The sequence below is a fragment of the Musa acuminata genome, chromosome BXJ2-7 (assembly GCF_036884655.1).
Source record: "Musa acuminata AAA Group cultivar baxijiao chromosome BXJ2-7, Cavendish_Baxijiao_AAA, whole genome shotgun sequence".
Classification (NCBI taxonomy): Eukaryota; Viridiplantae; Streptophyta; class Magnoliopsida; order Zingiberales; family Musaceae; genus Musa; species Musa acuminata.
Window position 1 is genome coordinate 12,848,108 of NC_088344.1, and position 72,089 is coordinate 12,920,196.

At 38.3% G+C, this 72,089-nt stretch overlaps 4 protein-coding genes and 1 pseudogene across 4 annotated transcripts in view; 2 read left to right on the forward strand and 3 right to left on the reverse strand.

The window, feature by feature from the left end:
- LOC135616129 (protein GLUTAMINE DUMPER 5-like) overlaps positions 1-364 on the reverse strand; it is a 678-nt gene extending 314 nt beyond the window's left edge. The window contains exon 1 of the mRNA XM_065115313.1: positions 1-364. This exon is cut by the window's left edge and continues 314 nt beyond it. Coding sequence (XP_064971385.1) covers positions 1-311 — 311 coding nt within the window. The 5' untranslated portion in view covers positions 312-364.
- An 11,113-nt stretch (positions 365-11,477) lies between these two features.
- Positions 11,478-15,016, forward strand: LOC103991969 (glutamate receptor 2.7-like). The gene is made up of 5 exons (XM_018828798.2): positions 11,478-11,757; positions 12,382-13,709; positions 13,797-14,109; positions 14,181-14,587; positions 14,669-15,016. Exons 1-5 carry the CDS (start codon positions 11,478-11,480, stop codon positions 15,014-15,016), a joined length of 2,676 nt encoding a protein of 891 aa, XP_018684343.2.
- A 32-nt stretch (positions 15,017-15,048) lies between these two features.
- On the reverse strand, positions 15,049-34,470 carry LOC103991944 (diacylglycerol kinase 7). The gene is made up of 12 exons (XM_009411490.3): positions 34,021-34,470; positions 32,610-32,732; positions 31,611-31,748; positions 31,444-31,529; positions 31,183-31,270; positions 23,739-23,814; positions 23,271-23,353; positions 22,492-22,562; positions 21,406-21,483; positions 19,251-19,338; positions 16,466-16,582; positions 15,049-15,372 (listed from the first exon to the last, which is right to left on the reverse strand). The coding sequence occupies exons 1-12, from the start codon at positions 34,354-34,356 to the stop codon at positions 15,214-15,216; spliced, it is 1,443 nt and encodes a 480-aa protein (XP_009409765.2). The 5' UTR covers positions 34,357-34,470; the 3' UTR covers positions 15,049-15,213.
- Positions 34,471-34,786: 316 nt separating this feature from the next.
- LOC103991945 (multifunctional methyltransferase subunit TRM112 homolog A-like) lies at positions 34,787-35,514 on the reverse strand (annotated as a pseudogene).
- Positions 35,515-67,282: 31,768 nt separating this feature from the next.
- Positions 67,283-71,908, forward strand: LOC135617284 (probable alpha,alpha-trehalose-phosphate synthase [UDP-forming] 9). The gene is made up of 3 exons (XM_065117344.1): positions 67,283-69,554; positions 70,325-70,598; positions 71,121-71,908. Exons 1-3 carry the CDS (start codon positions 67,609-67,611, stop codon positions 71,442-71,444), a joined length of 2,544 nt encoding a protein of 847 aa, XP_064973416.1. The 5' UTR covers positions 67,283-67,608; the 3' UTR covers positions 71,445-71,908.
- Positions 71,909-72,089: the final 181 nt, after the last annotated feature.

Sequence of the window (72,089 nt, forward strand, 5' to 3'; positions counted from 1 at the left end):
GTCGGGTTCTCATCCCCGGCCATGATCACCACGAACTTCTCCTCGTAGCACGCGACCGGCATCGCCACCTCCGCTCCCGTCTTGGCGCCCGGCTCGACGCCACTGCCGTCGTCGCCACCGTCGAGGTACCCCGATAGCTTCCAGTACGAGCAGGCAAGGAGGAGGAGGGCGAAGGCGATGAGCCCCAGCATTGCAGCCAGTCCCCCGAACAGGTACGGCACCGGCGAGCGCCACCCCGAGTGGCCTCCTCCCACCGCCGCAGCTGGCACCTCCACTGCCGCCGTCGCGTTGAATGCTGCTCCTGCCCTCATCTCGCTTTCCACTTTCCGGGAACCTTCTTGTCCTGAAGGAGTCGGGCAATGGAATGTTGAGGTGGTGAGGAGAGAAAGAACGCTGATGCGTGCTTATAAGGAGAACATGAGAGGGTAGAACTGTAATAATATCCACAAGTAGGCAATATAGTGTGGTATAATAACTTTTCTCCCTTCATTTTAGTATAGCTTTGGTTAGCACTTCTTTAGGGTTTTAGACCTAAGAAGATGGGAGTGGAGAGAAGTAATTGGAGGATGAGGTGAGCACTTATCCACAAAAGGGGCCCTCATGTATTTTGTGCATATAGTTTATGCGATGTCACCTTAAAGTTAGATATAGTGTGTTGAGCACTAAGGGGGAGAGGGAGGGGAAATGGACACTGACATCAATAATAAATGGGGATTGGCATTGGTGGGAGAGAGAAAAGGTGGTGGGCTCTCCTTTTATTCCTCTTTCTCATTCATTTGGGTGGGATTTCTTTCTCTTTTTTTGGTTAATTGGAGTACAATATTTTTTATGGTTTTAGTGGAGTCTCAATACTAGCTGACGATATGGCTTTCATTGCTATTATACTATTGCAGGGTCCCAATGATTAGATTACCTTTTTGGACGTGATCCATTTTGTAAAGTAGGACGCTATAGTTCGTAGTCTATTGATTGCTTATGCCATTGATATGGGTGGTGTTAATGAAAAAAGCCATATCTTGATGCATTTTTGGAAAACTAAACCGCATAAACAAAATATGTGCAAATAAAATTCCACCAGATCATGTCAAAATAACATATCAACTTAGGCATATTAGATCACATTTTTCTATGACATTTTTACATGCAAGTCATCTATTGTTTACTTCCGATAAAGAGGCTTCATGTTTAAACTAATCCAAGAAATTCTCAGAATACAACCTTTTCATTTCGTGTGTTAATTTCTAATGCTAGTCTACATCGATTTTGCCTTCATTCCTAATGCTATAGGACATTGCGAAATGTAAAAGTACGCATATGTGCTGGTTTCTTCTTCTTCTTCTTCTTCTTCTTCTTCTTCTTCTTCTTTTCCTTTGTATTATGCATGAGAAAATAACGTGACTCGTTTCATGTGTGACACTATTCCTAGTATGGACATGTCACCTTGACATGACTTAGCAGTGGATGCCACACTTGGATGTCCAAGTACAAAACGGCGGTGGTGTAGACAAGGCCATGTCAGTGCACACAAATATGGTACACCGAACGTCACATAATGTGGCCTCCAAGGTTGTTCGATCTTCACATGCTCCACACCATTGGCATTAAACATTCAATTTTGATTCGATGTGACTTGAGAGATTATTCTCCTATCAACATTTAACTTAGATATTGTTTACTTGTCTCTTATCATGCATCTGATTCTAACATGTATGTATATATATTATTTATTTACGAAGCTTCTAGTTGTAGCATTGAAGAGAAACGCCCCTCTCTCGTCTCGTTCGGGTTTGCAGAAGGCCAATCCACCACCTTTGTTTCCTTGCAGTCCACAAAGCTTAGGTTGCTGTGGGTTGGAACGGGGACGATGGCATTCAACGTGGGCGCTATCCTTGACATTTATTCTCCGAGGGGATCGATCGGAAGAGAAGCATTTCCATGACGATGGACGTATTCTGCGCTGACCACGGTAACTATCGGTGCATGGATATGCATGCATCCCTGGGATTCAAATGAAATCATCGCTGGTGCAGCGTCCGCAGGCAATTCTCTTACCAGTTCCATGTTTTCTTCTTCCTTCCAGCGCAAGAAGTGATGAACTGCGAGTCAAACCCTAAAGTGGGATTTGATCGAAGAACATTAAGGACATACTCTGGCACTTTCATGCAAGTAACGTCTTCATAAAGTTAATATTGGTTATGCAGTACCTTATCGGTCTCTCAGATCCACCTCCGAATTCTAGCATAAGTTCTCATTTGAGAATTGTTAGGTCTAAGCCAGTAAAAAACGTTGAAACCAAGTTCATACACTCAATCAATTATCTCACAAAAGTATCCACTAACGACATCTGCAACACATTGTACTTCCCAATATATACAAAGCTTAGCATATAACATCCAACAAGTATTTATTGCATCATGAGTTTCAACAGTTCCAAACCTAAAACAAGATAGTTTATTTCTTCCAAGTGAAACCATAGACCATTTATTCCTTATGATCTGAAAAATTTTAACAATTCTAGCAAACACCAAAACTCATATACTAGCAAAACTAATTACAAAGAAATATTTTACTAAACATATACCTTCTTTATTCATTTATACTTTGCATATAAAAATATATATCAATGCTAAGCCTTCTTTGTGCTTAGATAAAGATCAAAACATAACTTTATATACTTTTCAAATTTTGACTTTTGTCATAAAGAGGGTATATGATAAGTTTCAAAATAAATATATTTGTATAATAAAAACATAAGTGAACATAAATTATTTTAATACAAATGTTATGATTAGGTAATCATAGATTAGTATAAAGATGACTAATAATTCACATCTAAATTCATAAATAATAACTTCAAAATAGATCAAAATAAGTCTAACGGTTATGATCATGCTATTTTCTCGTTTAATTCTCGTGATATAGATAATATATTTATCCTATATCAAGATTTAGAATAAACTAATCTTTAAATTTAACCAATATATAACCCTGATTAATAGAATGTAGATCATAGCCAAACTGACTAAATAGTTGAAAACTACAAAATATAGTATCATCATATCTTTTCAATGCATAAATCTTTTACTTATCATTTCAAATATGATGAATAATATAACATTAAAAAAATACAGTAATCAATTTTTTTTATCCTTATTCAACAATAACCATTTATTTATTTTCCTTTTCCTTTTTTTTTCTAAGATCGTATTGCATAATAAGAATTAAGATTAATTGAAATGTAGTGACACCTACTTTTTGACTAATGATAAATAGTAGGAATTCAAACTGACTCTTTTGATATAAAATGAGATCTCTTTATGATCATATACTTTTTTCTTCTTATTTTATCTTTTTTCTCAATCTCTCTCTCTCTCTCTCTCTCTCTCTCTCTCTCTCTTCTTACTTCTCTTCTCACTCTACATTAAGCCGAGGGCTTACGGTGGCGCAACGTTCTCTCTCTCTTCCTCTTTTATTCCTTCCTCACGTTCTCTTTTGCTGGGTCTAGCCGTGGGCTTGTAGTAATGATTTGGACAATAAATCTAAATATGATTTATTAAAATAAAAAAAAAATAAAATGAGACATAGTTTATTCAAGCTCTATAACTCTAATTGTGTTGATCTATAGTTTATTCTCTCTTAGGTGCTTTTCTACTATATTCACTTGGTGAAACCTAAATTTGATGTTGATATACTATTCTTGAGCTAAGATATGTGGTCTTGATGTTATTATGATCATATTATTATTTTAGAGAAGACTTATTGTAAACATGTTATCATTGTTAGTGATAGTGAAAGTTTGAAGTAGATTACGGTCCTGTAGTTTTTCCCATATTGGATTTTTCATATTAAAAATTTGGTCTCACTTTGTGATTGATTCATTGTTCTATTTAATATATGATTTTGATATCAAATTAATATTTTGATGAGGAACTCATTTTAATATACAAAGAGGAAAAAAGAATTATTCTGCTATAATAGGTTTTTCCTAACAAGTAGCATCAAAGCCAGGTTATTTTGTGCTAGTTTTTTTTCTTGTGTGATTGAAATGGAGGAGTCAGATGGTATGATTAAATTAAACTAATCAAATTATTCCACTTGAAGGCGTATAATGAAAGATATGTTTTATTGTAAAGATTTGTATAAGTTCATCAAGATTAAAGATAAACCTTCTACTATGAACGATGAGGAATAAGAAGTTCAATATAGAAAAGCTATTGTCTATATTAGAAGATGAATAAATATAAATTTGCATAAGCATATTTTTTATGAAACTAGAGCTGATGTTGTTTGACAAAAGTTAGAAAACCTATTTGCGAAAAAAACAGTAGAAAATATAATTTCTCTCCTCAAAAGGCTTGTTAATTTGAAGTATAAAGATGATAGTAACATTATTGAGCATATAAGCCTATTTCAAAGTCTTATAAACAAACTGGTTACTGTGAAAATGAATATAGATGATGAGATGCGATGATTATTACTTCTCAGCTCTTTATTAGAAAGTTGGGAAATGCATGTGGTGACAATTTGTAACTCCACGCCAGAGTAGACTCTAACTATAGATATAGTTAAAGATAGTTTATTAAATCAAGATACCAAAAGGAAAGAACAAGGAGAATCTTCTTCTGGTGTACTTATTACTGAAAAATAGAAAATGCGTAGAAGAAGTCACAGTAAAAATCCACATAGTTACAGAGGAAGATCCAAGTCTATAAGAGATATCAAATATTTTCACTATAATAGACTAGGTCACACGAAGAAAGAGCGTAGATTTTGGAAACGAGAACATAATAATAGGAGGAAAAAAAAGAGAAAGAGACTAATATAGTTGCTGTTGAAAGTGATATCATTATTGTTTGTGATGACGGTTGTGTCAGTCTTGCAGGTCAGAACAGTAATTGGGTAATTGACACTAGTGCTTTATTTCATGTTACTTCTCATGGTAATTTCTTTATATCTTATACTACTGGTGATTTTGATAATGTCAGAATGGAAAATAGTGGTACATCTAAGATTGTAAGTATTTGATATATTTGTTTGGACATTAATATTAGGAGCAAATTGATACTCAAAGATGTCAGACATATTTCAGATATTCATCACTTGATATATATAGGCATACTTGATGATGAGAGATTTACACATTATTTTGGTGAAAGCAAATGGAAACTCACTAAATATTTTTTAATTATGGTGAGAGAAAAGAAGCTTAACTCATGGAAGCTAAGCTACACAAAGAAGAGATTAATGTAATTCAGAAAGATGAAAGTATAAATCTTCGGCATAAAAGACTTGGTCATATCAGCGAGAAATCTTGTTAGAAAGCAGTACTTACCAGAGTTGTAAGGTACATCTCTTAAATCTTGTGATCATTGCTTAGTTGAAAAAATATATAGAGTTACCTTTTATACATATTCATCATCTAGAAAATCAGATGTTATTGATTTGATTCATATTGATGTCTATACTATGCAAACTAAAACTCTTGGATGTACTATTTATTTTGTTACTTTCATTGATGACCATTCTATAAAAGTACGAGCTTTTACTTTGAAATATAAAGACTAGATACTCGATGTTTTCAAAGAGTTTTATGTTAGTGTTGAAAGAAAAATTGACAAAAAGTTAAAATGTGTTTGAGCAGATAATGGTGGTGAGTACAAGGGTCTTTTTTAGAATTATTGTAGGTTCTATGACATCAGGCTTGAGAAAACAGGTCCTAAAACTCCTCAATAGAACGATACGGCAAAGAAGATGAACAAAACCATTGAAGAAAGGATTATGTGTATGCTTTCCTATACCAAGTTACCTAAGTCATTTTGGGGGGAGGCTATGAGAACTATAGTTGACCTAATAAAATTTTCTCCATCCGTTCATCTAAAAGGTGATATTCTAGAGTATAGAAGAAAATTATATATCTTATAATTATTTAAGAGTTTTGGGTGTAAAACATTTGTTCATATTCCGAAAGATGTGAGTTCTAAGCTTGACAATAAGACAAAAGCATGTATCTTCTTGGGATATGATCATTAAGAGTTTGGGTACAGATTATAGGATCCAGTGAATAAGATGAGTATTAGAAGCAGAGATAATGTATTTCTTGAAAACCAATTATTTGATGATGGTGATAATGTTGAGAAGACAAAAAACTTTATTTATATTCTTAGAGTTTGTGTCTAGTTCTTTCACCTTAGTTCATGATGATCATGGGAAAGATGAACAAGAATATTATGGTGAGAATGCTAGTGATGATACTCCTACAATTGATGATGTTGAACCAATTGAGCAAGCATCTCCACCACTAGTTGAGATTTCATTAAGAAGATCCACAAGAGAGCGACAACCATCTACTAGATATCCTCTACATAAGTATGTTATGCTTACTGATAGGGGAGAGCCAGAAACTTACCAAGAAGCTATTTTACATGAGCATAAAAATGAGTGGGTTAAAGCCATGTAAAAAGAAATGAGATCCTTGTTTAAGAACCACACCTATAATTTGGTAAAGTTGCCTAAATAAAAGAAAGTTCTCAAGAATAAATAAGTTTACAAATTGAAGACTGAAAATAACAACTCAAAAAAAAGATATAAGGCATGACTAGTTATGAAAGGATTCAGTCAGAAGAAAAATATTGACTTTAAAGAAATATTTTCTCCTATGGTGAAAATATTGTCTATTCGAGTTGTTCTTAATTTGATTGTTCGTTTGAATTTAGAAGTTGAGCAACTTGATGTGAAAACAGTATTTCTTCATAGTGACTTAGAAGAAAAAAATTATATGGAGCAACCAAAAGGTTTCATAGTTAAAGGAAAAGAAAATCTAGTATGTAAGCTTAGTAAAAGCTTATATAGACTCAAATAGGCACCTAGATAGTGGTATAAGAAGTTTGATTCATTTATGATGAGCCAAGGGTATAATAGAACTACATCTGATCATTGTGTGTTTACAAAGAAGTTTTTAGATGATGATTTCATTATTCTCCTACTATATGTTGATGTTATGTTGATTGGTGGTCATGATGCTGGTAAAATTGAAAGGCTTAAAAGAGAGCTAAGTAAGTTTTTTGTCATAAAAAAATTGGGATCAGTGAAACAAATACTTGGCATGAAGATTTTTTGTGATAGGAAGAAAATAAAGATTTGACTATCTGAGGAGACTTATATTTCAAGCTTAGTTAGAAATAATATCCTATAAGTGATAAAGAAAAAGAAGAAATGTCCATAGTGCCTTACTCATCTACAGAAGATAGCTTTACATATGTTATAGTTTGTACTAGGCTAGATATAGCTTATGTAGTTGGAGTTGGAGTTGTGAGTTGATTTTTCTCTAATCGTAGTACAGAACATTAGGCAATAGTGAAATGGATATTAAGATATCTAATAGGTACTTTTATGTTGTATTTATATTTTGGTAGTGATAAACCTGTGTTAGAAGAGTACACAGATGCAGACATGACAAGTGATATTGATTCCAAGAAGTTCACTTCGAGATTCTTGATGACATTTGTAGGGGGAGCAGTCTCTTGGTAATTTAAGTTACAGAATTATGTTGCTCTATCAACTACTTTAGTAGAATACATAGCAATTATTAAATCTTGCAAGAAAACTTTATGGATGAAAAAGTTTCTATAGGAACTAGACTTGAAATAGGAAGGATATACTATTTACTATGATAGTCAGAGCATCATTCACCTCTCCAAGAATTTAATATATCATTCTAAATCTAAGCATAATGATGTGAGATATCACTGGATTTATGATGTGCTTGAGTTGAAAGAATTACGGTTGGAAAAGGTATATACCAATGAGAATGGATCATATATACTAACAAAGTCTTTATCTAAGAAAAAACTTAAAAAATGTAGGAAAAGAACGGGTTTAGTATAATCCATCATATGAGCTAGAGAGGGAGAATTATTAGGTCCAGCCCATACGTGGGCTTGGACTAATGTTTTGAGTAGTAAGCCCAAATCTGATTTATTAAAATAAAAAAAAAGAAAAAGAGGCGCAAGGCAACGAAGCGAATAGGCGTAATTGCAGAACGGTGGAGGGAGAAAAGAACAGAGAGAGAAAGAAGAGAAAGAAACTTAGAATTTTGAGTTTTTCTACTTGACGATCAATGGTCAAACTTAAATTTTATATAGAGAATCCTTATAACAAGCTCTACAATCCTAACAGTACTGATCTATAATTTATCCTCTCTGAGGTACTTTTCTATTATACTCACTTGGTGAGACAAACTTTTTTTTTTTTATGAGATCTATTCATATTATGATGATATACTATTTTTGAGCCAAGATATATGGTCTTGATGCTATTATGATCCTCTTGTTATTTTTTACAATACTTATTGTAAATCTATCATCATTACTAGTGATAGTAGAAGTTTGAAGTGGACTACGATTCCGTGATTTTTCCCGCATTAAATTTTTGACGTTAAAAATTTGATCTCATTTTATGATTGAAAAAAAAAAATCCGCTAAAACATGTTTTTCACATGGTTGCTGACGTCTCGAGGGCGATTCCGAACGTGACACAAGCGGCCATGCCATCGTGGTTCGGAGATGATCTAAACGCCATGCCCAAGTAAGAGTGACAACCTCAGCTCCACAACTCTCTTCCTAATCATCTAAGGACTTACGTCGATCACCCTCGCTGGTCGCTTTGTTTATAGGAATCCATCGAGACGAAGCGAGGGATAATGCTGGTTTGGTGTGGCTGGCAGAGAGCCGATATCTTCTCGAGCATGCATCCATCACGCAACTTCCAGCTTAGTGGGCAGACCCTTTCGGTGAGTGCATAAAGGATTCTAAAGATGAAGTCACAGCAGAATTAATTACATCTTTGACGAGTACACGACTCCCTTATCATCTATATGAGAATACATGATCTATCGATTTATATTTCTAATATGACAACATTAGATAACATGGCCTGTAGGCTTAACCCTTTTGCTCTCTGGTACAATTAAATTAGATTACGTGCTTAAAGAAGGAACTACTATTACTAAATAGCAACTTGGCTGAGGCAAAGCTTGTAACATGCAAAAGGCAGCAGAATCTGTTTCAGGTTGCAGCAACTTCAGTGAAAAGAGAAGAAGTTGGATCGCATAAGACGGGGATCCTTTGAACGAATCAGCAACGTGAGATTAAACGAATCGAATCGTGATATTACAGTGTGGTTTCCTTTTTGACCTCCACAGTGCACAACATAATCTATATGTGCATCACATCTTGCTCCCAAAGAAGTTGGTTTCTTAATCAAATAGCGTCTCACACATTGAACCGATCACTAAAAGAAGATCCATTCCTTGGTTGTCAGCATCCGTGATGTGGTTCTTGTTGCAAGACCACTACTAAATCATGGTGAGGTTACTGCGCTTGATTCATGGCAACGCAATGTGCCAACCTTCTCACTGTTGTTGTTGTTGACCAGTATATATATATTTAGTCTCCACTATTCAAAACATTCGATTATTCGATTCTCCCAACCTCATCGACTTAAATAGGTTAGGGTTAAGATAATCTCATATCAATTCAATCTAAAAAGCCAAGTCTATTAAATTGTATATCAAATTTATGTCATCTGACTCCTTCCATACTTTACGCCTCTTTTAACTTGTATAAATATTCTCTTAACACATGATCTGAGTTCAAAATCTTTTTCTAAATTATCTGGAGTTAGATTTTCATAGAGTGCCAGTTTATCATTATTAAAAAATTAAAATTATAATAGCTGTAATGATGTTTTGATTTATTAGATAAAACACAAAACATTTTGCAAGCTTCCAATTTCCCCTCAAGTCTGAATATTCCATCCTATACATAAGCATTAACATACATGCAATTCAACATGTCCCTTTATTATATCTAAATGATTTTCTTAAACTTTTTATATCTATCTTTAATATTTATGTATATTTTCTTAACATGTCCCTTTATTTATTTTGTGTCATTCGATCATCTCTTCCTTGTTGGTAAGAATAAGATCAAACTATTGTTTATTATTATTATTATTATTATTATTATTATTATTATATATATATATATATATATATATATATATATATATATTTATTTTGACACTCTCCCTCACTCTGTAAACTTCAACTCTAATATTTGAATCGGAATTAAGCTCGATTAAACATCAATTGTAAGTTTAAATAACGTGGAACAAAGGAGCACACACAGCTTGAACTTCATTTAATTGAGTTTACCACTAGTTGTCTCCTTTGGAGGCAATTAGAATCGAACTGGTTTGATGGATTCATCGATTTCACACACAATCGGAATCAATGATTTAGTTTTGATTTTTTTAAAAAAATATTAAAAATAAAACATAAATAAGATCGATGATATATTAATTAAGTTCTTCCGTTTAAAGTCAATTAACTTAGGTTCACCTCTTGATAGAGGCATTTAGTTTGATTCAACCGTGATCAATACTAATTATGTCCTTAATTTGCTTTTATCATAATTAGTTTAGTATAAAGTGTTTGCTTAATAGAAATACAAATATAATTAACTTCATGAAGGTTCTATCACTTTTAAGAAGATGATCGACTAAGCATGCACTGATGTCGTGGGAGACCACTAATTAAGAATCTTCACTGAGTTGGAACACCTCAGGAACTCCAACGGAAATAAGGTTTTTATCATCGACGAACTTCTACAAGTGGTGCCATACATAATATTCTCGGTGATCTCACCATCTTCCATGATTTTTTACGTTACCACTGGCAACTCTGCCAAATTATTCTACAAAGACAATTGTTTTACATATGTTTTCTTACCGATTATTACATTGATTCTTTGTTTTATACAATAATATATAATGTCTAAAAGGTGCTAATCATAATTATTTTTTTGTCTTAAAATACTTTATTTTTCTTGTAAAATATTGCAATTTAAGTTTGCAAGGAAGTTCAGATTTTGTGATCTTTGCTTATTAGCACTAATAAATTAGACGGAAATGATCTTTTTAAACTAATACCCAATTCTAACTAAGAGATTAAAAATCAGTGAGATATGGGCCTATAAATGTGTCACTTTCTTTACTCGAAATCTACTTATAAACCGGCCTTTCATATATAATAATCATTCATTCACTCACTCACTCACTCATCCATATCCAAACAAGCATTTGAAGAACTGCATGTTCTTACAACTATAGAGCATTTTGTGGAATGTAAAGTTCCATCCCACCCATATTATTCTACTGTTCTGCTTCGCAGCTGTTTCCTGAAACCATGTCATCCTTCGGTCAATGGTATTAGGAATTCTTCAAGTTCTAGAGTAGAATCGGATCCCTTTCAACACCATGATCCATTAATTTAAGCTAAGCCATATGTAGTCTTCTCAAGTACGTAATTCCTGTAATCCTGCACGACACTTTCCCTGCATTTTGGGAAATCCAATGGGCTCTATAAATTGAGGAGCAATGCCTAGGTAGGCATCATCAACTCTTCGTGAATCCTGACAATGGAGAAGCTAATCCTCCTCCTTTGTCTTGCTTCCGCCATCTTCTGTTGCTTCTCTTCCTCCGCAGAGCAGAGAGCTGAGGTTGACGGAGGTGGGAACGGGACTGTGCATGTCCGTGTGGGTGCCGTCCTTGACATGCAGACTTCAGAAGGGAAGAGGAACTGGGCAAGCATCACCATGGCCATGGATGATTTCTACGCTGCTCACGGAAACTACTCCACCAGGGTAGCTCTTTACCTCAGGGATTCCAACACAAGCATCATTGGTGCAGCGGCAGCAGGTGATGGATGATATATATATATATATATATATATATATATATATATAAAGAGCCATTGATAGAGATTTGCTCCTCTTTAGTTGAGCCCTTAGTTTGATTCTAGAACAGATGATCTTGATTCCTAATATTTGAAAATCAAAATAGAATTGCATGACAACAGTTTCTAACTTTTGAGAACCAAAATAAAACTATATAGAATCTATTCTAATTTTGACTGTTTCAAATCTGATTTGAACCATCGTTTTTTTAATTATTTATTAATTAAAAATAACCTAAAATAATATAACATAATTTTTTTAAAAAATTATGATCATAATGTTGAAAAGTGGATGTATTTCAATGCATTAATGAGTCTAATGATATCAAAATTATGAAATTATAAAATGATCAATTACTGTGTTAATATAGGATGTTCATATTTTTTCTTCGTTTGATATATCAAACAACTATTCGTTTGTTCTTCATGTTTCGAACAGTCGATTGTTATTGGATGACGTCCTCCGATTAGGTCTGAGTATGCTTGCAACCAATTCCATTTCAGTTCCAATTCATTTCCGATTAGGTCTGAGTGTACTTGCAAGAGCAACTCCTCCGTCAAAGATTCTTATTCTTATTGTGTTGCAGCCACGGAGCTATTGGATGTCGTCGGAGTGCAAGTCATCATTGGTCCTCCCAAATCCACCCAAGCTGACTACGTGCTGGTTCTTGGCAACCACATTCGAGTTCCCATCCTTTCCTTCTCCGCCACCAGCCCTTCCCTCTCCACAGCCCGCACCCCCTACTTCGTGCGCACCACCCTCAACGACTCCTCTGAGGTCGGCGCCATCGCCGCCGTCGTAAAATCCTTCGGCTGGCGCAACGTCGTCCCCATCTACGACGACACCGACTACGGTACGGGTGCCATTCCCTACCTCGTCGACGCTCTCCACGCGGTCGACGCCACCGTCCCCTACCGCAGCATCATCGTATCCACCGCCTCCGATGAGCAGATCGAGAAGGAGCTCTACCGACTCATGACCATGCAGACTAGAGTCTTCATCGTGCACATGCTCGCTGACCTTGGCTCTCGCCTCATGCGGAAGGCCAAAGAGGTGGGCATGATGGTTGAAGGCTATGTGTGGATAACCACCGACGGGATCACGAATGAGCTCGACTTACTGGAGGAGAAGGTGCTCAACTCGATGCACGGCACCGTCGGCGTCCGCCGGTACATTAACAGATCCGACGAAGGTGTCCGACGTTTCACGAAGAGATTCACTGAGAGGTTCGCTCAAGGGAATCCGAGCGTCCACATGTCAGTGCAACCTCACGTTTTCGACTTCTGGGCGTACGACACTGCTTGGGCTGTGGCCATGGCGGTAGAGAGAGCCGCCGGGGCAATGAAGCCTCGCATCCGTGGCTCCCCAAGCCGTAGCAGTGTAGCAACCGACTTGGACAAGCTCGATGTTGCCATAGATGGACCGAGACTTCTGAAGGCGATCCACGACACTCGGTTCCGTGGCTTGTGCGGCGAATTCCTGCTCGTGGACGGGCAGCTCCCAGTTTCCGCCTTCGAGATAGTGAACGTTGACGGAGACCATGGCGGAAGGGAGACCGTGATCGGATACTGGAAGCCGGAGTCCGGCATCACGCGACACCCGAACACTAACAAGGCGACAGAGCTCATGCCCATAGTATGGCCAGGGGGGTCGACGACCGTGCCCAAAGGCTGGCAGATCCCAACCAATGGCAAGAAACTTCAAGTCATCGTACCAGCACCAACAGGATTCAAGCGATTCCTGAGCGTGGAATGGGATCCAACGAAGAACTCAACCAGCGTCAAGGGTTACTGCATCGATGTGTTCGATGCTGTCGTGAAGTCGTTGCCATATGCCGTCCCTTACGAGTACATTCCGCTTCAGCCGAGGACGGCCTCTTACATCGACGATCTCGTGTATCAAATATACCTGAAGGTGATCCTTCCTCCCTCTTCCTCTGATCATTCTTTAGACCTAAGACCAGAATCTAAAGACGTACCACACTCGTTGTTGCAAGTCCAGAACTATGATGCGCTGGTGGGGGACATCACTATCGTGGCAAACCGGTCTCAGTACGTGGACTTCACGCTGCCCTACACGGAGTCAGGGGTGTCCATGGTCGTCCCGCTGAAGAAGAAGCCTGGGAACGCATTAATATTCTTGAAGCCACTGTCGGCAGATCTATGGATATCATGCATTTTCTTCACCTTCCTTACGGGTTTCGTGGTGTGGCTGTTTGAGCACAGGGACAACACCGGTGAGTTCGGCGGCCCGCTGCACCGACAACTGGGCGTCATCTTCTGCTTCGTTTGCTCCACGCTGGTCTCATCACCAGGTTTGCGCGATCAAACCACCTGATACAGTGACATAGAAATCATGTCACATGACGTTCACTTGTAATTCCAGAAAGGAAGTTGAAGAGCACAGCATCGCAGATCGTGGTGGTGTTTTGGGCGTCCGTGGTCCTGATACTGGTGTCGAGCTACACAGCGATGCTGTCGTCCATGCTCACGGTGCAAGAACTCCAGCCCACAGTGAGCGATGTGACCGAGCTCCAGACGAAGGGAGTCTACGTCGGCTACAGAAACGGATCCTTTGTGGCCGACTTGCTGCAGAAGATGAACTTTGACCGGCAAAGACTCAGGAACTACAGCACGGTTGATCAGTATGCCGATGCCTTGTCCAAAGGAAGCGATAACGGAGGGGTGGCAGCCATTTTCGATGAGATCCCCTACCTCATGTTCTTCCTCTCCAAACATTGCCTTGACTACACCATGGTTGGGCCGACGCATCAGACGGCTGGATTTGGCTTCGTAAGCCTCTTATTTGCCGCTTATTCTGCAGCGAATAATAATAATTTGATGAAACACACTTTGTTTGCTTCTTATTCTTAGGTGTTTCAGAAGGGGTCTCCATTGGTTGCTGATGTTTCGAGGGCTATATTGAAGGTGACACAAGGGGACAAGATGGTGGAGATAAAAAGGAAATGGTTCGGAGATCGGCCAACATGTTCTCGTCAGCGAGACAATCTCAGCTCCATGAGGCTTAACTTCAGGAATTTTTGGGGACTCTTTCTCATCTCAGGACTTGTGTCCATCACTGCCTTGGCCTATTTCGTCTGCAACAATCCATATGAAGCAAAGGAAGTGATGGCAAGGATGCAACAAGCAATCTTGTACATCAAAGGGGGGAAGCTGGATAAAGAGGCTCAAAGTGTTACTGAACCTGATCAGAATGGGTAAGCTATGGCACTTCCGACCATGAATGCATCCGATTGTTCAATTGGAACCCAAATCCTATACACATTCCAGAGTCAGCATTTTTTACATCAGTATCATAATCTGAATTGAAAAATCAATTTTAAGCACTAGAAGGGATTCACGAGTTCCTCAGGGAAAATGTAAATCAAGAATATTACAATATACATAGACAGGTGGTATCATTTTCTGCTTATCATGCGTGATTGAAAGGGAACCCTCTCGATCTTCATAAAGGTTGAGTAGTCCCTTTTTAAGGGTTGTTTCCAGGGCTCTCCATCCATTTGCATGTAGGCTTTGTTCCAGTCACCACCTCGTAGTTCCAACTTAATAGCAGCTGCCTGCAAGCAGAAATCAGCATGCACTCATTTGAGTGAGCCTAAAATTCACAAAATGGAGCCACCACATGGCAGTAGCGATGACCAAAGGATGTGGAGATCACAGCTAAAGAATCTCTGGATAGAGTAATGAACATTAACATCAAACTAAAAGAAGAGAGAAGAGAGATTGATATATATATATATATATATATATATATATATATATATATATATATATATATATATATATATATATATATATATATATATATAGAGAGAGAGAGAGAGAGAGAGAGAGAGAGAGAGAGAGAGTGAGAAGAGAGAGGGTTTTGGGGCCAATTGAATGTCAATTCCAAAGCAAAAAAGACAAGACAATCCAAGAGATCTTTCAACCTACAAATTTCATTATGTTTGTATTGTCGTATAATTCCACAAAATGGCGATGTTATGAACTCAATATTTGAAGGATGAAGCTAGGGGAAATAGAATACTTGTCCAGTGGCCCAAGAAAATAGATCTAGGAAGAAATTGACAAGCATCCAAGCTTTTGACTGTCAAGTATTTTCTCATCCCAGCTAACTCTAAGCTAACATACTCAAACTAAACTTACTATTACTATTTTGTTACGCGTCACATATGTTAACACCATAGTTCAAGGACAACTAGAAAGAAATCACATTATTTTGTGTATATCACCATATAAGATTGATATGAATCATCCAAGTCCTCCTATCCTCTCAGTTAAATATAACTTCAATGTTAATTTCTTTAAAAAGAGACACCATAAAAGGGCATACTTAGTACATAAGGCTCACACCAATATGAGGTCTGGGAAGGATCAATGTATGTAGCCTTATATCTAAATATTTAAAGAGACTATTTTCATAATTTAAAGTTTTAAACTGTAGTCTCCTAGGCCACAAAGGAACAACTTTATCATTGTGCTAAGGCCCACCCTCTAAAGAGAGGGGCCTGGTTTAGTTAAATAGAACTTGTGGTTAGTGATGAAAAATGCATTAAGAATTCATAACACTTGTAAGAAATGAAAATGCTAAAATCAAAACCAAGCTAAAATGAATCTATGATAGTAGAAATTTCAAGATAATAGAGGTACCTGTGCAATGTGTTTCGCCGAAATAAGTTCAACCATAACAAAGGATGCATGCCATCCATGCTTTAACCCGAATATCTCAATCAGCCCGTCATCCACTTGAGCTTCAAAAAAGCTTTTCTGATAAAAGAAAGGTTAAAATCCCTGTGAATTTCCTTGAGAATAATATATCAGGACAAGATTTAAGATGCACCAATAAAACTCTCCCTCCCCTCTTCTTTCCCTATTTATCATCTTTTTGTTACATAGATTTGCACCAAATGGAGTGAATCTAATGAATGAATATTTGTCATCAATACTTACAACAGAACAAATTTCTTCATAGACATTTATAATACTATAGTCAAGGTTTGCCAGAACATTATTGTGAGTAGATAAGTAAATGTATTGTTTTGTGTTATATAAAAAAAGGGTACAACTGCCAATGCATGATTCAGTTGAAAATTGCAAGATTCATGGTTTCATGCTTAGAACAAACTGTTATTTCTATCAACAGCTAGGACTAAATTATTATTCAGTAATAACAGACAGGTAGTGCTGCTTTGAAAAATCTCGAAGAGCATATCTGGAAGCCTTAATGGGAGTTGGAAACGTATAATTAATCTATATCCAGAGAAAGGGGAACATTTCAAGATAGTCTCTGAAGTCTGAAGCATGGAGACAAATAAGAGACAACAACACTATATGATATGGTTAGCGTAATAAATCAAATCTCAAAATAAAACAGGACATAAGATGAGATGGATACAACACCAAATATATTTAAAATGCATATCATATATGACAGTTTTACATTTAGTAATAGTAGTAAAACATGCAGAAACATAAAATTATGAATAACAGGTAATTAAGTAGCACTATAAACCTATTCATCCAAAAGAAATAATTATTAGTAACAATAGTACTCAAGAATGTAGGAGAGATAGCAAGAATTTTTTATAAGAGACGTGAGATTGTTACTTTAATTCCATTAATTATAATTTAATTCAAGAATTTATTACTTTAATTAAAGCCCCAAAATCAAGCCTCAAAGAGGAGGCATTGTGGAAGAAGTCCAACCACTTAGATCCAACTCCAAATGCAATCTGACCTCAGATGAAACAGCAAGTACTTTTTTCCCTAAATTCTTGTTTTCCCTTTACATTTTCCATTTTCTTTTTCCCAACAGCCACCTGTGTCAAATACTGAAATCTTCCCATATGAGCAAAAACAGAGTCCAACTAGTGGGTACCTAGTATTGTCCAGTATTTTGCTCATTGGCTTGATGATCTACAAATTGAAGGACCAAAGTTTTTGAAAGTTTAATTTAAAATTCATTTTAGATATTATAAGAAAGTCATAACTACAGCTGACCACCTTAGCACAAGAATCAAGGGAAATAATGAGATAAACAAAAGAGAGAGACATGAACAGTGATAGCTTTAGTTGATTGGACCATATAGGAAAGAAGAAAGAGAAGGGATGAGGAAGATGTCAATTATAATTTGATAAAGGAGGGTAATTTGACAACAAAATTCAATGGTCAGAAGGCCATGGCAAAAGATGTAGTACAAGATTATTCCAAATAAGCTAATGGGAGTAAACCATGATGTCCTTATTGTAACTAGCCATATTTCCTGTTTTGTATATTGTATTCAATTAGGCATTGTGTTTCTCTAATATTGTGATTATTACAGACTTTATGTTTATGATTTCTCATTCTTAATGAATGTTAAAAGTAGACTACTTGCTCTATTACAAATATCCTGGATACTTTGTGTAAATTGCTCATTCTTAATAAATTAAGTTACAAAAACCAGACAGATATTGGGTTTGGTTGCGTGGATAGGAAGGATTGCCAGTACGGTTGGCAAGCTATTCTATACAGCTACCACATCCCATCTCGTATTTACCAGGGTCTATTTTGAAGTTAATAAAGCAAAGAACCTCCCAAAGAAGGCCTGTATCAACATCACAAATGGAAGCCTATAATAGTACTTCCCAAAGACCGAAATTCTTGATAAGAGGAACAATATTGCCATATTTGTTGAAAAGATACCAAAATTGATGATTGACACATTTCATACTAGAAAAAATCACAAGAAATCTTTTGATAAAACATATTCCTATTTATTGAATCCATGGTTGAAACAAATGGCTATAGTGGCATGTCTTAGATTAAGCATGTGAGAGGAAAATTCAAGCATATTTACAACTACAGTGTAGTGATAAGAAAAATTACAGTGCTTCTTTGAGAATCATTTAATTTCTACTTTTGATACAAAAATTCAACATCTAATATTTCTCCACTGCTGAATAAACTAACAAAATTGATTCCTAATGGTTCTATAGCATGTTTATGTGTTCATGAAGCACACAACAACAATAAAACTAAAAGTCCCAAATATTTGGGATCAGCTATATGGATCTTTTGCTATCATTGAGATCTATAGAAAGCTATATGTTTAATTAAATTCAAAGTACTTAAATCTTTATTTATAATTTCTATTAAAATCTTTTTAATTATGAAGTAATATAATATATTTAATTATGAAAATATTGATTTTAGGTACATGATAATGCACAATGCAATGCACCTTGAATCAGCACTGTTATTGGCATATATAGTGCAATGACAAACAAGAAAACTTGGAATTCCCCCAAGCTCATCTATTAGTTCCAGTAAAATGCCAATTCCAAACATAATTAAAGGTAAAGATAGGCAGCACTTACATGAATTTTTTATTATGGAAAACCAAGAAACCAATCAAACAATTAGAAAAATCTCATGGACAAAAGTAACACAAACCTTCTCAAGATACTCAGGCATAGGATGCCCCCATGGATGTCTTCCACCTCCATAACAGTCAAGATTTAGAATAACAATGGATCTAACACTGCAGCCAAAGAACATCTTGTAAATCAATTCCATACTTGAAGAATAAGAAAGTTTTCCATGTCCTAAGGAGATAAATAACATTATATCACGGTATTCTTCCATGTTTTTTTTTCTCACTAGAAAAATAGGGGAAGGCAGATAAAGAAAAATATGAGTACCACTAGAAATCCTACCCAATGATGGAGGTGACAAGTCCAGAAAGAAAAGCCCAAGCTTCCAAGGATAGTGGAGCAATCAAATGACTAAGCAGTCCATTATAAAATAGATGAAACATCCATGGAAAAAAAATCAGAAGTGTTCTTGACAAAATTAGATTTGATATTCTAGCCTTTCCCCAATTGCCTCTCTGCCATATTACCTTCTCTTCATCATCATTTATTACCTCCCACATCTCCATATTATTCCTTGCCATTTTCCTTATCTCTTCTTTCCCCCCTTCATTTTTCAACTGCATTTAACTTGTCAGCAAGTGTCAATGCACTGCTAAATGACAGACAAAAGAAATAACTCTTTTCAAGGTGTTGGAGGAAGATAGAAGTTGAGGGATCAAAAGAGAGGAAAAGGGAAAAGGGGCGAAGGTGATAGAAAAAGTAGAAAGAAAGAAAGAAAGAAAGAGAGAGAGAGAGAGAGAGGTACCATAGGACCACAGCATGAGAGAATAAGAGAAGAGGTGTTGGTAGTATCACCTAAACTGAAAATCTGTACTCTAAACACAAATCCACATGCTTTTCTTTTTATTATTTTTGTAGAAGGACAAAGGGTGGGCAATGTTGACCATTATATTAGAGAAGTTGATTACTTCTTTGATGATTAACACATGGGCTCACCAACGAAGGGAACCCAATTCAATCGAGTTGTGCAAGCAATAATGAAACCCTGTCACCTACCTCGCTGCTGCTAACAACCCCCCCAAATTAATGAATAGCAACAATTGGCTCCATTCCACCATGTTGTATCTAATGTGATGACACACATCAGATTCCTCATCAGAAATGTCATCTCAATGATGTCTTCTTGGCCTTCCCTTGCCATCGTCTCCTTGATGATTGTACACATCTCTCAATTATCAGGCCAATGAATGGCAAGGATGAAATAATTTGTCTTGGGAGAGATAGCTACAAAATAAAAAATCCCAATGATTGACCCTATGCAATGGACCACCTCTCCTTTCAGTAAGTATAGGTGGATATCTATTTTGAGTCAATCCTAATCTTCTGGCTGATGGATACCTAAAACTTACTAAATTCCATGCTAGATAACAATAGCTCCAATGTAGGCCTTTCTATTACCTTCAAAGAAGATGAAGAACAAGAGGTCAAACAACACCACTAATTTTATGGTTATCTGACCACTGAGGTTAGAGAAAATACCCTTGAATTATGAAAGAACTGGTAGAAGGGAAGTACTTTAGAACATACATTAGGTCATTAGGCATTTGATGTCATCAGATCTGCCCTCTTTTTACACAAGGGTTCACATGGATGTTTGATCTCATAATTAAGAAAGAGTGCAGAGATTTCAGTCCTAAGCAGTCATACTCCAATCATTTAACTAAGTTTGATTCTTTAAAAACAATTTTAACAAGATTAGATTGTGTTCATCAACTTGAAAGCTATTACCAATCTCGTATCTCTTCTCTTTAGGGCTTTTTTCTTAAAATATAAGATAATTGATTACAGCGCTTCATGCTAATGTCTCATTGAGCTGCTTCTATTCTTATTAATTAGATTCTTGCTTCTGTTATTGCTTTCAAGGTTATGTTGAATATTTAATAAAAGATATTTATCAGCCAAAGGTAGGGTCTGCTTATATGCTAATTGTTATAATATATGACTACTGCTTGACATATTTCTGAAACCTCCCATTTTGCAAATGACATAACTATATTGAACAATCATGAAAAGAGGAAACAAGTCCAAAGCAAGACAAAACGGAAATGGAACAATTGCAACGACAGTGAATTAACACTTAACAAATTAGTATCAGGACGGATAAAACATGCATCTCCTGAATATTGTCACACAGTAGATTACCTAGACAACAAAAAAAATAAAAGTAAACTGACCTTGAAGGAATTTGAATCTTCTCCCACTGTTTGCTATTGTCTTTTCTAATATAAAGAGCTAAAATGTTTTTGATTCCCCTGCATTTGGATTCCAAGATCAATAAACATAACATTTTTCTTAACGTCTCTGTGTAGACAACAATTGGCAAACGTATCAAGCAAAAGGGGAGATCATTGTCCATTACTAATGAGATCAAAGGCTACATACCAAAATAAAAATTTTTAAGAGAAAGGAAAAGTGAAACAAAAGTCAGAAAAACTGTATTGATAAGAAAATCAAAAACATGAACTGCCTGAACTCACCCATCATCTCTAAGCTAAGCACCTCAGCATGTTTTATAATATCCTGTCCTCTAAATAAACACCAATATGTTGCTCACTTAAAAATACTGTTATCCTGTTGTGTTGAGCAAAGTTTTTCTGAATCTACCTACCTAATAATTGTATGATGCGTATATGTGTAACAACCATGACAATGTCATTAATATTAGCACAATGGAATTAAGACATCGAAGAAGAATATTCACTTTTATGGACATTAATCTAACTGTGTAATGCAATCACATAGAAGGACAATGATATGGTTTGGTCCAAACTAAATTGAAAATTTAAGCAAGTTCAGAAAAGAAAAATATTAGTTATGAGGATAGAGGAATTTGTAGTAACTCAGAATAGTGAAGCTTTAAGCTGCAGAGAGACACTGATGATGCTTCCTGAAAGTCTCTTCTATTATAAATTTAGTTACGGCATCAATGTAATATAGTAAAGCGATGGTTCTTTAATTCAGTAGAAATTCAATCATAGATGCTATTACTATTATGGGATGAGGGCTCTGAATTGGTTCGTGGAGGGCAAGATTTTCCCAAGATAATTTTTGGTTCAGGTATTCAGTTGAAACTTGATCTCAATTTGGCTTCTCTGTTCTACAAACCCAAGTGTTTTCTAGTTGCACCATGAAACCTTTAGCTTCATATTGTGAATTATATGATGATTAAATTGTGTAAATTGAAATACTTTTCCCAGAACTGAAAATGGAAATTCAATAAAGTGAGCAATTATAATCCACAGGCATAACATGGGTATGACCTTAGTTCTGGAGATTTCACACACGGTGTAAAGAACCACCCTTGTGTGCAGCCAAGTCCAGCATAAATCAACTGAAAAACAAGAAGTTCAAATGATAAATGAGACTGCATCTGACAAAACATAAGACCAGATGCTTAAAAAATTTGAAGAGCACTTTCAAAGCTTGACATGAGGAATGGCTAAAATGCATAACATAATATAGACAATTAAAATAGACATTTAATAATTTAAATAAAAAATCAATTAAACACCAGGGAACTGAATTATATATTGATGAAATAGAAGAACCTAGTCGCCCCCATAAGGGGTTGAATGTAATGCTCCAGTTTAATCCTATATCGGAAGCAGAAAATAATATGGATGAAACTATAAGAGATAGAAGATGCACTTAAATTTTTGGGTTAGTAGTATAAGCTCAACAAGTTAATGAGATAGTTATCCCATCAAATTGAATTGTGACCTTGCACCTATTATTCTGCATGCAAAACTAAGGATTGCAGGAACTATGAAGAGTAGATATATTCAGCTTGGGTAGAAGTTCATATGCGCTTGCAAACTAAGGAATGCAGGAACAAGGAAAAGCAAATATATGAAACAGAAGAACCTAGTCCCTCTGCAAGGTGTTGTACCTAGTGCTGGATAAATTTTTTTGTGCAACTTGCAAACTAAAGACCGCAGGTGCAACTTGCACTAAGAAATACAGGAAAAGGAAAACGAAATATCAGATTCATGCCAGACTGCAGATAGTGAACAATAAAGAAAAAAAATCAAAAGCATACTTTATTTGACATGGGACCCTGTGCAAGATATGGTTTTTTGTTGCGTAGATGGTGGAATCCATAAGCAACTTGAGCATCCATTCCTATATTCCAAAAGAAATGAAAAGAGTAAGTATCTGCAAGCACGCAATGGTGCAGAAACACAACTGGAGGAAAATATTACCATGAAAGAAGATGACAAGAAAAAATATATTTCAACATCATTCTTTTGGATTATTTGTTTCCATCTTGTTTGAACTACTATTCAGTCCTAAAACCTAGAAGTAAAAAAAACAAACCATATTTCGGCAAAAAATTAAGATCATGTAACACTTGTTCCTGACATCTCTTATGGAGCTAAAATGAAGAATGCATAGACTTGATTGTTAAATTCAGCTCTGAGATAATAACAATACCAATGACTAACATAATAGTGTTCATGAAGCAATGAGTTTCAGAAACAAAATTGTTGTAGGCCACAGAGCTCACCAATGCTAAAGTAATTGTAAAATACTCCTTCAGAGCAAGAAATGTTTTCAGGCAATTCTCTTTGTATGTCCACATCCTGCAGCAACATTGATTTTTCCAACATATTACAATATATAGCTTAAACAAGTTAAAAAATTGAATTCAGTCTGTTAGCTTTAACTATGAACAGCAGGTCAAAACCACTCAAATCATACAAAAAAAGAAATAAATAAAGCAAATAATCTCAACAACAAGAAAGAAAGAATCAAGTATATCTAGATATTAACCTGGATAATTGGAAGAATATTGCAAAAATGTATTTCATGTTTAATCATAACATTTGAAGTGTGGTAAAGCAGCACTGGAATCCAAAATTCATGTTAACTATTATATAGAGCTAGTGTTTCAGCCAAGGTTCGCAATTTCGTACCATACTGGAGTATCGAGCCCAGCTCGATATGGTACGATATGAGTATATCGAGCGGTATGCTTTGGCATACCGCTCGGTATATATATATATGTAAAATAAAAAAGTTCAAAAGTAAAAAGAAGGGCAACATCGCCTTGTTTCTTCTCCTCGCATGGGAAGAAGCTCCTCGACGACGTCACCTCGTTTTTTCTCCCCGCGAAGCCTCGACGACATCGTCGAGGCTTCTTCTCCCCGCACGGATGAGGAGAAGTCGCCGACGACGTCGATGCCTCATCGCCTCAGACGAGGGAGAGCGACGCCGGATCTCCAGGTTCTCCCTTTCTTTCTCCCTCTTCTTTCTTCTCCCTTGGCTAATATCGCATGGTGCAGATTGTCACAAATGATCGTCGCGCACCCGCAACAACTTCGTTCAACGAACCATTCATCGCTTTAGCATGCTTGTACCGAGACATGGTAGCAAGTTTTGCCTTAGTTTTGTGTGTTTTTGCTTGTAAAAATGCATGTTCGAACAGGTTGCAGTGCGACCGCTCACCGTGCCGGGCCGAACTGCCCAAAACAACCCCGTTTTCGCATGCCACGATTTGTTTTCTGCAAACTATAGCTGCACACAAAACATCAGCCATCTCAGCACCTTGAAACCCCCCGGGTGGCACAGGACTAGATAGGGCTTCGGTATATTATCGAGCATTGAAAAATTTTCAAAAGTTCGCACGTTAACTTGACGGGAACTTTCCTTCGCGCCCGGCACCCGATGAGCAAATGTTTGTGAACTTGCAACTATTTGTTCTACCTTCTAAATTCCTTGTTTTCTCCTTCCTCTGTTTTCTCTCTTGCACCAAGGTGCTTGCTGAATTGCTTGTAAAGCTTCTCTCTCTGCGAGACGCTGAGACTTGTCCGTCACTCGTTTTCAATTTAATAAACTTTCTATTTTACATGTCCTTCGGGACCTATACGAGGTTGCAACTAAGCTGAACCTTTGCGGACGCATATGTCGCAAGGGCACCTCAGGACTTAGGTAATCCTAGCTAAGTCCGAGGTGTTGGCGCAACGGTGCTTCACGACTTAGGCAACTTCAGCTAAGTTCATGACTTTGCCGCAAGGGTGCCTCACGACTTAGGCAATTCCATCTAAGTCCGTGACATTGTGGTATCAGAGCAGGCAAGCAATTCGAGCAAGCAGCAAAGAAACTTCGCAATCTCGCTATGTCCAAGCATTGTGGCGAATCGAGCAAGGTGGGGCAAGCCAGACCATTGCCCCAAGTAGCCGCAGGTGGGCTGCAAGTGCAAACTCGCTCTCATATTGGTGGAGCCGTGTTGGAGGACCGTGGTAGCGAACATGATGAGCGAGAAGTTGGCTACTCTCCACGAGCGGAGGAGGCACAATCTAGAGCGCCAACCGGGAAAAAGAGTCATAAGGAGAGACTCACAGTGGCAGAAACCCATTTGGATGTTCTTGAAGTGAGCTTGGAGGAACTCTACCATGGCCAACGAAGGCTTCTCGGGGTAAAGAGCTCGCAAGAAGAAGCTAAATCTCGGATCGACAAGGTTGAGGCCTTAGTCGATCAACTGTCAGATGATACCAAAGACTCCATGCAACATCTATATGAAGTCGTGGCAGAACTCACTTCTAGGGTGACCATGCTCACTAGGGCACTGAATGCGGGAGGAAGCAACACCCGCATTGCACCGCCACAAAACTTGAGGGCACCCGAGCCGCATTATTATGGAGGTGTCAGAGATGCTAAAGAGCTCGAGAATTTTCTGTTCGACATGGAATAATACTTTCGAGCTACAATGCCCGATTATGAAGAAACCACAGTTTCGATAGCTACCATGTATTTGAATGGGGATGCAAAACTTTGGTGGCGAACCTATTAGGAGGAGATCTAACAAGGTCCGTGTCGAGTGGACACATGGGAGGACTTAAAGCGGGAGTTAAGAACTCAATTTCTACCTAAGAACACAGAGTTCATCGCAATGAGGAAACTAAAACAACTCCACCAAAGTACTTCCATTCGAGACTACATGAAGCAATTTTCTACACTAATGCTGGACATACAGGACATGTTCGAGAAGGATAAGCTGTTCAGCTTCCTCGATGGTAAGCCTTGGGCTCAACAAGAACTATATCGAAGGAATGTCACCGATGTGATTACGGCAATTGCTACTGCAAAAAGGCTCACCGACTTTGTTACCATTGAGGACTTGGGAAAAAGGAAACAATCTTCAGGAAATCACCCCCAAAATATTCTCGATGGAAGAAGCCTAGAGGCGAACAAAGGAAGAAGAGTTCCCACAAAGGGCCAAGCTCAAAAGGCAAGGCCCCAAAACCTGACGGATGCTTCTTGTGCGAAAGGCCGCACATGGTGAGAGAGTGCCCACAGAAGCAAGCACTCAATGCTTTAACAACTTCTATCCATCCCCCCAAATCGTACAAGGGTAAGGCTGTCGCTCTTAGTTCGAGTAGTTCAAAATCCAACAGCGACGATGAGGAGTCGCAAGGACCCCAGATGGGAGCAATGCGTTTGTTGAACACTATGCGGAGTCAAGTGAGGGAGAACATGAAGACAATGCCGTAAAAAGCAAGAAGCAGCGAGCTGATATACGTAGACATTAAGCTCAATGGCCAAACGACTCGTGCGATGGTGGACACGGGTGCTACCCACAACTTTATAGCCGACCGAAGAACAAAGCGAATTGGGCTGATCTTGGAGAAGAACCCAAGTCGAATGAAGGCGGTGAACTCGGAGGCCAAGCGAATCTCCGGGTTAGCAAAGGGAGTTCCCATCAAGATCGGAATATGGAGCGGGAGCACAAACATAGAGTTCATGTACGCGGCAAAGTTAGTGCCAATGTCATTCCTAAACTCCCTATGTATGATGGGAGGTGACGACCCCTACGTGGTTCCCGTCTCTCGAAGAGGAACCAGGGAACCCCAACAGATATCAGCATTACAACTAAAGAAAGGGGTACGAAAAGACGAATTAACATTCGTGGCTGCTATAAAGCTAGAACCACTCGACGAGGAGGCCATTCATGGATCTACTAGGGTGGCTAATGTTCTGAAGGAGTTCACAGACGTTATGCCATCCGAGTTGCCGAAGACTCTGTCGTCACGTAGAGGCGTTGATCATCATATCGAGCTGGAGCCAGGAGTGAAGCCTTCAGCAAGACCACCATACAGCATGCCCCCTCTAGAGTTGGCAGAGCTCAGAAAGCAATTAGGTGAACTGCTAAGCGGTGGTCTCATCCATAGTTCCAAAACACCTTTCGGAGCTCCAATTCTCGTTCTCTTCCAAAAAAAAACAAGATGGGAGCCTTCGACTATGCGTCAATTATCGAGCCCTCAATAAAGTGACGGTTAAGAACAAATATCCCATTCCGCTCATCGCAAACTTGTTCGACTAAATGGGCAAAATAAAGTATTTCTCCAAACTCGACCTTTGGTCGGGATACTGGCAGGTGCGCATTGCTGAAGGTGACAAAACGAAGACTACCTGCGTGACCAGGTACGGAGTGTTTGAGTTCTTGGTGATGCCTTTCGGCTTAACCAACGCTCCGACCAAGTTCTGCACTCTTATGAACCAACTATTCAAAGAGTATTTGGATAAGTTTGTGGTTGTCTACTTGGATGATATCGTCGTTTACAGTCAAACACTCGAGGAGCATGTCGAGCACCTTTGGACAATTTTCAAGGTTCTCAGGGAGAACACTCTGTTCGTGAAAAGGGAGAAGTGCTACTTGGCTCAAACGAAGATCTTATTCTTGGGGCATGGAATCGGTGATGACTCCATTCATATGGATTAATCAAAGGTGCAAGCTGTTACGGAATGACGAACTCCAAAGAAGGTGTCAGAGCTGAGATCCTTCCTTAGTTCCATCAACTACCATCGGTGCTTTATAGCAGGGTATTCGAAGCGCGCAACTCCACTGACGGAGTTGCTAAAGAAGCAGCCTTGGAGATGGTCTGACAAATGTAAAGCGACGTTCCAAGATTTAAAAGCTGTTGTGTTGGAAGAACCGGTGCTCAAATTACCGAACTACGGGGAGCCCTTTGAAGTCTATACAGATGCTTCAAACTTCGCTATTAGGGGAGTACTCATGCAAGAGAGACATCCGGTAGCCTACGAGAGCCACAAGCTTAACGAGACCGAGCAGCGGCATCCGGTGCACGAGAAAGAGATAACAACGGTGGTCCACCGTCTGCGAGTTTGGCGGCACTACCTTCTTGGATCGCGATTTGTGCTGAGGACAGACAACATCGCTTTAAGCTATTTCCAAACTCAAAAGAAACTCTCCCCAAAGCAAGCATGATGGCAGGACTTTCTAGCTGAGTTTGATATGGCAATGGAGTACAAGCCCGGAAAAGCAAATGTCATAGCCGATGCATTGAGCCGGAAAGTGAAAATGAATGCCATACAGTTAGAAGGTAGAGGCCAAACAAGTCAGTTGCACTCCACTTTCCTTCCCAGGATCAGGGATGGACTGTATAATGATCCTCAGGTAGTAACCCTGATGTAACTTATCAAAGAAGGCAAGGGACGACGATTTTAGGTCCAGGAGGGGCTCATTTACACAAGAGGCAATAGGGTTTATATTCCTCGAGTGGACAATTTGAAGCGTGAACTCTTAAGAGAGTGTCACGATTCACTTTAGGCTAGATATCCGGGTATTCACAGCACCTTGGCTCTCGTGGAGAGAGCCTTCTACTGGCCAAAGATGGGGACTGATGTGAAGGAATATGTTCGAACGTGCCTCACTTGCCAACAAGACAAGGTGGAGTAGCGGAAGCCGGTGGTACTTTTGGAGTCGTTGCCCGTACCAGAAAGGTCATGGGAGAGCATTTCCTTGGACTTCATATCAAGCTTGCCGGTAGTAGGGAGACTCGGATCGATACTCGTGGTGGTCGATCGATTTTTAAAGTATGTAACTTTTATTGCTACACCCCTACACTATTCAGCAGAGGAGGTGGCCAAGCCGATGATGAAGAATGTGGTGAAGTATTGGAGAGTCTCGCACAATATCATCAGTGATCGAGACGCTCGATTCCTGTGACGATTCTGGACCGAGCTAATCAAATTGTTGGGGTCTAGTTTATACTTCTCCACAAGCTTCCACCCCCAAACGAATGGCCAAACTGAAAGGATAAACTCGCTCCTTGAGCAATATCTTTGGCACTACGTGATTGCCAACCAATGAGATTGGGTGAAGCTGTTGGACATAGCCCAATTCTCTTACAACTTGCAACGGAGCTCTGCATCCAACAAGAGCCCCTTCGAGATCATTACAGGACAACAATTGTCAACTCCTCATACCTTGGCTATTGGATATAATGGGAGTAGTCCGTCAGCATATCACTTTACAAAAGAATGGCACCGAAATATAGATATTGCGTGGGCTTACTTGGAGAAGACGGCCAAAAAGATGAATAAGTGGGCAGACTTGGGAAGGCGATCGTAGGAGTTCAAAGTCGACGATTTGGTGTTAGTAAAGTTCCAACTAGCATCACTCCAATTCTTTAGGAATAAAGTACATAAAGGATTGGTGCATAAGTATGAAAGGCCCTTCCCAATTATCAGTAGGGTAGGCAACGTCTCCTACAAGTTGCAGCTGCCGGCATAGCTCAAAATTCACAATATTTTCCACGCCAACAACTTGAAAGCCTACCACTCAGATCTGCAAAATGCTTCCCGAAGTGTACCAACTCGGCCACCCCTCACCATAGCCTCCTATGAAAAACGAGTTGAAACCATTTTAGTGGATTGTAAGATAAAGCTACCCAATGGTGTTGAACAAAAGGAGTACTTAGTGAAGTGCCGAAAGCTTCCCCGAAACGAAGCCAGTTGAGAACCTAAAGACGCCCTACGATATGAAGAAGCAATCATCAATAACTACCAACAAGCATCGACGAGGGCGTCGACAGTTTAAGTGGGGGAGAATGTCATGAACGGTCATCGCGCACCCGCAACAATTTCGTTCAACGAACCGTTCGTCACTTTTGCATGCTTGTACCGAGACATGGCAGTATGTTTTGCCTTAGTTTTGTGTGATTTTGTTGTAAAAAATGCATGTTTGAATAGGTTGCAGCGCTGCAGTGCGACCGCTCGCCGCGTTAGGCCGAACTACACAAAACAGCCCCGTTTTCACGTGCCACGGCTTATTTTCTGCAAGCTGCAACTGCACGTGAAACGTCAGCATCTCAGTACCCTAGAACCCCCCGGGTGGCACAGGGCTGGATGGGGCTTCGGTATATTGTCGGGCGTTGAAAAATCTTCACAAGTTCGCACGTTAACTTGACGGAAACTTGCCTTCGCGCCCGGCACCTGGTGAACAGTTGTTTGTGGACTTGCAACTATTCATTCTATCTTCTAAGGTCCTTGTTTTCTCCTTCCTCTTTTTTCTCTCTTGCACTCAAGATGCTTGCTGAATTGCTTGTAAAGCTTCCCTCTCCGCGAGATGCCAGGACTTGTCCGTCCCTCGTTTTCAATCTATTTAACTTTTTGTTTTACAGGTCCTTCGGGACCTGTACGAGATTGTAACTAGGCTGAACCTTTGCGGACGCATATGTTGCAAGGGCGTCTTAAGACTTAGGTAATCCTAGCTAAGTCCGAGGTGTTGGCGTAAGGGTGCTTCACGGCTTAGGCAACTTCAGCTAAGTTCATGACTTTGCCGCAAGGGTATCTCACGACTTAGGCAATTCCAGTTAAATCCGTGACAAGATGGCGATGTCGAAATTGGCTGTTACCGACCGATTTCGCATGGTAATGGGGTAGAAACAGCCCCAATCGATGGTATCGCCCGGTAGCAGGTGGTCCACATACCTGTTTACTGGCGGACCAGTACATATCGCCCGGTACAGGTGGTATCATTCGATATTAAAAGCCCAGATTTCAGCAACATAAGAATAACAGGCAATTCTTTTGCAGGAGAGTAATAATTAGCATATATCAACAGAATCATACAGTATAAATTAACTAAAGAAACACCAAAACTAGAAAAATATATAACAGCAACAAGAACAGATTCAACATCACACCTGAGTAAGATCATACTCCTCCATATGCTTAAGAGAAAATGGAAGTTCTAGTCGTTCTGTTTCTTGCATTATGATTGTAACATGCCAACTGCATATATTATAAATTTTTAGTTAACATAGCTGTGACACATCTTCCCTTATCTTTGAATTCAAAAGTAGAGAAATTCTAAGATAAAGATGTATCACCGTTATTGAATGATAACCTTAAGAATGAATGGAGATCGGTTAAATTAACAATGACATAACGGTGATTATGCTCACCTATCAAGGTGTTGAACAGGATTCAAGACTGCCTTAAGAAGAGATTGTTTCACTGCTGACTTCCATGCAAAAGGAAACGAACCACCCTGCATTTGGGTAACCAGATAAACTGGTGCTATCTCAATGAATCTGCAATTGTCAACTGACAGTTAAATGCAGCTCTTTACCCAACCAAAACTCCTTGAGAGATCATTCCCCGTTCCAAGTGGAATAATGCCAGTTGGAGGAACTGGCTCTCTTTTCTGCACAAAAAGTTCTCCCAGGCTTCCCAATATCCAACCTACCGTACCATCACCTCCAGCAACCTGCAAAAGAAAATAATTAATCATGCATCCCATAAAAATATACTGCCCAATGGAATAAAACTGGAAAAAAAAACTGAAGAGAAGTGAATAACTGACTAGCGCAGTATCAAAACTGTTGGAAATCGAATGATGATAATTTCAAACTGATCAAGGTTAACATATATTAGATTGGACACCAATTCAAACTAAAACTTAAGCTTCTAGGTTGTGGGCCAAACCCAGTTTATGTAATTTGAACCTATCAATTGTTGGTGATGATGCGGGACTATTTTTTATCTCTCTTCAGCATGCACAACTGAATATTTTCAATACTCTTATTCATGTGTGGGTTGATTGTCTTGTCTTTATTCGTTAAGGGTTCAAACTTAGTAAGCATCTTTTCTGACACTATAGGACGGTTCACATATTCGCATTCACTTGTCATGGTATGACTCATCTACATTCAGTCAAACTCATGGGTTGAACCACCACATCTTGGCCTTGGCTACCAAACCCATCTTAACTCAATTTTTTAAACTCATTTAGATCAAATTTTATCTACTTGGCTCTGATACCATGTTGAAAATCAAATAATGATAATTCTGATTCTAACTGATCAAAGTTAACATATATTGGATTGGACACCAATTCAACCTAAAAGCTTAAGCTTCTAGGCTGGGTGTCAAACCAACCTAAACTTTTCAAGTTTTCTTAGTGATATGGGATTATTCTCTTAGTCAATCTCTCTTTTTTCTCACACACATGAATATTTATAACTAAAACATCAGATAAAAAAGGAAATACTTCACTATGATCCATGATTGTAAGAAGTTCAAGCATGCATGAACAGACACAGCAAGCAATCAGTTCAAGAAAATATACCATAACTCTTAAGTTTTCGCGAATGACCCTTGCAAGATTGTCGCCATTGTCACCCAAGTTTTCTAAGCAAGTCAAACCATACTGAACGAAATGAGGAGGCTGGGTATCTGAAAGATCAAATACCTGGATTAAATAAGATAAATAATTAGTAACGTGCCAATTTTGCACACATAGATATGATTCCAGAGAAAATTTTTAATTATAATTATCAATAAACAGCATCATTGGAGTCCATGTGGATCACATTGCATTGACTTGAACATACTAGAATCCTACTTCTCTAGCAGAACTCAGCCTGTCCAAAAATTCTTACTGCAATAATGTTCCATCTACAGTTTCCACAATGGTAACATGAAAATTTTATCACATGAACTCATATCAAATATAGGGTTTTAATTAGCTACTAGAAATTGACAAAACAACACTAGTAGCATAGCAATCAGTACATATCTAAACAATAACCACATAGGAAGCTGTTGGAAGATTGGGTTTTCTTGAATTGTATCACATCCGCAATTGAAGTACAGAATCATAAATTTTAATGAACTTGAAAATTCTGGACAGCAAGTTCCAGCACAATCTACCTTGGTTCTATATATAATTAATGAACAAAACAAAATAAGTACATGATACTCTTAAAGGCCATCAGAATCCATTGCTGATCGCCCTATCCAAATGTGTATGGAGTTTGAGGTCCTTTTGTTTCTCCTTTTTTCCAATAAATTGTTGGTCAAAAGAAGAAAACCATATGGAATTCCCATAGAAAAATAAAGAATAAAAGGCAAAAGGAAAGAAATATATCACACGGCAGGCTGATCATCAAGAAGGTGCAGGCACCAAAGAGATCCAAAGTCAAGAAATCCTCTCAAATTTGAGTCCACAATGTATGCAAAAACAATCTTAGGACAACCAAAAATTCAGAATCTTGCTAGTAACAATAGCACTGAATCAACATTTAATGCTCCATAATTCAAAGATCAAAGAAGTTCAACACAAAGATGTCTACCTGATAACCATGTGTCTAATTTTTGCCATTTTTAGCTTTTATTATCACGGTTTCGGAACCTAAGAGACCAAAACTTTTGCTTGCCCAGATGGTTTACCGTGCTACATACATATTAGTAAATAACCTTCTCTAAAAGCAAAGCAGCAAAGCGAACCCAAACTCTTAAGTCACCAAGAATAAAATAACTCCGAATCGTCAAAATGATGCATAAAGATCGATCGAGAAATGCAAGCTTATCACGAACTAAAGATCTAAAGATTCACTCCAGAAACTCCAAAAGTGTACTCAAAGACTAAAAGCCACTGTAAGCCAGCCTCGATCTTCGACCTCAGGAACCCCAAAGGAGATTTCGCAAAATGCAGTAGGAAACGCAAGAAGAGAGAGGAAATGGACTTGTTCGTTGACCTGTTCTACGCTGATGAGCTGCTGAAGCCGGGCCGTAAGCTGGGGGCCATGGCGGCCGCCGCTGCGGGAGTTCACGAACACCACTATCGGCGCCTCCGGCACCTCGTCAGCCTCCTCCCCGGCTCTCACCGCCGCCTCGGCGCTAGCGCCCGCGTCCCGGTTGCGGATGGCCGACGACATCGCCGTCCGGATGTACGCCGGTATCAAGATCTTACGCCTCAGCTCCTCCTCGTCGATCCCCATCCCCAAGATTCCACATCTCCGGATGGACTCCCACAGCGAGGATCTCGCCGCCACCGTTCCTCCCCCCTCTGCAGCCGCCGTGAAGTTCGACATCTCCCTTCACGCGCTCGCTAGCTGCCGTGTTGGAAGAACGCGAAGCAACCGAAGCAAAAATCGGAGTGAGAAGGAATTAATGCCACTTCAAAAAGGAGGGAGGGAGAGAGAGAGAGAGAGAGGTCTTTACAATTATTTTTTTTTATTCGACTGTTTTGGTTCGTAGAAGAAAAAAAATAATTTAAATTAATTAGGCGCATAATTCCGCTTGTCTTGCAACCAGAGACGGGGGCGGTCGTTGACTGCCCGTGGAAGTAGATAGTCAAAAACGGCACCGTAGGTAGCAGAAATTACGAAAATTTGCCATCCTATTGTAAGTGGTTACCGTTCGAAGATGAACCCCAGTTTTCCCATATCCTACGTTCCTCCCAATGTTTTTACTCTCGAGCTGATTGGACAAACATAGTGGGACCCACACTTCTTCAGGATGGCAGCTTACAGACGATGCCACCTGAGAACACGGACTGGTCCAACGCGTTCAGGGAAAAACCAAACAACAGTTCACCAATTAGGATTCTTATAGTTGCAGATGGCGATACAAGAGACCAGAGTTGTACAGATACATCAGGGCATTTCCCAGCGACACAAAAACCCTAACCCTAAAGCCGAAGAAAAAGGAAAAGGGCGATCGGAAACGGTCCCCTCGAATCAGACCTCGTCTTCGTGGAGGAGCATGCTGGGAATGCCCTTATTGACGGGGAACCCGCGGCCGGTCTCGGGGCAGACGAGGGCACCCTCCTCGACGTCGATCTCGAGCAGCGCATGGTGGAAGCGGTGGAGGAAGTCCTCGGAGCCCAGCATCGCGACGTCGTCCGGGTAGCTCGCCGTAGCCGACGGCGCCAGCGAGGGCCTTTTATTCGATCTTGGGGAAGATGTGACGGAGGATCTTGGGGAAGATGTGACGGAGGAAATCGGCGTTGAGCTCCACCTCCTTCTCGACCCGCTTCTCAGCCTCCCGGCAGAGGGGGAAGTCGTTGGTGACGCCCTTGATGTTGCAGGAGAGAATGTTGTGGGTCAAAAGCCTCATCTTTCCAGCTCTCCCTTTCGCTCTATCGATCGAACTTGTGGGCCCTTGAGATATCTTCCTCTGTTGGTGTTGATGACCGCGCAAGCCAAGTGGAAACGCAACACGCGGGAACGGCACGAGGAAAGAACGCTGCGACCAGCCTTCTCGAACGCCGACGACACCGTGTCTCGGCTCGCACCAAGCGTAAGTTGCACCGTGCCTGCTCGACGAAAGTCCACAGCAAACTTTATACTCTGCACAACAAAGAAGCGGACTTAGTTGATTTTGCCTAAGTCGTGCGGTACCCTTGCGTATCCGTCTGCAAAGGTCAGCTTCTCATGTCCCTTAGGACCCATAAAAGAGAGAACGGGTTAGAGATCGAAAATCTCTCATATGTGTCCACACGACACAACTTTTATTTACAAGTCTAAAGCGGTCACCAAACCCAACTAAAATAGGACTATTAAGTCTTCGGTCGTTCCTCTACATGCTGTGCAAAGCATGATCATACCAAAAGATACGAACATACATAAGCATTACATCAAACATTTTATTTCGAAGTTTGTCCATGACATTCTCCCCCACTTATTCCTTCGACGTCCTCGTCGAAGACTTTGTGAACACTGCAACTCCTCGCCTTTGCTGAGTCTTTAATCTTCTGCTCTAGTTGCAATGCGTCTCCTAGCTCTCAACTGCTCTCCGTTGCTGTTTTTAAGTAGTCGAACCTTTTATCTATCATATTGCTTCAACTCACCAATGACTCTAACTCTGGTGTGGGGTTGGCTGAGTTGTGTTGATTCTTGTTGATTCCTGCGGATCCTCCAGATGAAGGAAAAGACCATCCTTACTGCGGTAGTCTTTCAAATGTCTCATGCTGCTTGAACTGGGTGGATGTTTGTTGGAGCTTTTAACGAGCATCGTCTCGCAAACTTCTGAAGTTTTTGGTCCTTTTTTCATAAAATTTACCAATCGACTCTTCTTTCACTTAGTTGTCACTTCCAAGTAGGTTCGCATCACTTCCGCTTTCGATTGGCATTTCATTGGGAAATGAAGCGGACAATCTACTCTCAATAGTACTGATCATCGTTAGTGAGGATTTGACAACTATTGTCTTCCATTATCTTTGAAGAGTTTTTGAACATGTGTAAAGCTCCTCTACTATATAGATAAGAGAATTGGGGTACTCGGTTTCGCTCATTCTCTTAAGGGTTGAGAAGGCAAATGTTATTTGACTTTGCCCGCCTACTCGATGGTGTACTTCATGCATCAAGCTAGTTATTGGCCTTCGCCTGCTCTTTGCTCACACTTATGAAGCACTTGAAGTGTTTGCACTCCTTGCGTTGATTTAGTTACTGTGATTCACCTTTTCAATGCCATCAAACTTCTGGAATGTAGGAAGTTTTCACCCCAACTTGGAGTAATTCTCTAATAGATCTGGTCGCCTCTGGGATTGTATTGTCTTCTCCATCAACCCTGTCGCCTACTCCACTGAGTAGCAAAGGTACAATACCGTGTACTGCTTGCTTCGTTCCTTGGTCGTGTACTCTTGCATGACCCGAAGTCATTCACTTTTGGCTATCTTGATGAGAAGCTCGTTGACACCGATCTTACAAAGTTCCTTAGCTTCTGCCCTTCAGTCTTGTCTCGGTACTTGAAGTTTGCCTCTGTATGCTCCACCTCCTCGGCCCCTTTCACGATCAAGCGCTCTCCCTCCATGAGAGCAAGGGATCAATGACTTTCATAGAAGTCCCGCCTCTGCGGTACCATGGCGCTGTCATGCCCATGGCCCTACTATCCATCGTCTTGCATCTGTATCCCTTTTCTTCACGATCAGTAGATATGTCTCTGTGGCACTCCTCCGAGTCCACCTTCATTCTAACTGATGCTTGATTTTAGGTAGCTAAGTCCCTCTGGACTCGTCGTCACTTCCTCGCCCCTTTTGACCCCCTGCTTCAACACCTCTGTGTTCTCCAAGCAACTCCCTTTGGTCGATGGAAAGACAGATTGCAACTCTCATGCATGGCCTCTGCCATCACGTTGTAGGATTTGCATCGATTTTGTTCTCCTTAGCTTCCTTGGTAGCAACGTTCACTTATTTGACCTTGTCCTCTGACTTGCCATGCTCCCTTAAGCGAATATGGGCTCTAGAGTAGTCCAACTCTCCAACTGCTTTGATCATACCTCTGCATGATCAAGTCCCTCCCCTGGGACTCACTGGTACTTGCATTCGAACTTTTCTATTTATGGAACACAGCCCCCATATGCTGATGACCAAGGCTTTCATCCAATGCAAAATTCGATGCACGCACGGAAGACTCGCCTTTGCGGTACCATGGCCTTCACTCCTTGAATTCATAGCCCTTCTTGTCGTCGTGTTGTTCACCGAAGTGGAGCTTCCAGTAGCTCCCGATCATACCTCCGTATGATCTAGTCCCTCATGGGACTCATTCATGTGTATCGCATTGCCACGAACTGTTCCACTACGATCCGCTGCACCATGTCGCCTCCTGGTGACATCTCTATTGCATTCTGATCCCTGTGGGATGAACTCGAATTGTGATCCCTTCATATGTGGCCTCTGCCAATACATCGCAGGGTCTCTTCCACCTTCGATTTTGTTCGCTCCTTTGGTAATCGACCTTCATCCACCCACTCTTGGGTCACACCTAGATGAAGCACCGCTCTAGGACAATCCGTCGCTTAGTAGCTCCCGAAGTCCCCCGACTTCGCTGCAATTAGTGCACCATTGTTTGGATCCTGGGCCTCTGCCCCTACCAGCACAATCTTCACTGTGCACCGCTTCCTTCATGGCAACTTAAATGGCAACACTATGGTATATTCTTCAAGAGTACCTACCTCTGCATCCTCTTGCCCAGTGCTAAGGCTTTCTGAACCTAACTTCGCATCTGCAAGTTGAGTCGCCTTAGTTCCTTCATCAAATTCTTCTCCAAGATAAGGTGCATGTGCCCAGAAGCTCCCTTCGTCTTTGGCACCATGCAAGATGAGTCTGCTTCGTCAGAATAAAGGACCCATGGAACAACATGATCCTACTCTTGCCTCTGCAAGAGTTCATGTCCTTGACCTCTGTCCAAGGAAAGCACTGTGCCTCCGCTCCATGTTCCATCTTCTATGCTGGCTCCCTTCATACGGCTTGGGTACTTTACCAAGTTACACCCAAGTTGCTCCGCTCCTCGTTTTTGCATTGAGTTAATGGTGGCCCTCGCGCCCACCATTCCATGGGTCAGCCCTCCCTTGAGTCTGATCTTCATATCGACTGTGCCTTCATTTATGTTGCTTTGGGTCGCTCCCCCACTTGATCTCACAATGCATCTACCAATTCATTCTCTCAAGCGAGATCATGCGATGACTCCTCGCCACTTACTCGGTCCATTGCGCTTCGTGGAGTTATTGTTTGTTGAGGTACTCCTCCTCAACATGTGAGGTACATCCCACATGATTTTCCCTCTAGAGAGCCAGGACTTATCCCTCATGGATAACTGTCCCGTTTGAGCAACATCTCTCTTCGTTTCGGAGACCACCATCCCCTTGGACTACTTCGATTTGCTGAACAAACTGTGTATTATTCTGCCTTATGCAAACGCACTTGCTAGATTACGACTCCACGTCAATACAGCCCCCGCTGCACCACTCAAGGCCTAGCAACATGCTGAACTCGTTGCACACTTCAGCCTCCTACGGACATATCTTTCACATGCCGAAGATAAAGTTTCAATGCTCCATGGCGTCGAGTTTCGGTCGCCTTGGGATGGCCGCGAACATTCCATCGTCCGCATACAAGCCCATGTATTAGTACCGAATTCTTTGAGTTAGCAATTCCCCTCACCTCTGTGAGCTTTGCACAACTCTTACGGTCGCTGAGCAACTCATTCCACCTTGCATGGTCTCATCCTTTACTAAGCGTCTTGCTTGCCTTAAGCACTATCAAGTATAGTTGTCAACGTTGAGTCGTAGCTCAAACTCAACCATCCCAACCTTTATACGCTGTGCATTCTTCCAAGCTTGCCTATTCTCGTTGTGCCTCTTGTGCGAAGGGTTGGTCATTCCTTTGAATGCCAATCTCAGATGCCCGCTCCTCCGAGCGACTCCTTTTCCCTATATCTCCATGCCCATTTTCTCCCAAACGATCGCGCGTGTGCAGACTGCCCTCAATGCAGCCTCGCTAAGTCCCCCACATTTGCATGCTAAGTGTTTCTATGAGTGATTGTCCCGCTCTGATACAATTTGTCACGGATTTAGCTGGTTTTGCCTAAGTCGTGCGGCACCCTTGCGTGTCCATCCACAAAAGTCAGCCTCCCCAAAGCCTCTCATGTCCCTTAGGACCCACAAAAGAGAGAACGAGTTAGAGAAAATGCCTCATTCGGGATCCATAAGCAAACATTTCTAAAAACACTTCATAGACAATGCAAATTACAAACAGACTTTACAAGCTTTGAACAGTTACACAACAAAGGGTCAAAATGATCCATTACAGACCGAAAATATCTCACAAGTGTCCACATGATACAACCTTTATTTACAAGTCTAAAGCGGCTACCAAACCCAACTAAAATGAGACTATTAAGCCTTTGACCGTCCCTCTATATGTCATGCAAAGTATGAACATACCAAAAGACACGGATATACATAAGCATTATATCAAACATCCTGTTTCGAAGTTTGTCCGTGACAATGCGATTAAAATGTTCTTTCCGACGCTCTTCCACGTCAACCGTTACTTAAAATTGATTTATAATGTATCAAATTTATAAATATATCTAATGAGTAATGGATGCTGAAATTGATGTTCGGAAGACATCTGATGCTTCTCACAAGCATGCACTTGAACTGGTCGGTGCAATTTCTTTTTTATTATTAATGTTTTAGTTTGTTGTTATTTCCCTAGACTTGACCGAGGTTAATTATTCAGATTTTTTTACCAATTAGAGCAACTGTAGTAAGGTACATTTGAACTAATTGCGCCTCTACCGTTGAGTGGACTGGAACGGTCATGTCAATCTACGGTTTCACGTGCGAACTAATGATATCAGCTTATTTTTTCACTTTTAATGCTTGGATAAAAGTAGAATTATTTGTTCATAGCACAAGTAGAATTATTTTATTATTTGATATGATAATTTTTCAATGAATTCTCGTAAAAAAAAACCTTTTAACTTGGGTTTTTCTTTTAACATTTCAAATCTGAAAATTTTTCAATTAGTATGTAATGTCATTATTTTTTCTCAAAACAATGACATTTAGACTGTGACTCAATAAGGATTTAATGTTGAATCGATTCATAATTGATTTAGTATGATTGATGAAACTTATATAGGATACAGGTGGTTGTGGCTCTGAGCTCAATGTATAGTGTATAGTTTGACTCTATGTTTTTTCTTTTTATTATATATATTTTTTGACTTCTTTCTCTTCTAGCTTGTTTATGTGAGTGGCTCTTCCTTTCTTTTCCTTTCCTTCTTTCTCTTTTATCTTTTATTTATTTGAGCATTGAATAAAAAATATATTATTTATCTATGATAAAATGGGTTTATCTATCAAAATATTATTTTTAAATTAGTTGATATTTAAATTCTGGAAACTATTATAATCAAATTTATCATGAAAGAATATTACTAGGAAACTGTTACATTTTAGTGGAAATGAGAAAAATTGAAGAAAGTAGAAAAAAAATTAAGAGGCTGAATAATTATCAAAAAATATAAAAAATGCTGACTATTATAAAAATAAAAAAAAATAAAAAAAGATTATTTAGATTTTGAAAAATAAAAAATATCAAAAAAATAATATAAATGAGAAAATTTATTGTGAAGGTCTATCTAGTTATAATTGAACTTTCTTAAAAATTTCATGGCATTTGGACCATTTTTTGAATTTGATACTCTGGTTTTAAGATCTAGTCAAAATCAAGATATCGTATATTAGAAATTGACTTGTATGGATCAAATTTTTATCTAGTTTTAGGATATATTTAGAAGTTGAAATATTAAAAAATATTATATGGATCCATCATGTTTTGGTGAAAATGGAAAAAGGATAAAGGAAATAGGAAAACACCAAATTATTCATATTCTGATTTAATCAAAAAATATAAAAATTATTTAACTGAGAAAATTTGTGATAGAGGTCTATCTTATTTTAATTGAAAGCTTTTCTAAAAATTTTATACCATTTGGATAATTCTTTATGGTCGATACTTTGATTTTGAGGTTTAACCAAAATTATAATATCATATGCTAGGATTTGACCTTTTGGCATCAAATTTTTACCATAGCCTTGGAATATATTTAGAAGCTAAAATATTAAAAATATTGCATGGATCCATTATGTTTTGGTAAAAATAAAAAAATTAAGAAAATACTAAATTGTTCAAATATTGAATAAATCAAAAAAATAAAAAATTATCATTGAGGTACATTTGGTTGCAAATGGAAATTTTCTTAAAAATTGTAAAGCATGTAAACTATTCATTGTGCTTAATACTTTAATTTTGGAGTCAAACTAAAATCATGTTTGTTGATTTATTTAGAAGTTAAAATATTAAAAAAATAATACATGAGTCTATCATGTTTTGACAGAAATGGGAAAAAGATGAAGAAAATAAGAAAACACCATACTATTTAGATTTCTAAAAAAATAATATATAAAAAATTCTCTAAATCAGAGAATATATTATAGAGGTCCATTAAGAAAATATCAAAAAAATTCTAAATTAAAAAAAAATTCTATAGAGTTCTATGGTTGCAATTGGATATTATTCTGAAAATTTTGTAGCATTTAGAACAGTTCTTAAAGTTGATATTTAAGGTCTAACTAAAATCAAGATATTGTATACTAAGATTTAATTCTTTTGGACCAACTTTTAATAATATCTTGTCACACTTCCAAAATAACATTAAGAAAATTAAGAAAATTATGATTTGTCTATACTCCAAACCCGAAGATATAATATTTGAGGATGCTAAAAGCATTAAATTCTAATTCATATCTATAAAGATCATAAAATTTATAATTATTCAATATATCACTCGATAACTCTATAAAACTTTAAGGCCAACTAAAAAATCAATAACTATCGCAAGACTAAGGATTTATATAATTATAAAATTAATTATTTACCATAAATTCATATCAACATAAAACTTTTAAGACTTAACATTCTAAACTTCCAAATATAAGAGGTTTTTTTTTCCTTTACAATGTTAGGAATGAGTCGACACTAAGAGGGGAGGGGGTGAATTAGTGCAGTAGTAAAAAAGTCGATTTTGAACGCTTTCGTACGATAAAAATCGGTTTTAACTCAAATCATTTGTTTCACTTTGAATAAGTAGAGAAGAAAAGGTTGGACAGTTTGCAATGTAGTAAAGTTAAATGTAGTAAAGAGAATTTACAGTAAGGAAAAAACACATCGAAATTTATAGTGGTTCGGTCGTCGTGACCTACATCCACTCCTGATTCCTCTTCCGTCGAGGCCATCGGTATCCACTAACGGTCTTCCTTCAATAGGCGAAGACCAACCTCCTTCTTACAACTCTATTTTCCTTTTGTGAGAGAACCTTTACACCCCCACTACCTCCTCTCTAAACAGAAATCATACTTTAGACTAGAGGAGGAGAACTCTCAAGATTACAATAGAATTTTCCCTTGTTTTTATTCTCAGTTGTGTATTTGTTAACCAGGGATGAGAGGGGTATTTATAGGCCTCAAGTAGATTCAAACTTGGAGCCTAAAAAGATCTCATCCCGGGTTTCCCGAGTCCTAGCGATATCACCACCCAATCTGACGGTACCATCGCTTGGGAGACTATGTCTGGGCAGTACCACCGCCCAGATTGGTGGTACCACCACCTGACAGTCTTGGAGATTGAGTCTGGGTGGTGGTACCACCCAGACTGACGGTACCATCGTCCAGATTGGCGGTACCACCACCTGACAATCTTGGAGACTGAGTCTGAGCAATGGTACCGCCCAGACCGATGGTACCACCGCCTAACATAGTCTCGGAGACTGTGCCACGACGGTGCCACATATTAGGTCACTATTTTGACCTTTTACTTGGCCCAATGCAGTCCAAACTTACCCAATTGGGTCCTATTTGAGTTGGCTCAATTTCAACCCAATTATGTGCTAACTATGAAATTTAAGACATTTATTAAGCTAAATAAGTCTGTAAGTCTAAGTTTCTTCCGGTGAGCTTCTAGTGATCTTCCGACGAACTTTCGATGATCTCTCGACAATGCTCCAATAGACTCCCGACAAGCTCTTGGACTTCATAATGATTTTCTTGGAGAGTTCCGTCGAGCTCCTTTGGCAAGCTCTTAGACTTCTCAGTCAATTTTAACATAACTTCCGACGAATGTCCGGACTTCCAACGAACTCTCGAACTCCCAACGAAATCTCGTTCTTGACTTCGGGACTTCATTTTGCTTTATGCCTTGCTATCATAGTTAATCCTACACACTTAAAACCTACTTTGATCTAGACAATTATTATAAGGTTTAAATCAAATGTTGTCCGACATATCATAGTTCATCGACACTTCGTCCGATTCTTCGGCGCATCGTCCTCTCTTGCGGCCTATTGCCCAATCAGCTAGTTGACCTTCGCAACTCCAATTTCCTTAGCGCAATTTCCTCTCTTCTTGGCCCGATGCCCGAACCCATGTCCCGAAGCCTTCTGCCGATACGTCGATTGATCCTCCGGCTCAACGTCCTATCTTTTGACATGTTTTATTCCAGCCCAACATGATTCTTCCTACCTTAATTGTCTCTCCCTAATTGAAACTTCCTACTTCACTCAAAATGCAGATCAAATCATAAACACTATCAATTGGTTTCATCATCAAAATATGAGATTCAACAATCTCCCCATTTTCGATGATGACAACCAATTAATGACGGAGTTAACCTTAACTCCCCCTATCAATATACCATATTGATAGAACCTTGAATTCAAGTTGAATTGAAGTCAAAATAAATTTAATCATGAATATTTGCAACACATTATATACATATCATCAACATAACTTCTCCCCCTTTGTCATTAACAAAAGGAGAAGCGCAACTATACAAGCTTTTGATATATAATTTTAAATCATTGTATTTTTCATCATGCAAGCTACCAAGTTTTAGAGATGTGCCGAGTTTAACATGTTTGCTTTTCTTTGCAATGTTTAAGCTAGCAAGTTTTTAAAAAAAGAATGCAAGATAGCATTTTTTTGCCTCTTGGTGAAGTGTGCAAGCTAGCAATTCTTGTTTCCTTTTGCAATGTGCATGTTGTAAGTTTTGCTTCTTGAGATAGGCAAGACAACACTTTTGCTTCTCGTTAGATATGCATGCAAGCAAAATTTTACTTCATGCAAGCTAGCAACTTTGGCAAGTTTTACATCATTTTCCAATATGTTTTGCTTCTCGTTAAATATGCATGCAAGCAAAATTTTACTTCATGCAAGCTAGCAACTTTGGCAAGTTTTACATCATTTTTCAATATGCAAGCTAGCAAATTTAGCAAATGTTATATTATATTAATACGAGATAGTAAAGTGTTACTTCTCTTTAAAGTATAAAAACTAGCAAGTTTTTGAAAAAGAATGTGAGATAGTAAATAGCAAGTTTAGAACATGCAAGCTAGCAAGTTTTTCAAAGGTTAGCAAATTTTTGCATCTTTTGAAATGTGCAAGACAACAAGCTAGCAATTCTTGGTGATGTTCAAGATAGCAAGTTCTTCTCTTTTCTATTTGTAAGCTAGCAATTCTTCTCCTCCTCTGTCATTGTCAAAAAGAAGGGAAGAATACAATTGTGTAATTCTTTTTTCTTTTACAATAATTTTTAAAACATGACAAAAATAAATAATAAATTTACATCAATATTTCAACCATTATTCCAATCATCAAAAATGAAAGATCAAGTCATGATTTTTGATATATCTCTTCTTTTGTGTATATAAAGAATGATAGAAAATGATCTTGAATCAAAAATAAAATTTAAGTCTAAAAATCGAGAAATCAAGATCATGATTCGAAAAATCGAGATTTAACATGTCTAAATTTATCATTCAAGCTAGTAAATTTGGTTCTCTTGAGATGCCAACTATATTCTTCCCCCTTTTGTCATTGTAAGTAAGAAAGAAGAAGGGAAGAAATGCATAACAAAACTCAAGTCATAAATTCTCAAGATGTCAAGTGGGATATCATGATTTTTTTAGGATAAGTCTCCTTTTTAGTTAATAGCAAAAATAATTGTAGGAGAACAAAAATAAGATCTTGATTCATAGAAAAATATCACGTATCAAATATCGAGAAATCAAGATGATGATTCATATCACAAGTTATAATCAAAAGAAAAATCATCATTCATTTTCAACTTATTCAATTAGTCAAATCAACATTTCATGGGTATGCATGATACCAAAATATGGTTTTAAATCTTCAACATATAACATGCATAATTTCAAACTATTACAAATCATTATCAAGGTCATAGATTGTTTGCAAAAGTCTCTTCTTTAGTAAATGGTAAGAAGAAATCATCAAAGATGGAAAATATTTTGATTCTCATAAAACATAGCTCAAGTAGAGAAATCAAAAAGAAATTTCATGATTCGATTGAAAATTTTTCATTCAAATTCAAATCATCAAAATCACTTTCAAAAGATTCAAAATGGCATAAATAACTTTATCAATCTCTCAGTGAAAAATAGATAACATAGAAAAAAAGAAATTTTCAAGAAAAATGCTTTCCTCTTTTTAGTTGTTTCAATTTAAGTGATTTGATTTCATACAATCATGCTTTTGTCTTTTATACCAAACGAAAATATGCATCATTGTTTAAAAGCAAAGTTCATCATGATAAGATAAATAAGCCATACATCACAAAGATCATCATATAGAATTTTGAAAGATAAACTAATTAAGCGTGATCATTATGCATCATTAATTAAAATCGAAAAACAAATTTCATTATCAACATCATCATGACAAAAAAATATAACACATTAAACATAAGGCTTCTTTAAACAAGCGATTTGATTTATCATTCTGATTCTAATGATAAAACATTTTCCTTTTTATGTGTTTCATTTTAAGTGATTTATTTAATATAAATATTCTCAAGTTTTTTGTATGAAAACGATACATCATAGTTTAAAATCGAAAGAGCAAATCTCATCATAGAAATCATCAAGATCAATAAACAATAAATTATCCAAAAATCATCATTACTTCAAATCCTCATAGATAATATAAAATCATTAGGAATGATGTAAAATATTTTAACATTTTCATTACGTGTTACATTATTATGTCATTAAAACATCAATCATGATTTCATTGAACATAAGGTATTTTCAATCAAAAACATTTTGTTTGTTGTATTAATGCATTTTTCTTTTTAAGTGAATCTTAGTGCTAGGAGTTATCATGTAATTGTCATGCTCAAAATTTTTAAAATAACTAGAAAAAGAAGCATGAAATATTTTTTTTTAATTTTTGCCTAACTAATTTAAAAATAACTCATGAAAAGCATCATATAATTTTGAAATAAAGTAAAGGAGTTTCGTTTGAGTTATTTACCTCATTGTCGAGTGTCACAAAGACTAAGTTTGTCGTTTTGTCTTTATCAGTTTGCTCCTCTTCTTCGGATGCACTTATTTCGTTTCAAGTCACTTTAAGTGCTCTTTTCTTATTTGACAATTTTGTTTAAATTTATTTTTATTTTTTAATTCTTGTTTAATGAACTTTTTAAGTTTTATAGTGAGAAGTTCAAGTTTATCATTACTTGAGCTTTCGCTCGAGTGGTCTTCATTTGTTCTAAGTGTCAAATCCTTTTTGTTCTTTGGAAGGTAGTTCTCAAATTCTTCATGAGTGTTGCAAGTCATCTCATAGGTCATTAACAACCCGATAAGTTCTTCAAGTTGAAAAGTATTCAAATCCTTAGCCTCTTGAATGATTGTTACTTTAGGATCCTAAGTTTTAGAAAGAGATCGTAAAACTTTATTAACAAGTTCAAAATTCGAAAAACTTTTACCAAGAACTTTTAGACTATTGACGACATCCGTAAAATGGGTGTATATATCTCCAATATTCTCATTTGGTTTCATTCAAAATAGTTTAAAATCATGCATCAAAATATTTATTTTAGAGTCTTTTAACTCTTCTAGTGCCTTCGTGTGTGATTTCAAGAGTATATCAAATGTTAAAAGCCATTTCGCAAATAGAAACCCGATTGAATTCATGTTTATCTAAGGCATAAAATAGAGCATTCATAGCTCTAGCATTTAAAGAAATTTTTTTTTTTTTAAATCATTCCATTCGTTCATCGGAGTAAAAGACTTTTGAAATTTATTTTCAATGATATTTCATGAGTTTAAATCTATAGAAAGTAAGAAAACTCTCGTTCAAGTTTTCCAATAAGTGTAGTTCATCCCATTGAACATAAGAGGACGAACGATAGAAAAACCCTTTTGAAAGCTAGAAAGAGTCATTTCTCTTGGGTGTTAAATCAAATGAGAAAGACGTGGCTCTGATACCAACTTTTAGGAATGAGTCAGCACTAAGAGGGGGGGGGGTTGAATTAGTGTAGTGGTAAAAAAGTCAATTTTGAAAGCCTTCATACGATAAAAATCGGTTTCAACTCAAATTGTTTGTTTTAGTTTGAATAAGTAGAGAAGAAAAGGTTGAGCAGTTTGCAATGTAGTAAAGTTGAATATAGTAAAGAGAATTTGTAGTAAGAAAAGAACACACCAGAATTTATAGTAGTTCGGTTGTCGTGACCTACATCCACTCTCGATTCCTCTTCCATCGAGGCCACCGGTATCCACTAATGATCTTCCTTCAATAGGCAAATACCAACCTTCTTCTTACAACTCTATTTTCCTTTTGTAGGCTCAAGAGAGAACCTTTGCACCCCCACTACCTCCTCTCTAAACAGAAATCACACTTTAGACTAGAGGAGGAGAACTCTCAAGATTACAATAGAATTTTCCCTTGTTTTTGTTCTCAGTTGTGTATTCATTAACCAAGAATGAGAGGGGTATTTATAGACCTCAAGTGAATTTAAAATTGAAGCATAAAAAGATCTCATCCCGAGTTTCTTGGGTCCTAGCGGTATCATCGCGGCGGTACCACTATCTACAACATTGACATTAGACGGTACCACCACCCAGTCTAGCGGTACCATCGCTTGGGAGATTATGTCTAGGCAGTACCACCACCTGACAGTCTTGGAGACTGAGTCTGGGCGGTATTTCCATTGTCTAACACAGTCTCCGAGACTGTGCCATGATGGTGCCACATGTTGGGTCATTGTTTGAGCCTTTCACTTGGCCTAATACAACCTAAACTTAGGCTCAATTGGCCCCTAATTGAGTTAACATAATTCTAATCTAATTATATGCTAACTATAAAATTTAAGATATTTATTAAGCTAAATAAGTCCATAAGTCTAGATTTCTTCCGGTGAGCTTCCGACGATCTTTCGGTGAACTTTCGATGATCTCTCGGCAATGTTCCAGCGGACTCCTGGTAAGCTCCTGGACTTCATGATGATCTTTTTGGCGAGTTCTATCGAGCTCTTCTAGTAAGCTCATAGACTTGGTTAATTCTGATAGAACTTCTAAAGAATATCTGGACTTCCGACGAACTCTCGAACTCTCAACGAAATCTCGTTCTTGACTTCGGGACTTCATTTTGCTTTATGTCTTACAATCATAGTTAATCATGCATACTTAAAACCTACTTCGATTTAGATAATTATTATAAGGCTTAAATCAAATGTTGTCCGGTATGTCATTGGTTCATCGACGCTTCGTCTGATTCTTCGGTGCATCGTCCTCTCTTGCGGCCTGTTGCCCAATCGACCAATTGACCTTCGTAACTCCAATTTTCTTAGCACAATTTTCGCTCTTCTTAGTTCGATGCCCGAACCCATAGCCCGAAGCCTTTTGTCGATATGTCAACCGATCCTTCGTCTCGATATCCAATCTTCTAATATGTTTCATTCCGACCCAATATGATTCTTCCTGCCCTAATTGTCTCTTCTTGATCGAAGCTTTTGCCATAAATACTATCAATTAGTTTCATCATCAAAATTCGAGATTTAACATATAAGACATCAATTCAGATTTATTTGAAAATATACTACAAGTAATGTGTACTTTTATAATAATATTATGTTAAGCCACCGGAGGCTAAAACCTTTTGGCATATGAAAATTTGATATCTCAGTGTAATCTTAACACTAAGTGAGTGATAAGCTAATATGAAAATTTGATATAGCAATAGAGTGAGCTATAAAGTTCAACAAATAACTAAGATATCCATGACGAAAAGATGACAGAAGATATGACTTTAAAATCAAAGTGCAACATATAAGCCTACAAAACATAAGCTACAAACTATAAGCCTACAAAGTGCAACATATAAGTGTCACATTTGATATTTCATTCATTTTATTCCCATATAAAGAATACATAGGAACACATATACAAGTTAAAAAATATAGAAGGTGAAATGAGATCATAACATAACGACTTTAGAGTCGGTAGGAGTATCATGGGCTCTACACATAACTTTCTTATTTCTAATAAAGATTTATATTATCCTATAAACACTATAGTATAAAAGGACATGATGAGTAAGAAAGTTAGCATACATGAGAAGCACAAGTGAAACAACAAATGCTACACGTGCACATATGAAATAATATAACACAACATCAAATTTTACATAACTCATTCATATATGATAAGACCCAATTATAAAAAATATAAGAATTTTAAAGCAACCATATAAAATTCAATTGAGAGAGGAATTTTAGTTGAGATCAAGTTAAAAAAAGGTAGAAGAAAGAATAGGTAAATTTGAAAATAAATATGTTGTATGAGACATATTGCACGAGATGTTTAGATAATAAATTATACTCCAATTTACTCAAGCAAGAGATCATTTGAAAGATATATGAGTCTATTGTTAGATGAACTAAGTTTTATAGTTATAAGCAATTTAGTATGGAGAGAGGTTAGAAAATATTCACTCTATTTTGTAAAATCTAAATGATTAAAAGAAACTAACATTTAGGTTAGTATTTGTATTTTAAATCTTTTAAGCAAAGTATTGAAAGAAAGATATAAGAGTCTAGTTTCTAAAAAAATAAGTTTTATTAAAAAAAATCTATAAAAAAATTGTTATAATTAAAACAAGATAGATAGCTTATAATTCTAAAAAAATTTAGATTAGCAAATTTGTGGCTCAAATAATATTGATGTCATTAGAAGGAATAAAACTCTACAAATTGCTCATAAACAAGAAGAAATCAAAGATAGAATTCTATATAGGATAGGTTAGAATACTTGTCTAAGAATAATTTAATCCCAAGGGTGATAAATTAGTTCAAAACCTCAAGCCAAAGTAACACCTCTTTTTCTTCTCTTTCAATTCAACTTCCCTTTTCTTCTCTAATCTAATATGGGTTACAGTAAGATTCTTAGATAATTTTTTTTATTTTTCTCCTTTAATTACTTAAATTTAGCTAACATGAAGATAACAAAATGACAAACATACATCAAGAAAGTATAGAAAATATATGTGGAACAAGCAGCACAATCCTTAGGTTAGCTAGTGACATATGTCCTTCATCTTTTCTCTTTTATTCTAACTTAATATAAATCTTTTATAAATTACATTCAAATTCTAGGATTCATAATTAAGTCCCCGAACCTAGCAATAAGCTTTCAATGTAAAATTATTTAATATTAAAAATATTAAAAACTTCTCATTAAAATAATTAAACAAAAATTATAGATATCATAAATAATTTAAAAATGAAGGATATTGCATTCTCCCCTCTCCCAAAAGAAAATTTAGTTTTTGAAATTGTCATACGTCAATCAATAAAAAGATAGAGTAAGCTTTCTTCATCTCCTCTTCTAGCTCCCAAGTAGTTTTATTAATAAAATAGTATTTCCAAACCACTTTAACCAGAGGAATTATCATATTTCTTACGATTCTCCTAAAAAATTATTAAAAAAATTCTCATTAAAATAATCAAACAAAAATCATGAATATCATAAATAATTCAAAATTGAAGGATATTATACTCTCCCCCCTTAAATGAAAATTTAGTCTTTTAAATTATCATACCTCAATCAATAAAAAAATAGGGATAAGTTTTTTTCATTCCTTCTCTGCCTCTAAGTAGTTTCATTAATATAATATTCTTACCAAATCACTTTAATAAAAGGAATGATCCTATTTCTTAGGACATTTTCTTTCTTATCGATAATTTAAGTAGGCTCTTTCATATAAGATAAGTATTTATTGATTATAATTAACTTATACTTAATGATATATGAGAGATTAGGTATATACTTTTTGATTATTGATATGTGAAATATATCATGACTATAACTGAAGGATGGTGACAAGATAATCCTATAAGTAATAGAATCAATCCTCTCAATGACCTCAAAAGATTTAATAATTCTAGAGCTTAATTTTTCTTTTTTCTCAAAATATAATATACCCTTAAAAGGTGAGACCCTCATGAATATAAAATCCCCAACTCAATATATCTTCTTTTATTATTAGCTCTTTTAATGATTCTGAGCGATCTTTAATATCTTTCTTATAGCTTAAATTTTCCTGATAGTCTATTTTACTTTGTTTGGTGCTAACAGTTTTTTATCACCAACCTCTTCCTAACGTATAAGCATTCTACACCTTTTCCGATATAAAACTTTATAAAAAATTATCTAAATATTTAAATAATAATAATTATTGTAAATGAATTAAATAAGAGAAATACTTTTATCCCATTTATGTTTCCAATCCATAATAGAAGTTCTAAGCAAATCCTTAGTTATTTAAATTATTTTTTCTGATTGACTATTATGTTTTAGTGGAAATGAGAAAAAATAAAGAAAATAGAAAAACACTAAATTGTTTATATTTTAAAAAATTTAAAATAGTAAAAAATCTCTAAATTAGAAAATTTTGTTATAAAGGTCTATATGGTCGAAATTGAAAGCTTTCTTAAAAATTTTATTATATTTATATAATACTTTTGACATTTAAGCTTCTAAATATGTCCCTAAGCTATGGTAAAAGTTTGATATATAAACGCAAGCTCCTGATACTTTGATTTTTATATGGCCTCGAAATTAAAGTATCAATGAACAATTCAAATGTATGAAATTTTTAGGAGAACTTTCAATTGCAATCATATGGACTTCTAAAATAAAATTTCTAATTTAGAGAATTTTTTATTTTTTTTATTTGAGCTTATTCTATTTTCTCCATGTTTTTCCCATTTCCACCAAATCTACCAAAACATGATGCCTTTATGTAATATTCTTTGATATTTTGGCTTCTAAATATGTCATAAAGTTATGATAAAAAGTTGATCCAAAAAACTAAAATCTTGATAATGGATACATTGATTTTAGTTAGAACCCAAAATTAGAATATCAACTTCAAGAATAGTCAAAATATTATGAAATTTTCAAAAAAGCTTTCGGTTCCAACCATGTGAACCTCTATAACAAATTTACTAGTTTACATAATCTTTTTTATATTATTTTAATCTAAACATTCTACTGTATTTTTATTTTCTCCATCTTTTTTTCATTTTCACTAAAGTACAATGTATTTATGTAATATTTCTATGTAGGTCCATAAATTATAATGAAAGTTTGGTCCACGAAAGTCAATTTATGATATATGATACCCTAATTTTGGTTGGATCTAAAATCAGAGTATCCACCTCAAGAAATGGTCCAAATGCTATGGGACTTTACGAAAAGCTTTAAATTTCGACCATATGAACATCTATAATAAATTTTTTAATTAAGAGATTTATTTTGAGATTTTTTTATTTTTATAAAATTTGAATAATTTGGTGTTTTCCTATTTTCTTTATCTTTTTCCCATTTTCATCGGAAAAAATGATGTCTTTATGAAATGTTTTTTAATAGTTGACCTACTAAATATGCCAAATAGGTATAGTTAAATTTGGTCTAAAAAAGTCAACTTTTGATATACGAATCTTGATTTTGGTTAGACCAAAACATTAGAGGATCGACTTAGTAAGGAGGGAAAGAGTGTAATACCAGTTGAAGGAGACTTTTTGCTTCATCCAGCTACATCAGCAATTGAAATTTTAGTGTAACTTCTAAATAGTATGTATGCTAAATTTTGTTTGATAGCATCTTGACCGTATGAGAAAATTTCTCTACTCTATTCTATTGGAGAAAATTCTATCTCTCAACCTGTATAAATAGGAAGAGAACATGTCAATACAAAATAGCTTCTTCAATAATTTTTCCTATCTTCTATCTCTTATAACATGATATCAAAGCCATCGGTCCCCGAGCATATTATCATGAAAGTCCCCGAGCTATCGCAGTGAAAGTCCACTTCTAACGTCTCGAAGTAGACTAGCTTCCCCGTCGGACTCCACCGCATTTGCTTCCCAAATCTCAGCCCCTTCTCTTACTGTCTCATGGACAGCGACTCCACCTTAGTTGCTTCCCCCTCGGTCGTTGCTCCCGTCGTGACCGCACCCGGTGCCACAACAACGAGGGTCTATTTGTTGGTGCGATCGGGCTGCTCGCCCTCGACGGTGGACCCCTCTCCAACCCCTACCCGCTCCTTCCCTCTTCTCTTACCTAAGCCGACAGCATTCTTTACTGTCGCCTTTCCTCTGCCCCTTCCTGAAGAAGCAGAGCTGACGCCAAGAACCCTCTCTGCCTCGACGCAACCTCGCGGTCACTTCCTGGATAGAGTTCACTGTAGCAGAGCTGTTGGTGCACACCTTGTCCCTCGCCAACTCCGGTAGCTCCACCCGAACTGCTGGCGCCGTAGCGATAGCCGCCACTTGGGAGATCATGAGCGTCGCACCCTCCAGCCTCTCAGTTGCACCATTGCATCTGCTTCAGCAGAGATTTGCCTCTAAAATCCCAAGGAAGTTATGTCCTCTTCCGTGGAGAGTAAGAGCGGCACTTGGTCAAACATCTGACTTGGACGGGCTGCAGACTGCAAGCAGCTACAAACAACCTTGGCGAATCGTTCACGTACTTACAAGCTCAGTCTTCTATCCAAATTAATGGTGACAAAATAAGAGGAAATTACTATCACTGATTATCTATAAAATATCAAAGTTATCATCAATGACTTGGCTTTGATAGATCATTCCCTATATGATGAAAAGGTCATCATTCATACCCTTAATGGCCTTAGAGATGAATACAAAGAATTAGCAACTGTAATTCGGGCACGCGACTCACTAGTATTATTTGAAGAATTCTATGATAAGTTGACTAACTAAGAGACGTATTTGAAGCGTGAGGACAAACTGCCCAAACCAACTATCACAGCTCAAGTCAGTCATAAGTTCAAACAGAAGAGTACTCAGTACGCTACGAACATCACCAAAGATTTGACAAATACATCTCTTGACCCTATGGGTCCCATCATAATTATAATTTCTCGTAAAGTGGCAACTCCAATACTCGTCTGCCTTGACATCCTACCCCTCCAAGCCAACAAAGATGGGTTATTTGCTAGTTGTGTGATAAAATTGAACACTCAGCTAAAGTTTATCGGTCTCGACCCCACCTCCCTACTCCATCACACTTGCCTTAGGTAAATCTCCTAACTACTCCGACGACTAGCCAGCCCAACTGGATTGTAAACTCTAGTGCCTCTCATCACTTCACCTCTGATCTTTAGAATTTGTCTCTCCACAACACCTATGGCGGCAATGAAGATATCATCATCGGTGACGGTAAAAGGACTTCCTATAACTCATACTAGTTCCATAATGCTTACTTCTGATACTACAATCTTTACACTCGATGATGTTTTATGTGCCCCTCATATCAAACGTAACCTCATTTCTATTTCTTAATTTTGCAAACATAACAATACTTCAATTGAATTCTTTCATAATTCCTTTCTTATCAAGGACTTGAGCACGGGGGCATCCTTGGTCTATGACTCAAATAGAGATAATATTTACGAATGGTCGTCAGCTCCACAAATAACCCAACCCACTATTCACTCCTCCGTTACGGCTCCAGTTGATGTATGGCATCATCGTCTTGGTCATCCCTCATCCCTTATTCAGTAGAAATTATTTTCTCGTTACTCTCTTTCTATTTTTAAATCACATAATTCTATAACATATTTGATGCATGTCTTAGCAATAAAAGTCATCGATAGCCCTTTGGCTCATCCTCTATATCCTTTAAACCATTTGAAATTATTTATACCAATGCTTGGGGCTCTACTCCAATTCTGTCTTTTGATAAATTTAGATTTTATGTCATTTTTATAGATCACTTCACTAAGTACACATGGTTATATCATCTTCATCATAAATATGAAGTTTCTACCATTTTTACTACGAAAGTTGGTCGAGAACTACTTTCAGTCTACAATCAAAATGATTTACTTTGATGGTGGTGGTGAATATCAAGCTCTGGCATCCTATCTCTTAGCTTGTGGTATCCAACACCTTAAGTCTCCCCTGCATACTCCTCAACTAGTTGGCTCCGTCGAATGCAAATTTCGGCATATAGTTGAAACTGGGCTCACACTTCTACATCAAGCCTTCAACCTTTTGGATAGCAACGTTTCAAACTGTTATCTACCTTATTAACAGAATACCTATGCCAATCCTATAATACCAGTTCTCCTTTAATACATTATTTCACAAACCTCCAACCTTCGTAAACTCAGAGTATTCGGTTGTCTATATTATCCATGGTTACATCTCTATGACTCTCACAAGTTAACATCAAGATCTAATCCTTGCGTTTTTATAGGTTACTCTCTTGAACATAATGCTTTCCACTGCTATAATCTCCACACTCACAAAGTCTTTATATCATGTCACATTATTTTTGTTGAGTCTATCTTTCCTTTCCAAAACCATAACTATCTTACCATGCGGACCACTTCACTAACCATTCTTCACTGGAGTATACCTCCGATCCAATCGGACGAGCCTCCCATGACATCGTCCAGTTCCTCCCCTCAAGATCTACACTATACTACTCCTCCAGTTCAGCAATTGCTCATTCCCTCCATTCCTACTCCACTCCTTTCTTCTCAAATTGATGGGGTCATAAGTTCATAAATACAACCATTATGTTTACCTCATTCTCGACCAAGTGACCCTAACGTGCCTCCATCTGACCCGGCCTGTGTCAATGACTCTCAATTGCTTATTTCAACAACACAACCTCACGATTCTATAGTCTCTAACTATCCTATGACCACACGCTCTAAAAGTGATATTTTCAAATCACGTGAAGTCATTGACCTACATGCTATTATGGATTCCTCATCTACCATCGTTGAACCCACCACCTTCACTCAAGCTCAAAAACCTCTGCCATATGTGAGGAATATAATGTCCTCCTCCATAACTCAATATGGGATCTAGTACCCTCTCATCATATACAAAACATCATCGGGTGTAAGTGGATATTTTGAATTAAGCAGAACCTAGATGGCTCTGTTTCTCGATATAAGGTATGCTTCGTTGCCAAAGGGTTTCATCAAAGACTTGGAGTTGATTTCACTGAGACATTTAGTCTCATTGTTAAGCCCACTACAATCCGACTTATCTTGAGTTTGGGCACTACTAAGGGCTGGCAATTACGACAATTGGATGTTAATAATGCCTTTTTACAAGGGACTTTAACTGAAGATGTTTTTATGTAATAACATCTTGGTTTCACTCATCCTCAGTATCTAAGGCATGTTTGCAATCTTCGAAAAGCTATCTATGGACTTCGTTAGGCTCCAAGAGCTTCGTATACTAAACTTAGCTCTTTTTTTTTTACTTTAGTTGGCTTTCTCAACTCCAAATCTGATACCTCGTTATTTCTATGACAACACCATGGAGACACAATATATATTCTGGTATATGTGGATGACATTATTGTCATAAGCAATAATCTTGCAGAAATCTAAGCGTTCATCAAACAGTTGGCAGATTGATTCTTGCTCAAAGATTTAGGACCCTTGAACTACTTTCTGGGCGTAGAAGCTACATTCACATCTTCAGGTCTCTTTCTATTACAAAGAAAGTACATTCAAGATTTATTATCAAAGACAAACATGTAAGACGCAAATGTAGTTACAACTCCTCTTTCTACTAGTGGCTCTCTCAAAATATCTGATGGAAGTCCTGCTATGGAACCCACTCAATACCGACAAGTCGTTGGCTATTTACAGTACTTAGCTCTCACCCGTCCAAACATCTCCTTTATAGTCAATAAATTATCACAGTTTATACAGAGGTCGTCTACTATACACTTGTCTACGATCAAATGAATCATACGATATCTTAAAGGGACCACCCTCAACAATGGTTTCTTTCTTCGTAAACACTCTCCACTTTATCTTTATGCTTTTGTCGATGTCAATTGGGCAGTCAACTTTGATGATAGAACATCCACATCGGGGTATATTATCTTCCTTGGTGCTAATCCAATCAGTTGGAGTTCTAAGAAGCAAAAGATAATCGTACGACCTACAATTAAAGCTGAATACCGTGTCATCGTCATTGCCACTACAGAACTCAATTAGGTAATAAATATGCTCAAGGAACTCAATATCAATTCCACTCATACAATATATTGTGATAATGTCGGAGCTACCTATCTATGTGCTAATCCGGTGTTCCACTCCCGCATGAAACATATTGCTATCGACTTTTACTTTGTGCGAAATCAAGTTGTCTGCCGTCAACTTCGTGTTTCTCATGTATATACGACTGATCAATTAGCCGACTCACTCACGAAGCCTCTCGCTCATAAACTTTTTATATTGCATCGATCTAAGATTGGTATCCTTGATAGGAGAACCATCTTATGGGGGCATGATAGCAGATACAATTTTCCTAAGAAGAAATCTTTCTACTTTGTTGAGGGAAATTCTTCCTCTTAACTTGTATAAATAGGGAGAGAACATGGCAATGCAAAATAACTTCTGCAATAATTCTTCCGGTCTTCTATCTCTTGTGATAAAATTTAGATAAATGAAAATCATAAGTTATATACATAAAAAATTACAACTGATAGAGTGTTTTGGGTTTCAAGTCTTCAATTAATGCAGGATAGTTTTAGATAACTAGGGTATAAATCATACAAAGTTATTAACTCTCTACTTGAAGTTGATGACAACGACATTGGAAGTTTGCAATGAGATGTTCTAGAACTCGAAAACAGCACAGGAACTCAACGACGACACAGAAACTCTATGGTGGAGCAAGAACTCAACAATGACACCGGAAGGGAGGCAACTGCAAATGACTAAGATGAATCTCTAAAACCTTAAGGCACAAGGAGCTGGAATGGTAGCTTCAGGTGACCGTGGACGTGAAAGGTCGTCAACATTGGAGATGAAAGGTCGTACAACACCCCAATGTACAGTATACGTATCCAACAATGTACAGTATACGTATCCAACCAGTTTACGTTAAATCGATTTTTTCCTTGATTCAGCCAATGTAAACTCAACCAGTTCTACTACGAGGGTATTCATGTTTTAAAAAAAAACAGGGGCACTATTTAGAAAATTTTCATGTTATTTTAAAAAAAGCCAAAGTTACGAGCTTTTTCCAAAAAATTGCCCATAATTTTTTTATCTTTTATCTTTCTAGGATTGATCTTTATTTCATCCCATTTTTCAAGCATTTTATGTTTGGAAGAGAAAAGATTCGAAACTTACGTAAGCAAGAAATTTTTTCTAAAAGTAAAAAAATACATGTATCTCGTGTTTCTTATCTCACTTCAATTTAAGAACAAAGGATATGCGTATCTTATATCTTGCTTTCAATAAATAATTATGTTGAGATTTGTGTGATAAAACTCGTTCAATAACCGAGTCGAAATATAGTTGTTCTCTTTAGGTGTCACATAAGTATTTATTTAGTAAGTTCAAAATGAAAATGTACCGAGAAAGTCATTTTATATATCATTGTTCTTGTAATTGCCAATGTAATGAGAGAATATATCGAGTGCTTTAGAATTTCTTTTAGTTTTATATGAATATACCGTGCAATTAGGATGCTTTAAGATATATTAGATGCTTCAAATGTTATATATTTTTTTACAAATGCATCATGCACAAATGAGATATTCTAAGATATATTAAAGCTTTGAATGTTTTATTATATTTGATGTATTGTGCCTAAATGGGATAAGTCAGGCATGATGGGTGCTTTTTTTTTGTTCATAATAAATGCATCATGTGCAACGAGAATGCCACACCTTGGTTGCGTCTAAGTGTTTCGAATTCTTTTGTGTCTTGAGTAAATGTATCTATCACATGTAAGTGAGATACTTTGAGATGCATTAAGTACTTCAAATATTTTTCTTTTATCCTTAATGTGTGTACATATAGGATGCTTATTTGATAGTTTTTCATCTTAGATGGAATATCATGTAGTGAGATATCATACTTTCTAAGCCTATCAGTTATATTGGACATTCTGAATATTTTCTTATCTTATGTGGATGAGTCATACATAAATAAGATACTCTAGGATGTATCAGATATCTTAGATAATTTTCTTTTATCATGAGTGAATATATTATGGGATGTATTGAGCATATTGAATACTTTTGGTGGACATATCATGCATAGTAAGTATGTCATGTCTTAGTCACGTTCGATGCTTTAAACACTTTTATGTCTTAGACAAAGCATCATGTATAAAGCAAATACTTTGGGATATATCATATGCTTTGGATGCTTTTCGCTAGAGACAAATGCATTATACATAAAACGTATGCGATCAAATGCTTCCCATGCTTTTTTATCTTGGGTGGAGTAATCATGCACAAAGGGTTGCTTTGGGATGATATCAAATGCTTTGAATGATTTTTTTATTATGAGCAAATATATCACACATAAAGGGGATACGTTGATCATAATAACGCTTCAAATACTTGCATCCTACTTGGGCATATCGTATGAAAATAAAATTCTTTGAAACTCATCATATATCTTAAATATTCTTTTGTCTTAGTTGAATGTGTCATAGGATACTTTGGGATGTATTTGATTTTATAAGTATAAAGAGAACTTATATATATATATATATTTATATATTATATATTTTGTTTACATGGTGTGATGTTAAGGGCTCTCAACTCTCATTAGTGCTTGTATGGTGTGATGTTAACAACTCTAAAAGAATGTTAATGACAACTCTCATTAAACCAAGGGGGCATCGGCTTGGGCCCAAGCTAGCCGAGTAAAGCTAGCAGAGCTGGTCAAGTTAATTGGACAAGCAAGATTAATCTGATACAGGCGATTTTGCCCATATGATCAAGTTTGGGAATGTTTTAATTGGTTAATATTTTTTACAAGTTCATCTTGGGCTGGCTAGGTATGATGGAGAGGGACGCTGCTGGAAATAGTGAGGTTGAGACTGTGATAGAATTGAGGTAATAGTAAATAAGTGCCATGCATATTTGTGTTAGAGAATTTAACATATATAGGAACTTAGTATCGTGGCAATGAGATTCATTTGTGAAGCAAAGGTTTTGGGCTTGATTCATGTGTGGTAAAAATATTATTCTTTTTTATATACAATTAGTTGTTGCGATGAGGATGAAGGAGGCTGTGGACGAAGGATCTCGACCTGACCCTACTCGAGAGGTATGCACTCAACCTAGTAAGATCGAGCTTCTTCTAATTTTTTAAGGTAGGGATTCCCAACTTGGATTTACGAGAAATCTTAGCTTTGGCTTCATCTAAGAGATGTGCACTCAGCCTAATGAGGATGGGTTTGAGAAGCTTAAGGTGGGCCTTATGTCGAATGAGGTCACTTGACATAACGAGCTTCTTATTTATCCTTTATTATTGCATCCAAATAGTGCCTCATAGCAAATCCACCAACAACCCATCAAGTCAAATTGGACTTTGACTAGCTTGAAGATATGATACGATTGATGTGAAGATATGATCAAGTAACTTGATGATGTAGTTGTCTTTGAGGAGTTGGTCATCTTAGGAAGAAATCATTCAATCATCTTAAAACAAACAACCTTCTTGAAGGTGACAATCAACTTAGGTAAAAAATAATTGAATTCGAGTACGATCTAGCCTTGGGCAGACATTTGCCCTCAGATTCAAATGACTTAGCTTAATAAGATGATAAAGGCAAGAGTTTAAGATGATTGTTTATTTGTATGTTCTTTTTGATGTTAAGGCTTTGGTTACTATGTGTTGGTTCGACCGTTAGAGTAAGTCAAAAAATATTATCTAAAACTTATTAGCAAACAAAATGAATTGTAATGATCACAAGAGAGTGCAAATGAACTAATTATCAAGTCTTGTTATTAAACCTAATGATATAGTCATCTAGCGGTTCATCCTCATCTTGTCCAATAGTTAGCAAGGCTACCATAAACTTCTTTAGAAACAAATATTGACAAAATGGAGCTTCAATTTTTTTATCAATCATCAAAAGTGCATAACCGGAGGAAAGTGGGGTACTATTCTTTTTTGTTTCTTTGTTAAGTAGTCGAAAAAGTATGACACATCCATCAAAAATCTCTAGATTGAAGTCATGAAAATTGAAGGAAACATGTCCCACTTGAATTTGTCAAACAAAAAAAAAATTGATTCAGAGAGCTACTGGCCTCTTTCCCATATCATTCATGCAAGGTTAGACTCATCTTGTTTGGACTAATATCTTAAGGAAATGATCTCATCTTGGAATTGGTTCTAAGGGCAAATACTAGGATCTTCATGTGATTGATGATTTATGTACTATTGCTAGATGCATCAATTGTGGGAGAAGAGGTATAATGGTCAAACCATTATCTCAATTAAGGCTTAGACCTATTGGATAACGCCAACGAAGGTCTTAGCATGAATAATGACCTGAGCTAGATTCTTGATTTGGGAAAGAAATTTATGTTCACTCGAGATCCTTTGTTGGTAGTGTGAATATAGGATTGATTTGGATAATCCTATGAAAGAAAAAATTAAATACCCCTAGTCTAAGGCCATTGTTATAGTGAAAATCAATAGAGAGGTTTATTCCCTAGTATAATTCTTATGGGACTTCATATACTTATTTGTTTTTGATAAAATTGACTTGAGCTATTCCTTTTAGCATCAATATATTGTAGTTGAATTTATCATCAATTCAGCTCCAGAAAATTGGCCTGGCATTTGAGTATTTTGAACTTAGATGAGGTAGAAACTTTCTAGAAAGAAAAAAAAATATATATATCTCATGTCTTTTGTCTCGCTTTAGTTGAAGAGTAGAAGACGCTTATATCTCCTATTACTTACTAGAAAAGATTGTACTAAGAGTTAATATGTATTTATTCGGCTTAGTCAGTCAAGCTAATATGTATTTATCCGACAAAATGCCAAGCGTTTGTTCGGCAAAGCCCAAAAGTATTTATTTAATAAGTTTGAAATGAAAATATACTCACTTTATATAGTATTATTCTGATAATTATCCATTTAATGAATAAAAATAATTTTTTAATGCTTTATTGATGTGGCATTGTTAGCGGACTTATTTTTATCACGAGTATGCGATGTAGCACACACACACACACCTATAATACTAAGATAGGAAAAATCAAATGATATCCTAGTCATTATACAGAAGTACAAAGGGTTGGACTATAAAAGTGGCTCATACACTATTTGCGGAATATAACATTCAACCACCTCCTAATACACCAAGACTTCATCTCTCTCCCTTTTTCTGCTCTTGAAATCCTAGTTTTCTATAAGAAACTTCCTGAGTTGAATATTGAAGGTGTATTACCAGTGATTTTTTTGACATCTCTTTGTTTAGTAGATTGACCTCAACAAAACAAAAGGAACCATCTCTTCCTGTGTTGCTACTATTAATTTTGACCAAAGAATTTTGAATTAATAGTTTAGACTCAATCAATTAATAGGTCAGTTATTTTGTTATTCCAGATCATGGGATCTAACACTTGTATTTATTTTTATTGCTGAAACAAAATTGCTTTATTATATTATTGAAACCAAAATGATGTTAGGATTATTAGTAGTGGAAAATGTTTTTAGATAATATAATTTTATATTAAGATGGATGAACTTTAACGTCTAGAAGACTGTGGCCACAAAATTAATTACCTCCTTATTGTACGATATTGTGCTGTGATAAGACACTCTTTCGTTAGACACCGTTCTCTTGTTAGCCACCACTTCTTCATTTGACGCCACTTTCCTCCTACCATGCCCCCACACACGGTCGAACAAAAAGAAGATGATATCCCTGGTTATCATGCAAAGGTGCATGGGGTTCCCTTAGCTGCATCACATCTCATTCCCGGTACCATATATAAAAGCGACTGTACACAATAATCGATGGATATAATATCTAGCCACGACACAATAAACTAAACCAAGGCTCTCTCTCCCTTAGAGCTAGCTCTCAAAGCCTTGGTTTCTACGATAGAAAGAGTCGAGTATTGGAGGAGGATTGTTAGGTACTTTCTGACATATATTTTGTGCATCCATCGTCTCTCTCGCTCCAAGGCAAAAGTCGTGTTCGCTCCTGAACTCAAGTTCCATAAATTTCGGTGGCTCTAAGCATGTTTGCGGCATCGATAGAGTTGGGAATATGGGCTCGGTCGATCAAACCCATCACGACTTGGGCCAACATCCATATCTTATGAGTAATATCCATCTCCTTCAAAAATTATGAATGAGAGAGAACCACCTCATGTGTAGAATGGATGGGATCCACAACAACTTTGCTAACTTCATCCATCAAGATGCGATGCTTGGTGGCTGCAGATGTACCGTTTCCCTCCCCACCTTCTTACCATGAACACGGCGTAAATTAAGAATACTGTTCGAAGCGGTAAATGTCGACAGAGGAAGCTTCTCAGTGTTCGGGTGGGGGTACAATCTAACACGCACTTTCTTCGCATGCAGTCCTCGTGATTCTCTAGAAAGGCATCATCGCTCATAATCTTAATCAAAGATGTAAACAGCCATTTATCATCTTGTTGTTTGAAGATCTCAGCATTCAAATAGATTGCAGACATGCATGGATTAGGATCCGACTTCGAGCATATTGGGTTGGGCTAGCGGCTAAATAGGTTTATTATCCTTCATTTTCTACTTCTTTTGTGTGTATTTGTCCAGTGAAAAGCAAGGAAGAGAGGGGGGAAAAGAGCACTCCTGTTGTTGCTTCTTATCCTTTATGCTCCGTAGGTACGTTGTGTGCCATGTTTCGTGTTGTAGTCGGATGTCTGTGGCACATTGTAACATACACCACCTGTTCCACCTGCAAGTTAGATCATGTCAACAGATGTTGGTGGGAGGCATGGAAAGGCGAATGCAGTCCTTGCTATTGTACCTCCTTTGCCATTGTGCACCACAGCATGACGTACTTATCCAGATGTTTGTTCCAGCGGGCGCAACGCCTCCTTCCTGGATGAGCATGGTGGGAATTGCAGGACAGCAAAGCCATTGATTCCCCCAGGACTCTCTTCTGCTGTCCTCTCTGCCTCCTTCGGACCCAAGCAAAGGTGGAAGGTGGGACGAAGCTTCTGCAGTTGTTTGTACATGGCAAGCTAAGCTTTGGTTGTGTGTGGTGGGATCGGGTGTGGCAATCACCGAGTACCGCAGCGCCCTCTCCATGTTTCCCTTCACACCCCCCACTGGTTTCCTCGAGTTAGAAAAGCCATTCTTTCTGCTCTATTTTGCCTCTCTTGTCGTGGATAGGGTTCACCAAATCCAAATCCAAATCCAAATCCAAATCCACGGCGCAATCATGGCGAAGATCTCGATGGATGCCTTCCCCCACCAATTTGACTTTCCACACGATACAGAAATCCATCCGGCCTTCCCGACCTTTCTCACTCCTCGGGAGGGATCAACGCCCACCATGCATTCGGTCTATGGTCAATGGTATACCCGTGGCACCTCCTCCCATCGTCAAAGTCGATCGAGTTGGCTTAGCACCTTCTTGTTCTCGTCCAAGCTTCACACCGGGCTTTCCGTCAAGAAATGTGTGCATGAAGCATGTCGGCATGCAGCACTCGGTTCTAAATGTGCCATCCCCTTTGTCCTCCTCGTCATCGTCAACGCAAGCCTTGGTCCTCATCCTTTCACAGCCTGAGACGAAGGTAGGTGCATTAGGTCCGATGGCAAGTAAGAGTCCTTTACCAAAGGTCACGACGTACTATAATCGAAGTGTTGTTAACACCGATAAGCCAACATGGATGGGCCTATTCATGCACCGCTAATTCTTATTTTACATTATCCCAAATCGTGGGTCTTAATTTTCATGTCTGCATTAGCTGCGCTGGAAACCATATTACTCGAGACTTAATCCCCTGTTTTCCTGGCTCTGTCTTCTCTCCGACCACGCTATTGGATCAGACCGTGATCTTTAACCAGTGGAGCTGGACCACACATCCACTAATTTATCCGGATAAGGCTCCAATTAGGTGTTTAGGGAGGGTGTCCACCATGGTCCATGAATCCACCTGATTTATTTATTGAGGTTGCAAGTCCCTCACCCATCTTTTCTAAGTGATTCTTGTGTATCTATCGTCCAAAGTTTTGGAAATAGCACGATCTAGACTCCAGAGCTCACCAAGAGGACCCATGGGACCCATTTATATGTCACCACCTTTCTCAAGTGGTAAGTCGAGACGGGTAGCTTTGACGGGGACGGCATGAGCGTGTGATGGTTATTCGTAGGCCCTGCTGCTACGCGCGCGCCCAGAGTGGCCCTTCCTTTTAGATCCGTGGACCACGTTTAGCTGATCAGCACTCCGGAGGAATAGATTAACCTTAAATGGCCCAGGATAAAGTGGATCCCACGGAGGTCCACGTGGCTAGCGGAGCCGGTCAGCTCCGTGGACGTGGCGGTTGGGTTTGGATAACCATCGGCCGTGACCAACACGGTCAAACGGGTGACACGCCCCGGGTGACGTAGGCGGCGCGTCAACCTCGTCGCGGATGGCGACGTGTCGTCCATCCGAGGCAATACCTCCGGGGCCCGCGTCGAGATCGTCTCCATAGAATCAGCTATGCGACCCCTCGGCTATCACGTTACGGCGAGGCTCCTGCGGACCGGCGTGCGGCGCACGTGGAAATCGACTCGTGGCTTCTCTCTATGGGAGCTCGAGGAGGACCCCGGCGACGTCGACGTGCTCCGCTGTGCACGCTGTCGTAGTAGCCGTCCACAGCCACGTGTCAGGGCGTGCGTAGTCGATTTTACGGAACTACCCTCATGTTTCGTGTGTTTTCCCCAACATTCGAATAAATGATAAATCTAGGCATGGAAATGCAGAAGTCGTTGTATCTGGAATCGTTGGAAGAGTCGTGCCTCCGAGACAGGTGTGTTCCGCGTCCGCTCATCGCACTATTAGCCACCATGGAATGCCAAATCCACGAGAACGATGAGGAGGAATCATCGGAAGCGATCGTAGCCAGCTGGAAATTGCGAATGGATAATTATCGCCGAGAAGTCTGAATGATAAAAAGCTACGGTGTGCATGAACATACATGATTTGGATCGTACATGGGCATCACACCAAGCGTGTATCACTTGCCTACAGCAGACGCCGCTCCTGATGAAGTGCCTACAGCATATCTTAATGGATTTTTAGAAGTTTTCTTTGGAATATAAATGAGCACAATATTTATTTTAGAAATTATAAAAGAAAGGGGAAAGAAAGAAAGAAAGAAAGAAAGAAATCGAGTTATTTTGTAAATTCAAAACCTTCCCGAATTTGTAATTTCACCTCATGATAAATATGAAAAGTCCACCGCCTACTCCCGGTCACCCCCTCCAGCTGCCCGAGACCCCACACCTCCAAACCCTCCAGTTCAAAACTTCCCTTTTCCATTCCCCTATCCATTTCCCTTCTTCCCATATCTCCCTTCTCCTTCCCTTTCTATCCTCTCCGACGAGAAAGACTCATCCCAAAGAAACAAATAGAAGAAAGCAAGGAAGCGGATCCCCTTTCTCTAATCGTCACCGCCCTGGTTCTACGATTCCCTTAAATCCACGCTTAACGGCGCCCGCGTCCAGCAACACTAACCCTCGCCATCACCGCCGAATGCGCTCCACCTCTTCTTCCTTCTGCTCTGTCTTCTTCCTCTTCTGTAACACCCTCCGATAGCCACCGCCGGCCGTCATCCTAACCCTAACCCTCACTCTGTCTCCAGATCCAGAAGCGGGTCAAGCGATGCCCTCCTTCTCCTCCGCCAACCTCCTCGAGCTGGCAGCCGGCGACGACGCCGACTTCGCCGCGTCCCCTCTTCGTCCTCCCCTCCTTCCCCGCCTCATGGCGGACGATGGCACCCCCGCCTCCCCGTCGCAGCGGGAGCGGCGGATCATTGTCTCCCACCGACTCCCCCTTCGCGCCGCCCCTGACCCCTCCGCACCCGGTGGCCTTTCTTTCTCCTGGGACCCCGACGCGCTCGCGCTTCAACTGCGCTCCGGCCTCCCGCCCGCCGCCGAAGTCTTCCACGTCGGCACCCTGGCCGCCGCCGCCACCGTCGACCCTGCCACCCACGCCGCCATCTCCCGCGTCCTTTACGATCGCTTCCGCTGCCTTCCCGTCCTTCTTCCTGCCGACCTCCACCGCCGCTTCTACCATGGCTTCTGCAAGCACTACCTCTGGCCCCTCCTCCACTACCTCCTCCCTCTCTCGCCGTCCTCCCCCGGCGGTCTCCCCTTCGATCGCACCCTCTGGCTTTCCTACCTCTCCGCTAACAAGCTCTTTGCCGACCGTCTCATAGAGCTTCTCAACCCCGACGATGATCTCGTGTGGATCCATGATTACCACCTCCTTGCCCTCCCGACCTTCCTCCGGAGGCGCTCCCCTCGCGTAAAGTTGGGATTTTTCCTTCATTCTCCCTTCCCTTCCTCCGAGATCTTCCGGACCATTCCTGTTCGCGATGAGCTCCTCCGAGCCCTCCTTAATGCCGATCTTGTCGGCTTCCACACCTTCGACTACGCTCGCCATTTCCTCTCCGCTTGCTCCCGATTACTCGGCTTGGATTACCAGTCCAAGAGAGGCTATATTGGCATCGAGTACTACGGAAGGATGGTCACTGTTAAGATCCTCCCTGTTGGGATCGACATGAACCAGCACGAATCGGTGATTTCTTCTCCGGAGACAACCGTCAAAGTCCAAGAACTTGCGGAGAAGTATAAAGATAGGATCTTGATGCTGGGAGTAGACGATGTTGATCTTTTCAAAGGTATCGGAATGAAGCTTCTAGCAATGGAACAGCTATTGGAAGAGCATCCGCAGTTGAGAGGACGGGCTGTGATGGTCCAGATCGCAAACCCCGCAAGAAGTGAGGGGAAGGATGTGCAAGAGGTCCGGGATGAGATAGGGTCCATATCGAGGAGAATTAACGAGCGCTTCGGAGGACTTGGATACGAGCCCATTGTATTGATCAACCGCACCGTGCCAACATATGAGAAGGCTGCCTTCTATGCAGTGGCTGAGTGCTGCATCGTGAATCCAGTGAGGGATGGAATGAATTTGGTCCCATACAACTACACAGTCTGCAGACAGCAGAGCCCAGCACTCGCGGATGCTCCAAAGAAAAGTATGATTGTGGTGTCAGAGTTCATTGGGTGCTCGCCATCTCTCAGCGGCGCCATTCGTGTTAATCCATGGAATGTGGATGCTGTGGCGGAGGCAATAAATTTGGCCATCACCATGCCGGAGACTGAGAAGCAGCTGCGGCATGAGAAGCATTATAAGTATGTCAGCTCCCATGATGTTGCATATTGGGCAAAATCCTTCGATCAGGACCTGCAGCGGGCTTGCAAAGATCATTACCTTAGGAGGTGTTGGGGGATGGGGTTTGGAATGAACTTCCGTGTTGTTGCTCTCGGTCCTAATTTTAGGAAGCTGTCGGTTGAGTATATCGTCTCGGCATACCACAGGACGAACAGTAGGCTTATCTTACTTGATTACGATGGGACGATGATGCCACCGAGTTCTATTGACAAAAAGCCAAGCAGTGAAGTTATTTCCGTTCTGAATGGATTATGCAGTGACCCAAAGAACATTGTTTTCTTGGTCAGCGGTAGAGGGAAAGATGAGTTGAGCAGGTGGTTTGCACCATGTGAGAAGTTAGGGATCTCTGCGGAGCATGGATATTTCACAAGGTAATATGCATTGAAATACCGAATTACGTTTCTTTAATTGGTTGTTCAATAATGGCATTTTTTAGTTTTGGTGAGAGAATTTGGTAAGAGAATCTGAAAAGTTGGGGTACAACATATGACATAAACAGGAGTATGCACAAAAATCATCATTGTTGTGTTTTGACAAGTCATTTCCATATAATATGTATTATACAACTTGTGCCAGGATGGCATCCTTGTATATAAAATAAGCCTGTTTAGATTTATCCTACCTGGACCTCACATTGATAAGATTCTCATGCATCAGACTACCTTTCCATTTATTGTACAAATTTTGTGAGTTATAAATAATGCAAAGGCTTTCCTTTGTCAGAGGATGTGGAAAATATAGGTAACACTTGAAAGGAATAGAAATTGCCACATGAATGAATGCAACAAAGTTTGCTTTCTGAAGTGGTACATCACATGGCATAGAGGTTCACAGATGGTTGAACCTGATAAAACTGGATTCAGTAACATTATTATAGTCAGCCATTTTAAATGTCTTCAGAAGATGAAATGAACTTCCATAGTAATACTGTGATTAAGATATGTAAGAGAAGTGTAACTGTATGTATTTGAATGTTTCTGCATTTATTCAATGTATTATGATGATCTGGTTTCTAACTGGTTATCATAACCAAGTAATGACATCTGAAATTCTGAATTGATTGGTTTATACACCTTGTTTGATCAAAACTGAAGGGAAGGTGCTATTATCTTGTGACTGACTGGTTGCCATTGGAGTGCAGGTGGAACAAGGATGCTCCATGGGAATTGTGCATGTTAGCCACAGACTTTGATTGGAAGAAGATTGCAGAACCTGTAATGAGACTTTACATGGAAGCAACGGATGGATCCTCCATAGAACATAAAGAAAGTGCCTTAGTTTGGCATCATCAAGAGGCTGATCCGGATTTTGGTTCTTGCCAAGCGAAAGAACTTCTTGATCACCTTGAGAACGTGCTTGCCAATGAACCAGTGGTTGTGAAAAGGGGCCAGCACATTGTTGAAATAAATCCTCAGGTATGAAGATGTTGACATGATTTTTATCACCTTTTCTAAATCACATGCTTTAAATCTGAACAAAAGAAGTTTCAATGTTACATCCATGACTATCATGATTAAAAGAAGAAAAAACTTAGCTTTTAAAATTAAGGTGCATGGTTTAGGGTTGACTTTTGATGGAAAATGCCCACCTTACATATGGCTACAGTGTCTTTTGATCATTTGTGAATGTCCTCACACATTTTGATTAGAATTCTATCAAAGGAAAAAAAAGAAAGGATGGTTCTCCCTTGGCTTGGGTTGCCATGTGTCCTTTTATTATCATTTGTGCTTTCTAGTTTTGTTCAGCCTTGACTGCCTTGGCTTATCTTGGTTGCTAGTCTTCTTTTCCTCCTCCCTTGTTTTATTCAATATTGACCTGTCTTACACGTAGGGGATATGTTCAGCCTTGACCACCTTGGCTTATCGTGGTTGCTAGTCTTCTTTTATTATTACTTTTCCTCCCTTTTTTTATTCAATGTTGACCTGACCTACGTGTAGGGGATAAGCAAAGGCATGGTCGTTGATAATCTCATGGCAACCATGTTGAGCACTGGAAAGGCCCCAGACTTTGTACTATGCATAGGCGATGACCGGTCAGATGAAGATATGTTTGAGAGCATCAGCAGTTACACAAACAATTCATCAGTCCCAGCAATTGCAGAAGTCTTTGCATGCACAGTTGGCCAAAAACCAAGCAAGGCTAAGTATTATCTTGACGATACAGTGGACATCATAAAAATGCTTCAAGGCCTGGCCAATGCATCATCTGTACAACCACCCAGACCTGCACAGCCTCAAGTGTCATTTGAAGGTTCTCTCTAAGCAAGTGCATATTGTTTGTCAGATTATTCCAAAATGATCCAAACTTTCTGAGGTGGGAGTTAAACCAGCCTGTGCGTGGGTTGGTGGAACACATGAACTAGAAGGATGGATGTGGAAAACTAGGAATTCAGTTTACATAAGGATCTACTGCAGATTGATGCTGAAACTTCATTGAAAAAGTCAGCTGGCTTGGATATTTCACAGGGAACAAATATTCAGATATTGTATCAAGCGAAGCCATCATACTCAAAGTTAAACTAGCAGTTATATTCCAGATAAAAATCCTTTCCGGATGTAAATATATCATATAGAAGGTTTTTGTTTCTTTTTTTCTTTTGCTCTTAAAAATGGTTACAGTTCTAAAGAAATTTCATTTCGCCCTCATGTTCTTCCAATATGTATGTTTTTTACTTATATTTGTGACAGATACTGAATGTGATAGTGGCTTAATTGCTTGATGTTTAGCATCGATCAATCTTGACAATGAGCTAAGAATTCAGAAACATTTTAGTCACAGAAAATTTTCTGAAACAACAAACAAAATAAGGGATTTATATGATTGAATGAACCACAGCTGCTATCAAAGCGTCTCACCAATGACAGTTCCATGAACAATGTAAGAGTTTGCTTGTTCTGTTGCCTTGG

What these genes read in the sequence shown, in the direction of transcription:
- LOC103991969 (XM_018828798.2), top strand. Translation starts at nt 11,478, where the DNA reads ATGGAGAAGCTAATCCTCCTCCTTTGTCTTGCTTCCGCCATCTTCTGT. An exon ending in CATTGGTGCAGCGGCAGCAG is followed by an intron (nt 11,758 to 12,381) that starts GTGATGGATGAT and finishes ATTGTGTTGCAG; the next exon opens with CCACGGAGCTATTGGATGTC. An exon ending in AGACGGCTGGATTTGGCTTC is followed by an intron (nt 14,588 to 14,668) that starts GTAAGCCTCTTA and finishes TCTTATTCTTAG; the next exon opens with GTGTTTCAGAAGGGGTCTCC.
- LOC103991944 (XM_009411490.3), bottom strand. Translation starts at nt 34,356, where the DNA reads ATGTCGAACTTCACGGCGGCTGCAGAGGGGGGAGGAACGGTGGCGGCG. An exon ending in AGCTCATCAGCGTAGAACAG is followed by an intron (nt 32,733 to 34,020) that starts GTCAACGAACAA and finishes TATTTAATCCAG; the next exon opens with GTATTTGATCTTTCAGATAC. An exon ending in TGCCTGAGTATCTTGAGAAG is followed by an intron (nt 16,583 to 19,250) that starts GTTTGTGTTACT and finishes TTCTTTTATCAG; the next exon opens with AAAAGCTTTTTTGAAGCTCA.
- LOC135617284 (XM_065117344.1), top strand. Translation starts at nt 67,609, where the DNA reads ATGCCCTCCTTCTCCTCCGCCAACCTCCTCGAGCTGGCAGCCGGCGAC. An exon ending in GAGCATGGATATTTCACAAG is followed by an intron (nt 69,555 to 70,324) that starts GTAATATGCATT and finishes ATTGGAGTGCAG; the next exon opens with GTGGAACAAGGATGCTCCAT. An exon ending in TTGTTGAAATAAATCCTCAG is followed by an intron (nt 70,599 to 71,120) that starts GTATGAAGATGT and finishes ACCTACGTGTAG; the next exon opens with GGGATAAGCAAAGGCATGGT.